At 45.8% G+C, this 61,174-nt stretch overlaps 1 protein-coding gene across 1 annotated transcript; it reads right to left on the bottom strand.

The window, feature by feature from the left end:
* Positions 1 to 522: 522 nt before the first annotated feature.
* LOC108514232 (uncharacterized) lies at positions 523 to 32,685 on the bottom strand. The gene is made up of 3 exons (XM_017850304.1): positions 32,489 to 32,685; positions 30,865 to 31,109; positions 523 to 805 (listed from the first exon to the last, which is right to left on the bottom strand). The coding sequence occupies exons 1-3, from the start codon at positions 32,653 to 32,655 to the stop codon at positions 768 to 770; spliced, it is 450 nt and encodes a 149-aa protein (XP_017705793.1). The 5' UTR covers positions 32,656 to 32,685; the 3' UTR covers positions 523 to 767.
* Between the last annotated feature and the right edge of the window lie 28,489 nt (positions 32,686 to 61,174).

Genomic DNA, 61,174 nt, shown 5'->3' with positions numbered 1-61,174 from the left:
GTGTGTGGGGGGTGGGTGTGGGGGGTGTGTGTGGTGTGTGTGGGGGGGTTGTGTGTGGTGTGTGTGGGGTATGTGTGGTGTGTGTGTGGTGTGTGTGTGGGATGTGTGTGTGGGGTGTGTGTGGGGGGGTGTATGTGTGGGGTGTGTGTGGTGTGGGGTGTGTGTGGTTTGGTGTGTGTGAGGGGGGTGTGTGTGGGGTGTGTGGGGTGTGTGTGGAGTGTGTGTGTGGTGTGTGTGTGCGGGGTGTGTGTGTGGGGTGTGTGTGGTGTGTGTGGGGGGGTGTGTAGTGTGTGTGGGGTGACTTATCAGGTTGTCAGCACGTCAATGAGCAGACGTCCTTCTTCCATCAGGGATCAGTAAGTAGTAAAAGCTGAGAGTCATGGGGAAAAAATAATAGAAGGTGAAACCAATGCAAGCAAACAAAGGTTGACTCACTGATGAAAATTGTCTCCAAAGACAACATTCTTCGAAAAATAAATAACTCAAGTTGATAATGAAGTCATCAGGAACATTAGAGTAGCCTTTTTGGGGATAGGATATAATTTTCTGAATTCTTGTTCTTTTTTCTTCAATTACAGTGACCACGGATATACACACAGTTCTGAAATGTGCTCTGCCACGCACAGAAGAGGCCCAGCTGATCACCCAACCCACCCACCCTTCCTAAATTCAAGGTTCTCCTTATCAGTGATTCTTTTCCTTTGCCATTAAAAAAGGCAACTCAATTCCCCAGCTGAGTCTTAAGCGGAGGTTTTTGGTATTCTGTGCTACCACATCCATCTGGTTTGTAGCTCTGATGCCTGTCCTAGATGTAAGAAATAGAAACACACTCAGTTACCATGATGAAGGGGAGACAGATTTTGAGGTCACGCATACCCTGGGACTGGGGTTAGAACAGACATCAGGCGCGGAGGTAGGCGGAGGTGTCCCTGTCTGTCTATCTGTGTCTCTCTGCCTGTGTCCATGTCTCCGTGTATGTGTCTGTCTGTCTGTCTCTGTGTGTATGAGTCTCTCTCTGCATGTGTATGTCTGTGTGTGTCTCTATCTGTCTCTCTGTGTGTCTCTCTCTATATCTCTCTCTGAGTGTGTATATGTATCTGTCTGTCTCTATTTGTATGTCTCCCCCTCTGTGTGTGTGTGTCTGTGTGTGTGGTGTATTTGTGTCTGTGTCTGGGTGTGTGCCTGTGTTTGTGTGTATGTGTCTGTATGTCTGTGTGTCTCTGTGTGTGTCTCTGTGTGTATGTCTGTGTGTGTCTCTGTGTGTCTGTGTGTCTGTGTGTGTGTGCTTGTGTATGTGTCTCTGTGTGTGTGTGATGTAGGTGTGTGTGTCTCTGTGTGTGTCTGTGTGTGCATGTGTGTGTGTCTCTGTGTGTGTCTGTGTGTGTGTGTGTGTGTGTGTGTGCGCGTGTCGGTGTGTGTGTCTCCCCACTCTCATTATGTGCTCAGCAAATGCCTCCCTGTCAAACAAGACTCTCTCTTCTGCCTGCCTGGCCTGGGCACAGCATCTCTCCAAAAATAAATGAAGGTGGTTTCACTGAATTTCCCAACATCCAGTGGATTAACTAAAGTTAATTTATAAAGATCTGTTTATTATTCTACAGGGGATTCTTGAAATGCTTTATCCTGCGAGGGCTGTGAAGATGAAACGTTTTTCTTTGTATTTGGCTGATGTTCTAAAAGGGTAATAGTGACCCACGCAAAAAGGATCAAACCCTCTGAAAGATCAAAATACTCTGATGCTGCCCAGATAATTGACCAACTGTCATCACGGGAGTGCGCGTCACCTGACTGTGCTGTGCTATCAGTGGCCCCATCTCTAATAATTAAGCTAGACATAAATGTTACAAGTTACATCATCCCTGTGCTGAGAGGGCAGTGGTTTGCCTGCATTTCCCGTTTCTCAAAGGGAAGGCCCCACGGCCATTGCTCAGCCCCGGACTGGAGCCCCTCCATCGTCTGGAGTGGCAGCGGTGGCCAGTGAGTGGAGGCCTCAGCCACTTCTGTCCATCCTGTGACCGCTCCGTAGAACAGAGCTGAGCTTCTGAACATCCACTTCAACGTGGACGGGCTTTAAAATCTCCCCAGATTTTAAATGAACTCATCTTAGACCTCTCTTAAGTGAGGCTTCCCATTCTCAAGCTGTCTACAGAGGAAAGCCCGAGGCAGGCTCGTTATTTATTCTCTGTTTACGTTTCCCTGAAGCGAGGTAGCTGTGCTATCCAGGGCTTTGCTTATAAATCTCCTGCGTGATAAGCTGGGCGTTGGCAAGTGTCTGCAGGACTTGTCTTCCCGGTGTTTTATGGCTGTCTGCTGTGATTTCCAGAGAGCAGAGCTTATCTGCGAACTCCTTTGGCTGAGGCCCTTTTGGTTCCAGTCTGTCCTCACCAGCATGTGGCCCCATCTCCCTGAGCAGCTGACACAATCAGATAAGACTAATCATCAGATCCTCTCCCCGCCGGGCGCGGTGTTTGGCCCTTGGATGCTTGAAGCCGCATGGCTGTGCTTAGGGTGACCAGCCAGGACTGTGCCCACATAGCCCTGGGAGTCTCGCATCCTGGGAGCACCCGCAGTGCTGGGCCACCTGGGATGCTTGGCCTCCCCGATGCTGCTTCCCTGGGCAGCTGGTGAGTGTCCCATAAAGCAAAGCGCCCTCAACAGCACTGTGTCCGGGAGGGTGGTGAGCAGCGGCCCCTGACCCGAGGCTCCAGAAAGCACCAAGCTAGGGAGCAGTGAACTGGGACTGGAGCCAGAAAAAATACAAGGAGCCAAAGAAAGTTGCTGCTGTTCTTGTCTCTCTCCTATGGATCAAGTCGTCTCCAACGACTGAATCAGAAACTACTTCATGGAGACTTCCCAGCCATGAACTCAGTGCCTTCAGAGGGCTTAGAAGGCCATCTTCCTGCAACATTTCCACTTCCTCCTCCAATAAAGGCAAAGGGACCCCAAACCAAACAAGATTTGCTTGAGGCTTAACATGCATGCTCAGAGCTACTGACGGCAACCCTGCCCACTGCACCACAGTGTTCCCAAAGGAAAGGGCTAAGCTCCCCACCTGTCTTCAGGGACGCTGCAACCCAGCAACCCAGCAATCAACTAAGCCATCGGTGGGCCAACAACAGCACACGGGGCTGGCTGGGAGTGAGAATCCACATTCCTGCAGTAAACAGTGACTATCACGGGAGTTCAGAAGAGGCCAAGCTTTCTTTCCCAAGCATGAAAAGTGATTTTTTTTTTTTTTGAGACAGGGTCTTGCTCTGTTGCCCAGGCTGGAGTGCAGTGGCGCCATCTTGGCACATTCAGCCTTGACCTCCTGGGCTCAAGCCATCCTCCCGCCTCAATCTCCACAGTAGCTGGGAGCAGAGGTGTGTACCACCATGCCTGAATAACTGCTTTTGTGCAGACAGGGTCTCACTATGTTGCCCAGGCTGATCTCAAATTCCTGAGCTCAAGCAATCTGTCCACCCAAAGTGCTGGGATTACAGGTGTGAGCCACTGTGCCCAGCAAAAAAAAGTGATGTTTGAGCTGAGCATGGAGAGGGGAGGACTTTGATGAGCTCACACAAAAGGGCAACATTTCAAGTGAAAGAAACAGCGTGCCTGAACGAGTGGAATGTGCATGCTCCAGCAGGGTTTAGCTGGTACACAGTAGGCACTCAGTCCCTGTCTTGTTGTTGGGTGAGGGACTAGGTATTTGCAGACTAGCAAATGCCATGTCATTCACCAGAGTTTTCAGTTTCAGCCACTCTAGCCAGGGGTAGGAGAAGGTCGGCCTCCCACTGTGAGATGGGGCTCACCTTCCCCATCGGGAGCAGACCCTCCACAGAAATGCAGCAGACAGGGGGTTCCAGGGCACCATTCCCAGGCATTTCTGAGCGGGCCTCTCCGTGTCTCTTGCAGAAGAATGCTGGGGAGTCACCCTGGGCCATGTGGCAATAGGGGTTGCGACACAGCCATTTGTTCCACACACAGAACCCTGCAGACACGGCCTCACCATCCAATTACCAGGATGACTGGGGAAGCAATTACCGTTGACTTGGCCCTGGTGTAATTAAATCCACAACTGCCACATGGCACGGCCTCACCCATGTGTAACCAAAGCTCCTCAGCAACCAAAGGAGTGTGGCCTGGAGGAGAGAGGGCTGGAGACTGACCATGAGATGGGTCACCGGGGTGATTTCCTCCCCCAACCCCCAGGATTCACTGCTTAAAACAGTCCTGAATCCAGCAGATACCTCCCAGCCACTACAAAGGCATCAGGCCACCACTGGGGCCTGGGAGTCCCACCCAGCAGCTCAGCCTCATCAGGCCAGAGAGCACAGGTGGGAACATTCAGAAAACATTTGAACCAGAAGTTCTCACCAAGGTCACGTGGGGTCGAGGCTTCCAAATGGTATGCTCTGGATCTTGGGGACCTCTGAGCAAGTCTCTGAGTTACTAAAATAGACCTCCAGACCCCTGCATGTGTCAAGAAAGGGCCTCTATTGAGATCCACCCATGTGGCCTAATCTCACGTTGTAAGAAGCTGAAGATACTGAGGTCTGAGGACCCTCTCTGTCCATAAAGTTGATTTGCCAGGAAATTTGGACTCTTGCCTCTTCACCCCAACTGCCCCCACCCTCACCATACAGACATACACATGCTTCCATATACACATACACACACAGACACACAGAGACGTGGACACACAGGCACAGACATACACACACACTGCGTCAGAGCCATCTCTCGGTAGGTCCTTCCCACCAAACAAAATAGTAATAATAAACAACGGCTACCTACACAATAGCACACTTTCTTGAAGACATACATGTGCCGGAAAACAGGCTAATTATTTCCCATTTTTCCATCTACTTTTTGCAGTTACCCGGTGCAATAGGTATCATCCCCATGCTCTACGGGGAGCAGAGTAAGGTGCAGAGCTCATGTCTGGGGAGGCCGTGTCAGTCCAACCCCCACCAGGAGCTTCCCCATACCCTCTACGTTCTTACTTCAAAGCTTTTCCCCTCAAAGGGAATGCAAAAGAGAAACTCCGACAAAGAAAACACCAGCCAACCAAGTTTTCTTGGGATTAGGACAGGAGCCTTTCAAAAGAATAATAGTGGGGAAGGCTAACGAGGCGGAGCGTGAAGAACGGACTCCTTATGAAGCGCAGCTCTGTCCTTTCCACAGAGTATCTCAATATGGTGACTCCTGCACAGTGCTCACGTATTTTCACAGAGAAGTTCTGCGCATCCACTAAAACTCTCACACCTGGCTCCTAGATGCAGGCTGCCAGCCCCTCGAAGAGCAAGGTCACCTCTAAAGCCCCCTCCAACCACCACCGATGACAGCCTTCTCTTCCCCACACCGTACTCAAACCAAGCCTGCCTCTCGTCCTCAGTCCCCCTCACCTTCTCCGGCCTCCCTCTCCTGATCTGCACCTGCCCTGGAATTCCCGTCCTAGCCATCTGCCACGACCTGTGCGCAGCCCTAGGTAGCACTTGCTGTCCCTCTTCCCTGGCACCCGAGACCATGCAGAGGGTTCCACTGGGCAGGCGTGTGACATCTCTGATTGACAAGGCCCTCAGGGCCCGCGGTGGAGCTGCTCCTGGGCCTTCATCCTCCGTCTCTCTTGATCTACTGCCTGCAGGCTGGGGTCCCCTGTGCCTTCTTCTCCCTCCCACTCTTCTCGGCTCCTTTATCCACTTCCACATCCACTTCCAGGCTCCTCTGGGTCTTTTTCAGCATTTGTCTGAGGCCACCGCCCCCGCCACCAGTTATAACCTTCCAATCCAGCTGTGGTTCTTGAGCTTCGGTGTTTGCCGCGACTACCAGCAGGCCTGTCTAGAAAGCAGACTCCTTTCCATCTCCCTGAAATTGATTGTACCTTAACATTTATTCAGATAATATTTACTAGAGATTTCCCATAGGTTGAGTATTTGGGATACTCCAGCGAATAAGGATCTGCAGAGGTGCTTACAAGCTGGTGGGGGAGGCACTTACAGTACATTACAAGCTGGTGGGGGAGGCACTTACAGTACATTACAAGCTGGTGGGGGAGGCACTTACAGTGCAGAGACACCAGAACCACCGGCACACGTGCCCTGAGTCACGGCTCCTGCACCAGGTGCCATGAGAACACAAGCTGAGCAACCAGCCCAGTGACTCCAGGCCCTGGCTGCAAGCAAGCAGAGGAGCTTGTGAGACATATCAGTGATATTTCTGTCTTCTGTTTTCTCTTCCTAAAATTGGGTTAATAAGAAATACCTATCCGTTTGTTTGTTTGTTTGTTTGTTTGTTTGTTTGTTTGTTTGAGACAGGGTCTTGCTCTGTCTCCTGGGCACAAAAACAGCTCATGGCAGCCTCGACTTCCCAGGCTCAAATGATAACCTGTGCCTCGAGTAGCTGAGACTACTGGTGCACATTGCCCCACAAAAGTTAGTCCACCGTGCCCAGCTAACTTTTTTATTTTTATTTTTGTAGAGACAGGGTCTCACTATGTTGCGCAGGCTGGTCTCGAAATCCTGATCTCAAATGATCCTCCCACCTCAGCCTCCCAACGTGTTGGGTTTACAGGTGTGAGCCACCCAGCCTGGCCAACACCTGTCAATTTTAACAGCAGTAGGAAGCTATTTAAAACGCTCACATACCAATGAAACCACACGGTTTCTGATTTTTTTTTTCTACTAGTACAAGAAGGGGGAGAAGTAGGTGGGCTATGGATGAAAGAAGATGGATCATACGTTGATCATGTGGAAACCGGGTGAAGGGAACGTGGAATTCATTGTGCTATTCTTCTACTGCATTTCTTGTTTGATATTTTCCTTACAAAATGTTTATAAACAATTATAGACAAATATGTACATATGTATGTATGTGTGTCTATATATATACTTACAAACATACTCATTATATATATATGGATAGGAGTAAGAGAAACCAAGTTTCGGGGTGTAGTTGGGGAGGATGATGTAAAGAAGGAAGGTGTTTGAAAGACACAAGTGAAAGGAAACACAAATGTGCACTATCCAGGCAGAGAAAAGAGGATTTTTTTTTATTTTTTGTTTTTTAATTAATTAATTTATTTTTTATTTTTTTGAGACAGAGTTTCACTCGTGTTGCCCAGGCTAGAGTGCAATGGCGTGATCTTGGCTCACTGCAACCTCTGCCTCCTAGGTTCAAGAGATTCTCCTGTCTCAGCCTCCCGAGTAGCTGGGATTACAGGCTCCTGCCACTACACCCAGAAAACTTGTATTTTTAGTAGAGATGGGGTTTCGCCATGTTGGCCAGGCTGGTCTTGAACTCCCAACCTCAGGTGATCCACCCACCTTGGCCTCCCAAAGTGCTGGGATTACAGGCATGAGCCTCCGTGCCCCGCCTAAAAGAGGATCTTTTTAATTTCTTCTCCTAAGAACCAAGCTAGCTGAGACCTTAGTTTATTATTTCCCTCCTGGAACATTTCCTTTATCCACCTAACTGGCCTCTGTGCTCCCAGCTCTTCCGTTCGTTTGTTCTCCCTGACTCAGTAAGGATTAATGAAGAGCCGACTGAGTGTACTATGTGCTGCTCAGTGTTCTTGGCGCTGGGAATACACCTATGAACCACAGATAAATTTTAAAAAAGACAAAGTCTGTCCTCAGGATACACATATTCCACAGCCCATAGGAGGGGCTAGATCGGTAACCATTCCTACGCCGTCAGGCTCCCATGTGGTGCTGTGACAAGCTGCTGTCCATGGTGGAAGCTGCAGGTCAGTGTGTGTGTCTCTAACCTCTAGGGCTGGAGGTGCCGCGGTGGGTGGGCGAAGCTTTCACCCTGCAAACTGCTCAAGGGCAGTGCAATGGACTAAACGTGTCCCGACTACATTTCATGTGTTGAAATCCTAACCCCATTGCAATGTGATGGTATGAGGAGGAGGAGCCTTTGAGTATTAATAGGTCATGAGGCTGGAACCCTCAAGAATGGGGCTAGTGCTTTCTGAAAGGACCCCAGAGAGATTTCCCATGCTCTTCCGTCATTCGAGGATACAACAAAAAAAGACGAAGCCACCTGAACCAACTCTGCTGGCACCTTGATCTCAGACTGCGGCCTTCAGAACTGTGAGAAATATATTCTGTTGTTTATAAGCTGTCCAGACTATGGCAGCCCACATAGACTAAGACAGCCCCCCATGTTCTGAAACTGGGCAGGACATGGCCCGTGAGAGCTGGTTCCTCATCAGTTGGCCAGGATGCCAAACCAGGTATCACATATAGTTCCTGGAATGGAAATCCTTGCAGGGTGTAGCCTCTGGGAAGTAAGGAAATTGCTAGCGTGAGCCGGAAAATAGGCAGTGAGGCAGCCATTGCCTCGACAGGGCATTCTTAGCTCTGAGGCTGCTTCCAGAATCATATTTGGAGATGGTCCTCTGTGTCTGGAAGAGAACGGGGCCAGCTACCCACAGCCACACTTCTATGGCTCCGGCTGAGTGTAGGTGAGGGTGACCCACATCCCAGGGTGCCTGAGACTGAGGGAATTCTGAGAACATTGGACTTTTATGCTAAAACTGAGATGGTCCAAGGCAAGACAGGACAAACGGCCACCCTACTGTAGGGTAGTGCCCTTAGGGTCATCGCCTGCCTTTCTAGTGGAGCATTCTAGTCCAGAACATGACATAGCACGATGTCTAAATTACATGGTCCTAAAAGGCAGATTATCTTAGGTCGATGAATGTCCCCCACCCCCAGCCCCAATGTAGCCTTGTAGTGAATCAGTGACAGAAAGAGCAGTCCGGGTTGGACATGGGAATAGAACGTTTCACTAGAGTCCGCGCGTCCCCTTCTGACGAGATATCACCAACTGCACATACATCAGGGTCTAAGGAGCATCTAGCTTGGCAACCCACCAAATTGTTTGGGCTCTGACATGACCCAAATCACTTGTTAAAATGATAGGTCATTGATTTCGGTAACCTGGTGTTTAGATTAAATGAAAGCACAAGAGTAGGTGCCTTTTGGGACGCCCAGGCATCTTCTGCAAACCCTCCTGATGATACAAGGTATGGCCCCCATGGTGCAGGGAGTCACAGCCTCACAGCTGGCTGGACAAATCGTGGACACTGGCTCAAGGTCAGCCAAGTAGCTTCTCCATCCCAGGAATGTCAAGTTTGGCCAAGACATTTCTGGTTATCTTTAGATATCAAACTTATTCAATCTGTCAAGTCATCAGATTAATAAGTATTTATTAACCTGATATATAAATATGAAAGGCCTTCTAAGTTTTTGACCCTCTCTGAGGTATGAGGATTCTAGAAATGAGATGATTTTTCTGGGGATGCCCACTGGGAACTAAGCACACCAAGAAGCAAGCAGAGAAGGCTGGTTTGCAAAGAAATGCTGGAAAATGTACAATTTCCCATGTTAAACCTGAGAGGAGAGACCTGGGGTAGGAGGCAGGGAGGACAGGAGAGAGCCCCACTGCTTCCAGCCCCTTCCAGCTCCTACACCTGCCCTTGGCCCCAGAGGCTTCCTGTATATTTCTGCTAAGGCTTCCTTTTACTGTGCTTTGGTGGGGTTTGGCCCCTTAAAACCAAACAAACTCTGGCCAAGGCAAGCATTGAATTTATCCTGGCAATAACCCACAGATGAGGAATTTAAATGTTGGTTAATTTGTTTAAATTCACTCTTCTGTTCACAAAGCATGCTCAGAATGTTTCTTCTTTCAGTGGTTTTCCCAGGATTGCTATCTAACGGAACGTGGTTTCCTGCTGTACTCCTGTTAACACAAGCGAGGAAGAGCACCTTGGAAGGGGAAACACACGAAAGTCAGGATTTGTGTTTTCATAGCCTCCTAGTCTCCTAAAATCTTGAACATTTGATGTATTAAATAGCAAAGACAATAGGAATACAGTGCTAACTACCAAATATGTTATCTACGAAAGCTAACAAAATCTATTCCGGTAACAAAGTTGAACTTTAAAATCATTTAGTAACTATTTATCTGCCCCACCAGTCTCCTACTCAGGTTGTTTGTCTGTTTGCAAATGTGTGTAAAGTTCGAAAACATTCTGGTGAGCTTGTTTGATTCTCCATGGACACGATGGTCCTAGAACTTCTGCCTTTTTTTTTGCAACGAACTATCTCTCTGTGGGCCAGACTGGAGTGCAACGGCGTGATCTCAGCTCACTGTAATCTCTGTCTCCCAGGTTCCAGCAATTCTCATGCCTCAGCCTCCCGAATAGCTGGGATTACAGGTGCCCACCACCATCCCCCCAGCCAATTTTGTATTTTTAGTAGAGACAGGGTTTCGCCATGTTGGCCAGGCTGGTCTCGAACTCCTGGGATCAAGTGATCTGCCCGCCTCGGCCTCCCAAAGTGCTGGAATTACAGGCCTGAGCCAATGCGCCCGGCCCTGCTGTTCTTTTACAACTGGGGGACTTCAAGATTTGGTTTATAGAGAGCAAGCTTCATGTTCTAGAAGTTCAGGAAGTAAAATCTAGGTTTAGAGACAACGGGGAAGAGGCTCCAATGCCTGGTCCGGTCACGCAGGAACCAGAAAGACTCAGAGCTCCTGCTGCGCCCAGTGTCCCAGCATCTCGTACTCTGAGAATTTCTGGGTAGAAAGCAGAAGAGGATTCCAGACAGAGGGCAGGGAGGCAGGGCAGAGACCTTGCTGGGCGGAGAGCGGCCCTCCCACAACTCGTGGGAGGGACACAGCCCCTACTCCGCCCTGGCCTCTGGGAGCTTCTAGAAAGCAGAGACCCAGACCTGGCTACTGAGCAGAGCCCATGTCGAGGTGTTTCGAGAACATTATACCCTTGTCTTCTTAGACCAGGTGTCAGCAAACTGCTGGCCACAGACCAAATCCAGCACCAGGAGTCCAGTGTTTTTATAAATAAAGTTTTATTGGAAAACAGCCAAGCCCATTTGCTTGTGGATGGTCTGTGGCTGCACAGCAGAGCTGGGTATTCATGACGGACACAGCCCAGCCCACAAAGCCTAACATCTTTACTACCAGGTCCTTGACAGAATAAGTTTGCCAGCCTTTTTCTAAACCTATGCTGAGTGATAAGCACAAAAACAAACAAAGAAAATTATTGCAAGGGTTCTAGTACTTTCTTCTTTGTGACTAAACCTACTTCATACTTGAAGTTCATGGGAGTGGCAAGTTAGGTCATTCTGTTTGGAGTTGGACTGAAAATGTTATCAGAAGCCATACCCTTGATCAACACTGACGGCTTTCTTAGATAAGCTACGAACTTGTTCTCAGGCTCCACGGGGGATCTTGTGCTTCTCTGGAGTGCATGCAGCCGCTGCTCAGCGAGGCCAGGGTTGCCGGGCTGGGGGGCCCAGTGGCAGCTGCTAGCTGCAGGCTGCCCCAAGCCAGCATAGGCAAGCTCCTGCTCCCACCACAGGTCTTACTTCTTCGTGACATTAAGCTCACATTCTCCGTTCTGCTTTGTGTTAAGACAAAAATATTCCAAAGGGCTGCCATCCTAATATTCCCAATAACTCTATAAGCAGAAAAGAGTTACGGTTCCCCTTCAAAAGGGCAGAAGCAAATCAAAAATTGTGTTATGTGCTTATCTGAAACAGAGATGAATAATGCCACCATTAGGCAACAGTGAATAGAAAGCCTCCTTTCAACACAGGTGGTGCGATTGGGAGGATATTCAAGTCATCAGGACGTATATTGCCCAGAAACTGTAGAAATAATGTTCCTCCCAGACAGTGCAACAGAGAGAAACACTTGATTAAACACACTCTGGGATGAAATGGGGAAATTGCTGGGAGCTGGCATCACTGAGTGTTTGAAAGAGAGGCACAAGATTTATTTATTCTGTGTTCTCCAACTTTCCTACCATCGAGGAGCCTTCTTCAGTGTGGACCGATCTGGAATTCACTGTGCCTACCCAGGCCGCAACCACGGCCCCTGCTGCAACAAAGCACCCGTGGCCAGGCAACAGAGAAAGCCACGGTTCCATGAAATAGAGGCACGTTTCCGGGGCAGGCCAGGCAGCAGGCTTTGAACAATGTTTTGAAGGCAGAGAGACGGTTCTCTGGATCTGGGCAGCACATAGCCCTGCCTGTGTGGGTGAGAAAGACTCAGGCCTCGCAGCCTGAACCAGCAACCGGAGGAAGAAAAACTCAGAAGGCGCAGCAGGAAGGCCTGAGCGCCATGATGGGAGGAGCAGAAAACAGGCGCTGAGCGGAACAGAACAAAACACGAGCTCTGCACAGAGCACAGGAGGACAAGCCAGGAGGCCTAAGAAAGGGGCCTAGGAGGAAAGACAACACCCAGCTGTGGGATTTATTTCCCACGATTGCCTCATTTTAATTAATCAAGGTATGAAGGCGTGGTGCTCTCTTCTAGACAATAAGGATGCAGTCATTTTGGTGCCTGTTAAATCCCAAGCAGTCGAATCCCTGTGTTGCATGTGACAGTTGTGTAGCCACACCCCAGTGGCTGAACATGCTCGTGGCAATACTGCGAAACGCTGTCTCAGGCTCAGCCCGTCTGGAGGTGCCAGCGTCGCACAGTCACTGTGTACGAGGCTTTGTCCCTATCCTGCGGGGCTCAGTTTTCCCTCTGACAATAATTAGTTCTTCATCCCGATGACCCAGGGTGTGGATTTTCTGCAGATCTTACCACTCCCGCTCCTTTGGTTACTCAAAAGTTGGAGAGCAACTTTACCCTTCTCCCTAAGGGTAAAGCCAGGACAGCAGATAGAGGCGAGGACTCCAGCCAGTGAGTCCTGAAGGGCTTAGCAGCTCTTAGGAAGAGACTTGCTAAAGAGACTTGCTAAACTTGTCTCTATTGCTTATTAACGAAAACAATTTAACTAGCCTCAATAATACTGAGTGTAGCAAGGCAGGAAAATATATGCTGATCACTTTAGAAAAAAAGCGTGCAAAGACCTGAAACAAAAAATGGAGATTGTGTCCAAGGCCCAGGAAGACAGCAAGAAAAATGAGACAGATTCACTAAACTCATTTCCCAAATCAATTATTGCATTCCAGTTTTTCTGTCGAAGGTATTCCTTTCAATTTATGTTAAGTTATGCTTCTGTGTAGGCTAATATCATTTTCAGGCCTATTTCTAACAGTTACAGACTTTTAAAAATAGATGCCATGGTAGTGAATTGTTCCTCTTAAAAATGTACTTAATAGGCCGGGCTCAGTGGCTCTTGTCTGTAATCCCAGCACTTTGGGAGGCTGAGGTGGGCGGATTCCCTGAAGTCAGGAGTTCGAGACCAGCCTGGCCAACACGGTGAAATCCCGTCTCTACTAAAAATACAAAAATTAGCCGGGTGTTGTGGTGTGCGCCTGTAATCCCAGCTACTTGGGAGACTGAGGCAGGAGAATCACTTGAACCAGAGGCGGAGGTTGCAGTGAGCCGAGATCGTGCCACTGCCCTCCAGCCTGGGCAAAGAGAGCAAAACTCCATCTTAAAACAAAAAGTACTTAACAAAGAGGTTTAGGGGAATCTTCATCCCTGAAGCCTCCGTCCTTCAGACGCTTTACGCTGGGCTGCTCTGTTCCAGCTAGAATTGATCCCATCACTCTTGTGTCTGGGGCAGAAAGGCTGGCTACTCTCAGAGAATCAGGCCTGCCAATCAGACCATGGGAAGCCCGCAGCTCACGCACCACTGGACAGGCCTGGAATGAAATCACTCAACCCACTCGCTAGAAAAGGCCCAGCAAGTTATCGCAGCTCAGCTCCCTGTGCTAGCTCCGTGATACAACATTACATATACCAGGAATGTTTATCCAGCAGGCAATGCAAAACCAGGTGAGGGTGTCTTATCTACATCAAATTCATGCTAGCCTACTAAATTAAAAAATAGAACATATTTTCTCCTGTATCTTGATTTAGAAAGTGCTGATTAAATATAATAAAAAAGATAAGTAGTCCGTGTCACGCAATCCTCAAATAAGAGCCACAATTGTGGAAGATACATCAAAGGGAACCAAATTAAAGGAATGCAGAAAGGTAAGAAAGGGACTGTGCTTCTCATGAGTTGTATTGGCCTCAGTTAAATTTGTGTAACTGTTATTTTATGTTCGAAGGTACATGTGCAGGTTTGTTACATAGGTGAGCTGGTGTCACGAGGGTTTGTTGTACAGATTATTTCATCCCCCAGATACTAAACCCAATACTCAATAGTTATCTCTTCTGCTCCTCTCCCTCCTCTCGCCCTCCACCCTCAACAGTGTCCATTGTTTTTTTAAAAAAACTTGCACTTCTGTCCTAAGTATTTTCTGACATTGCTGCTCAGGACACCTGGGTAGCTTTTAGACTGGATGAGAAAAGACCAGACTGAATAACCAAGGTTCTCCTGCAAACCAGGGGGCCTGGCCCAGAACATGGAGCGCACTGACTTTCTCTTCCTATCATCACTTTCCACACAACGCTGACCAATCTGGAACCACGTCTAAACCTGCTGCCTGTCGTGCGAGGAGGGCAGACCACTAACAGCAGGAAGGATGCATTTCCCCAAGCCATGGATCGCAGGCCGAGACCCTGACTGTCCTTTCCCGGACCTCTGCCCGACAGGCCTGCGAAAGGTTTATCTTGCGGGTGGAGGCAGGTTGGCACCAGGCAGCTTGCAGAAGGAGTGCTCTGACCCGAGTCGTCGTGAAGTGTGCTGACCCTGGGCCTCAACTGCACCACCGACCCCTGCCTGGCCACCCCACCACCTACTTGACTTCCAGGAAGCTCCTAAAAGAAAACCTGAGTTCTGATATGGACAGCTCCAGTGTGTTTAAATAAGCTGTTTTCAAATAGTTTGGTGCCTCTTCAGACCAGGCCCGTTGGAAACCTCCATCTTCTAGGGTACTCTTCAACTGGGGCTTAGATAATAAACTGAAACTCCTGTTCCCTACTGGTTGAAACCATGCCCATGGCAATAGTAAGCACCCAGCCGAGACACCCACACCCCCGTGTCATGTGCTCAGGACCAGGGAACATGGCACATCACAGCCAGCCTATCGCCAAGCACATTCGTGAGCTGTGTAAAGTCATTACTCTGAGTTTCTGTTGCAAACATTTCAGACTGTGAGACTCTAAGAGGCACTGAGATATAAGAGACTAGGGGAGAGGGAACCAAGCAAAAGGGGAAAAGGTGTTAATATTTACCTCCATTATCGTGAAGAGATTATCGTGCCCTCTGGTACACTGGGACATGGTAATTGCTCAAGTGTTTAACTCTTTTTCTTAATGTGAAGTACTGGTACGAACCAGTTTTGAGGTGTTTGCATTAAAAGTGCTCTGCCATTTGAAAAATCTGATCAAGAGATCCCAACTGCTCAGCTGGTGAAAAGAACCCCAAGTTCATGAAATTATTAGGGTAATCTAAATGAAGCTTAATAGCACTTAGCACTTCAAAGCACACTGAACACATTAACTAATTAATCGCAGCCTTACCCCTCCAAGGTACATAAATGGCTATTATCCTCACTTTACAGTTGGGATAAATGAGACCGAGGTAAGTAGGAGCAGTTGCCCTGGGTCCCAGATGAAGTCAATAGCTACAGCAAAGGCAAACTCGGACATTTCGAAGTCTCCCGTCTTGGCTGCCTACCTGCTCTTCTTCCCAAGTTTTCTTTCCTTCTACAGCTTGGCTGAAAAGCTTCACATTTGGATTTGGAGAGATTTCAAATCTTTTTCCTACATGTGACTGTTTCTGACATAGATACTTTAAAACCAAGGGGGTCCAAACTGATTAAAGTTATAACAAATTGGAATGCTGGAAAGTGCGTGTCATCAGCCAAGGAACGAGGTTAGTCTGATTAAATAACCAGTTTCATCTGGGTCTGTTTATGCCCATCTGTTGCAAAATGTTTTCCAAATTGTGTAGTGTGCATGCAGGATCTCACAGAATAGGAATATCAAGTGTTATAAAAAAATGTAAATCTTTCCCAATGTCCGTATGGTATAAAACACACATGGCAACAACACCATAACACAATACTCAGAAAATTGTAGCTGCCTTTAACCATGACATTTCCCCAAATTAATAACTGCAGACTAAATCTGTAATAATAATAAATACGACTGTATAACACATCTATAAACTTTTTCAGCATTGCTACTTCTTCAGCGCTAGACCTGATTGTTTCTAAAACCTCTGAGACATATAACTTCTGATAAAGGGAATAATTTTTCTGGCAAATGGAATATTAGAATAGCAAGTGAGCCTTGAAGTTCCTGGCTTCAATCCACTAAGGTGACAGGCAAGAAATCTGAAGTCAGAGAAATGAAGCAACAAGAAGGATTCTGGTCCCCTCGTTCTCAAGCCGCTGCTTACACAGACAGAAGGGAAGCCAGTTACCATGTGCACACGGCCTGTTGTTCCACAGACGGCAATTTGAGGCAGAACCAGGAACAGGACCCAGGCGTCCTGGTTCTCAGGTTGATGCTGTTTCCGTTCCACTGTGCCCTGCTGGCTTTGTAATTCCTTTTCCTTCATTTGAGTTAGTGAATTGTTCATTTCATTGCTTGAGTGCATTCCCCAACACACCACCGTTAGCAAATCATTGCAAAGTGGATAATATTTTCTCATGGGAACAATGATAAAAATCAGGGATTTATTTCTAATCAAGGAGGCAGCATCAAACAGATCCTATACATGAGCAACACCAGTCTAAGGCAGGGATTAAACAACCACAAACCTCAATGACCTCATGTGCAAAGTAGGCATCATAGGAGGATATCTCTCATGACACTGCAGGATAATGGAGACAACGTGGGCAAAGCACTGGGCACAGATCCTGGCAGTCAGCAAGGGCTCGGGAAGCACCGGGCTCTCACTCACTCTGAGTTATGCACCGGCCCTGGCATGTTTTTGTGGTTCATGATCCTCACACGGCATTAACACCCAGGTGCTGCCACTATGCCCACTTTACAAAGGAGGAGACAGAGGCCTGGGGATGCCAAGTACCTTGTCAGAGGCTACATAACCAGCAAGCAGCCAACCGAGATGGCATTTCACCCCAGACGATTTGACTTCAGGGTCTACACTCTGAACTCTTATTTTACACATATAGTTGACATATGATAAATACTGTTAATATTATCACTTCACTTAAACCGATGAATTATTATCTGTCTCCCATAGAGCAGATGTACCATGACCATTATTTCACAGAGGCCTCATTTTACTATAAAGTAAGCAAAACACATGAAAATATAAGCCAGCTGAGCATCAAGGTGGCGCCAAACTAATTTTCAGGAGATTCCTATCCAATAACTTAGAGGTGCTTTATGCAATATATGACCCATAGTGTCATAACACACAATAACTTAGAGGTGCTTTATACAATATATGACCCATAGTGTCATAACACACTACTACTGCGCAAGAGAATTGGAGCCCATTTCTTTTTTTTTTTTTTTTTCTGAATAAATTTCTTACTCAACAAGCGTCATCTAAAAATATTGTGTGTGGTTGGTGCTCCATACTGGCTGCTGTTGTTAAGAAGGACATTTGAGTGGACGTTTTGCCGGTGAAAAGCATGTTTGTTCGTTTGTTTTTGAATTGTGAAATATTGAAAGTGTATAGAAAAAGGTAGAAAATACGGTAATGCACTCACATAGACTTCCCACTCAGCCTTGTCAAACCATAACATTTGATAAATTTCAATGTTGTTTCACTGAAACACAGGGAAAAGGAATACAGGGGAAATTCCTTAACCTGGAAAGTGCAGCTACAAAAATTCCACAATTGGGCTGGGCCCAGCGGCTCACACCTGTAATCCCAGCACTTTGGGAGGCCAAGGTGGGCGGATCGCCTGAGGTCAGGAGTTCAAGACCAGCTTGGCCAAAGTGGTGAAACCCCGTTTCTACTACAAATACAAAACAAAAGCTGGGCATGGTGGCATGCACCTGTAATCCCAGGTATTTGGGAGGCTGAGGCAGGAGAATTGCTTGAACCCAGGTGGCAGAGGTTACAGGGAGCCGAGATCGCGCCATTGCACTCTAGCTTGGGCAACAGGAGTGAAACTCTGTTTCAGAAAAAAATAAAAGGAAGAAAAATTCCACAATGAACCACACCCTTCATGTGTCATATCCTTTACAGCTGAAAACAAGACAAACATGCCCACCTTGCCTCCTATGTGCAGGGACCGGACCTGGGGGACCTGGTGAAGACGAGAAAAGGAATAGGGCAAGGATCCCAAAGGAAACTATGGAACTGTCATCATTCCAGCTGGGGCGGTGGTGGGTTTTGTCGTTAACTTCTGATTTAATTAGATGTTAGCTAGAGAACATAGTGCGCACTAACTCTTGCTTTTTTTTGTTTTGTTTTGTTTTTCTGGGGATGGAATCTCACTCTGTTGCCCAGGCTGGAGGGCAGTGGCGCAATCTCGGCTCACCGAAACCCCCGCCTCCCAGGTTCAAGCGATTCAGCTGCCTCAGTCTCCTGAGTAGCTGGGACTACAGGCGCCCGCCACCACGCCTGGCTAATTTTTTTGTACTTTTAGCAGAGATGGTGTTTCGCCATGTTAGCCAGGATGGTCTCGATCTCCTGACCTCATGATCCACCTGCCCTGGCCTCCCAAAGTGCTGAGATTACAGGTGTGAGCCACCGCGCTTGGCCCTAATTCTTGTTTTTTATTGAGATTTACATTCAGGCTAGTTCTAGTCAATTTCCCATGGGGGCTTGACTAGAACGTGTATATTCTAACAGGGGATGCAGAATCGCCTATATACAGTTAATAGAGTCAACTTTGTTAATTGCATAGCTAGAAACAGCATAGAAATGCGCTTCCTGTGCTCTAAACCTTTCATTGCTAATAAACGAATGGGATAGATTCTGTAACATCACACTTAGGAGTGTGCTCTGTGCCAGATCACACACACCTTAGAAGGCCCAAATTGTTACTGATTGTCCCTCTCTTGAGCATGGGACATCGCCAAGAAAGAATTACTCCATATCCAAATAAGCCACATGATCGTATAATTAATTTGTTCCTTTGGGTGACTGAATTTCCTCTATAGAGACCCCAATGGGCAACATGAATCCCTCCAGGGCTGGACTGAACAGCCTCCATTGATATCCTCCAGTGATGGGGCGCGTGGCCTCTGGTGACACGTCTCCTGGGAATGGAAACTCACTCTGCCGTCTTTCAAACCACCTTAAGTGGCTCCGGAAGGGCAAGGACAAAATCCTCAACTTTTTTTTTCTGGCATTATTTGCCAATTCCTTTAACAAACACTAACCAAGCACCTGCTGTTCCAGCCCCTTGGAGTAAATAAACAGTGAGCAAAGCTTTGAGGTGGCTGCCCTCACAGAGTTTATTATAATTTAGGGGTAACTAAGAGTTCGTAGTTTTTCCATTTTCTCCTTGTAAGCCTGTCAAGTTTTGCTTTAAATACATTAAGATGATGTTACTAGGGTTATATAACCTTAGCATTGCCTATTTTCTTATTATTTAGTGCCTTAAAAATTCTTAATAATGATGTTTTACCATAAAGTTACACTTGTTATGAATATAGCTTTCCAGCTCTTCCGAGTCTGCATAGTGCATCTCCATGTGCTGCAGGGCCATTGATGAGAATTCCCAGCGGAGACTTTTGTCCACTCCAAGCCCAGAAAAGACAGAAAGGCCTGGCGTTACCACAGCTGTTTGCTGGGAGGCATTTCCTTGATGCTGCTCACGCACTGAGACAGCAATCCTTAAGGCCCCGGTTAGAGGCAGGATTCGCGCGGTTCTCAGGGCCCACCTCACTTACGCTGAGCGGCTATAAGCCCAAGCTCTCAGTCCCTGGGATGCCACCCACCCACCCCCAGCCTGCCTCCGCCTATGGGCTCCTTTTTCTACTCCGATCCTGGAAGCAGCCCATACTTTTATGGAAGCTCAGCTCCACATTTAAAAGGATGTTTGCTTTGTCCTGGACCTGCAGTGAGTGACAGTGAAGCTAGCATCTTCTCTGTAGACCCAGCCATGTTGCTTCCTTCCTTTTCTCAGCTTATTTTCTCCATGGAGCTGGCCCCAAGGTGCCATGAGCCTGATATTTAGGAGACAGTAAAAGGCACTACTGAAGACCAAAGCTAGGCTACGCGCTGCAGCTGAGACTGGAACCTGTGCTTAGATGGCAACTTCCGCACGGTGCTTCCTTGAAGTGTTTAGCGCTCATTCAGCACTTTATAAACTGCCAGATCCATTGACTTGACCAACCTCTCTGAGATCACAGGCTGGGGAATCAGATGACCGGCTTTCAAATCCTACCACTGACTAGCTATGTGAACTTGTCCGTGTCTTCATCTTCCTCGTCTCCAACTGAAAATAGTAATTCCTAACTCACACATTTGCTGCAAGGATGGGGAGCAATGGGCCCTGGGATAGATCCTACAACACCACATAGTATGAAGTAAGGAATGGCAGTAAGCTTTACTGGGGAGATTTAGAAACCAAGACTCAGGCCCCAAAGGCACAGGTGTCTCCATCTTCTCATAATCCTGTGGAAAACTGAACCAATGCAAAGACGAAGCTCTTTGCCATGCAGTGGGCTGCAGTCCTGCCCTGACTGTTCTATCTCCTCAAAGAAGAAACATGAGCACCACTTTCCAGTAAGGAGGCAGGCGGACCACTTGATTGCCAGGCAGTCGGGGTCTAGATGCCAGCAGAGCTGAGGAGGCATCTGAGGAAGGCCAGCCGCTGCCCGGCACCCGAGGACCATATGGGTCCTGGGGAGAGGGCAGCACCCCTCTTGGGGAATGTTTGCGGCTGGTCCTGTGGGAAGCTGAGTGCACACCCTCTCTCCTGGAAGAGGGGAAACTCCAGTTCTAGCCAGCTCGTTTCCTAGGTCGTGTAGACTGAGATCTCAGGATCATTTTTTGAATAGTTCTGCTTGTTGGCCCATGGAGAATTAAGCAAAATAAAACACATAAAGCAGTACAGTATCTAATAAGTGCTCACTATATATTAACAGTTATTGTTTTAAAAGGATGTTTGCTAACATTTTCCTAGCGCTTAGAGATAGCTGGATTTGGAGCGGTTTCAGATTACTTATCCACAGCATTTCTGGAACCAGAGACCTTTCCTGAAAAGCATTTTTAAAAGCAGGAACAACTTAACTTTTCTTACCTTCAGCCTCTCTCTTCTAAGTTTATTCAAAGCTTGACTCAGCATCAGCCCTCCACATCCAAATGTCCTAGGTCATTTGGGACCTGGTTAAAGGGGGTTCAAATCACCTTGTCTACACTCGCTGTGGCAGAGAGAGTTTAGCAGCTCGAGGAAGCTGAGGCCTGACGTGTTTTGGTTTATCAGGTAACTCTGAACCTTGAAAATGCCAAACATGCAGATTGCCTGTGCACATTTCATCCTCCCCCGCAAAGCAGCTCCATGCCTCACAGGAGGAGGCAGAACATAAATCCAAATACAGTTACAGTGTTTATATCCCGGGCTGCACTAGTTAAAATGAACCTAAGATTTACAGCTCTTTTAGATCACAGAACCAAATTCCAATACCTCCTGTCAGATCTTCTCTCCTTCCAGAAGCAAATATTTGGGGATTATAAAAAGTGATTTTATGGATGATGTCTCTTAAAATCTCAGATCAACTTGATGGCAGAATCTGCTGTTCAGATTTCTTTAAAGGCACCTCCTTGCTGCCCTGCCCTTGCCTCTCTCCCCACTAGTGCCAGCCCATGTGTACACACGCACAGGTGTGTGCCCAAACACGTGACTTCTCTGCTACCTCCAGACTAAGCAGGCCTTTCCTTTACATGTGCTGTTTTCTCTGCTATTGTCTCCTTCCATCATCCCTTCATTTTAACATATGTTTACTAAATGCCATTGTTCTAGAAACATCGAGGCACATGAAAGGGACTAAAACCGGCAACAATCCCCATCCTCAGCTGGGTGCGGTGGCCACGCCTGTAATCCCAGCACTTTGGGAGGCTGAGGCGGGCAGATCACCTGAGGTCGGAGCTCAAGACCAGCCTGGCTAACACAGCAAAACCCCCTTTCTACTAATAATACAAAAAATTAGCCGCGTGTGGTGGTGGGCACCTGTAATCCCAGCTACTCGGGAGGCTGAGACAGGAGAATCTCTTGAACCCAGGAGGTGGAGGTTGCAGTGAGCTGAGATTGCACCACTGCGCTCCAGCCTGGGAGACAGAGGGAGACTGTCTCGAAAAAAAAATAAAAACTCCCCATCCCTAAGGACCCCATGTTCCAGTGGCTGGTCAACATTGCTGCTGCCACCCATTGAGTACCTGCTGTACACCAGGCTTGGTTCTAGCTGCTTTACCTGTACATTATTTCTAATTTGCATAACTTCTCTGCGAGTCGAATTGCCAGCCCATCTAACAGGGAAGAAGTTGAGTCTCACGAAAATTGATAAAGCCCCAAACGGGATTCAAAGCTGCACTCCAGAGTCTTTGCTGTTTCCCTGCCAAGGTGGAAACCCTTTCGCCTGAACCAAACACGTGGCTCGCTGACCTGCGAAACCTTCACCCTCCCTCCTCCACCCCGTGCCTGCCACGCATCTGCACTGCAGCGCTGAGCTTCCTGCCACGGTAACCTGTGGGCACACCAGGCCCTCTCTGAGCTCCTGAAGGTACAGACCGTAGTCTACTCATCGTGGTTTCCTCAGTGTTTGGCACAGTAGAAGATCAAATTAAAATAGGCAGATCCCGAATTGCTAAATGAATGTTCCTTATATAGTGCTTCCTCAGCGTTTAGATTTATTGCCACCTCGACTTCTGTACCATCTGCAGGGACGCCGCCCACTGAGGTGGTAGAGATCGGCTTAAGGTTGTACAAACACAGATTGGAAACTTCTTTCCCTGGCTTGTTCTCATTTTACTGTCATATTGGCCGATAAGCACTTAAAATGCCGACTCACACAGCTGGGCGGAATATCTTAAGAAAAGTAAATGAGACAGTGTATGCATGTAAGATGATATACAATCAAAGATGATACGGAGTAATGCAAAAACAAAAGGTAGTATTATTACTGTTGTTCAAGCAAGCCCCGGGCCTTTTAGCTGGCAAAGCCTCACCAGGTAACTGCTCACTTTGTCTTAAGCACTGTAGTTCTACTGTGAATGAAAAATCTATTTACGTACCTCCTCTTAAAACGAGAGTTCAAGCTTAGTTCTCAAGATCAAGATTTATTCTGCTTAATGAAACTCATTCTAACTTTTTTCTAGCCCAATAACTGGTGCTCTAAACGCTCATCTTCTCAGAATGCACTTCTCAAATCCAATGTGTCTCCTCTCCCAGTGAATCACTGGCTTAGAAATAATGATGGTAAACCTATGCCAGGCACCCTCATAAATACTTTTCAAGTGCTATCTCTTTGAATTCCAAATTCGTGGTTTAGCTACTATTATTATTATTCCCATTTCAAAGATTGGGAAATAAATGACAAGAAGCCTAAGATGCCTAAGGCCACACATCTGCTAAGTGACAGAGACTAGACTTGAACCCAGGAAAGCTCATTCTGGAGCCCACATTTTTATTTTTGAATGTCTTTAGTTTCTTTTCAATGTAGGTAACACATCACCTGGTTTAAAAAAAAAAATCGAGAAGGCATGCTGTGAGGAGTCCTGCCTGTTTTCTCTTTGCTCACTCCTGACTCCAAGTCTAATATGCAGTTGACAACTTTTAGTAGTTTCTGGAATATACCTTCGGAAGTTTTAATGAAAATGCAAGCACATGCAAATATATGCTTGCTTGTTTCTCCTACCTTCCTTCCACAAAATGCAGTATGCTCTACACACCTTTTTTTCTGTTATTTATATATATTAGGGCTCTTTCCATAACAAGTCATAAGGTCATAAACATCCTTCTCATTCTTTTATACTGCTTGTTCTGTCATATGACTGTGTTATGATTTAACCAGTTCAGGATCGATGGACACTTTCAATTCTTGTCTATTTACACGATACAGCCATGAATAATCTTGGTGGTCATCTTTTCCTATTTGTAAGTGTATCTGTTGGGTGAATTTCCAGAGGTGGTACTTCCAGGTTGAAAGATTCTTGATTTTTCAGCTTTTATGATTTCCTAATATTTCTGGATTTCCCTTCAATTAGCACATTTTCCTGCAGTTTGTGTAAATACCTGTTTATTCTTATGGCCTCATCTGCAGAATGTGCTGTCACACTTTGAATTTTTGCCCATTTTATAGGTGATAAAAGATATTCTCATTGAATTCACATTTATCTTATTATGAATGAGGGTGAACACCTTCTCATACATTTAGGGCTTGTTTATTATATTTTATAAGTAAGCTATCTTATTCATACCCTTTGTCAATTTTTCAATTGGTTTGTTAGCTTTTTACTTAGTGAAACTAGAGATATTCTTTTAACTATTTTGCAGTAGTGATTCCCAAGACAAAGTGAAGACATTAACAAAGGAAATGGCCATAAACACAATAGGTTATCAAAATTGTTTTAGGTAAAAGTTAAAAGACTTCTATGGTTGCTTTAGACTTTAAACTCTCTTTATCAAATAAAATAATGTATATCAAAAGTTCTACAAACTCTAGTCTGTTAGTTATTCATTATTATAATAGACAAAACATTTCAAGATTATAATGTAAAACTCTAAATAGCTAAGATTCAGACTCCGAGAATTTCACTAACAACAGGTCATTGATCTACTCTAAGAACCTTTCATCTGTATTCAACTGATCAGTGACCTTTTCAATAATGAGAAAATAAAGAGAAATTAAAAGCCCTTTCTTCTGTCGTATTTCCTGAAGTGTGTGCCAATTAGTTTTAGTATAGATCTCTCAAATACGATGTCATTTTTCTTTTTTAAAGCACTCACAGGACTCATTAACAATCCAAAGATCATCTCCTTAGAAACACAGGCTGAGGAGCTGCCATAGAAACCATCCAGACCCTTTAGAGTATTTATATCTGCAACACCCAGATTTTAGGCAACTGGTTGCCTTGAACTGTAAGTGCTTACATCTGTACAAAACATTTTTAATTTCAATTCCTTAGTGTTTTTTTTTTTTTTTTTTTTTTGAGATGGGGTCTCGTTTTGTTGCCCAGGTTGGAGTGCAGTGGCGTGGTCTTGGCTCACTGCAACCTCTGCCTCCCGGGTTCAACCGATTCTCCTGCCACAACCTCCAGAGTAGCTAGGATTACAGGCACCTGCCACCACATCCGGCTAATTTTTTTGTATTTTTAATAGAGATGGGGTTTCACCATGTTGGCCAGACTGGTCTCAAACTCCTGACCTTGTGATCCGCCCGCCTCAGCCTCCAAAAGTGCTGGGATTACAGGCGTGAACCACCATGCCTGGCCAGGTTTATCTTAACAATGTGTGAGTTTCTAACCTTTCCCCTCTTCCCTGGTCTGGGGAAAGGTAGAGGCTGTTTCCAGAGCTTATCCCTGGGCCTCTGTGAGCTCAGACACACAGCAATGGCATCCGACCATCTGCCAGGTCAAGGTGTTCGCTGCCTCTGTGAGCTCAGACACACAGCAATGGCATCTGACCGTCTGCCAGGTCAAGGTGTTGGCTGCCTCTGTGGTTATTTGGTTATAAAGAGCCAGAAGAGCTAGGAGACCTCTCTGAAAAAGATACACATAGAGCCTAATATGTGAAGTCATTTATATATTGTGTGAATAAACATACTTAACACACATTTACATACACATACTGAATGCCGTGTGAACCGAATCCTTACAGGAGACAGGGCATGTGTATGAGCAAAAGGCTTTGGAGAGAAACTCTGAAGCTCACAGAACGCCCCCCATGGTCAAGATCAAATGCCTTCAAGGTGCTTAGAGCCTCTGGTAAATCCAGTCAGAGCTGGATTTGAGTAGAAGATTCCCTTTTGTGCACAACTGCTGACATAAGTGGCATGACACTTCCTTATTTATGTCTGGAGTTTACTGCCCTTTGAGTTTATTGCCTAATACAGCATGGCCACAGAAGTTTTTTTTCAACACAAAGGCCTATAATTCTATTATAAGCACACCTTGGAGATATTGTGGGTTCAGTTTTAGACCATCACAATAAAGTGAATATTGCAATAAAGTAAGTCACACAAATTTTATGGTTTCCCAATGCATATTAGAGTTATGTTTATGATATACTGTAGTCCTTTAAGTGTGTAATAGCTTTATGTTTAAAAACACAATAGTGGGGAAAAAAAACCCCACAATATCTGCAAAGCACAATAAAGTAAACTGCAGTAAAATAAGGTATTCCTGTATACCCTTTAAAATGCACTTGAACCTTTCTAACCCCTTTGAGAATTAAGAAGTAGTTTGCACACCCTCTGCAATCCGAAATGGATGCCACATCCATGCACACACATGCAGGACTAGGTTCATGTATTGTATGACCCACACATTCAAGTCCTGCAAGATGCAGTAAAACCTTGTAGTCAGGTTCATTCTATTTCAGATGGAGAAATTGTTTGTAATGAATGAAAAATGAACATTATTAGCCATGTGCTTTTGTAATTCAGTAAATAACATATGAAACCACCAATGTTGTCCACTAACGATGACTACCACCATGACCAACACAACAAAACCAGAAACAGTATTTCCTCCTTTTTTTTTTTTTTTTTTTTGAGACAGAGTCTTGCTCTGCCACGCAGGCTGGAGTGCAGTGGCACGATCTCGGCTCACTGCAACCTCCGCCTCCCGGGTTCAAGCAATTCTCCTGCCTCAGCCTCCCGAGTAGCTGGGATTACAGGTGCCGCCACTACACCCAGTTAATTTTTTTGTATTTTTAGTAGAGGTGGAGTTTCATCCTGTTGGCCAGGCTGGTCTCGAACTCCTGATCTCGTGATACACTCGCCTCGGCCTCCCAAGTGCTGGGATGACAGGCGTGAGCCAGCGCGCCTGGCGTATTTCCTCCTTTTTACATTTCATAGCTGATTCTTCCCTTTCAACCCGAAATGCAAACACAGGCTTTAAGAGATGTCATTTCATTTCAGAATGACTCCCACATCGAGCTGTGACAGTACACTTGGGGATGTCCTTCCATACCATTTATCCTGATGGCCTGAAACCAAAGTACATCACTATGTCCTTTTGATCATAGCACAGATGGAATACAAAAGATGACCTCCAAGACTCCACCTGACCTTGTTCCACCTACCTCCCCAGCCTCTCCCACCCAACTCTCCCCAACACCTCTGGGTTCCAGACATAAGAGCCTTCCTTCAGTTCTGCAAACACACCCCACTTCTCCACTCACAGCCACCTCAGCACCTTCGCAGGATGTTGCTGAATTTACAATCACCTCCTCCCTCTCTCTCCCCTCCCACGAGCCTTTGCTTTGCCTGGCTAACATCCACAGGATTGCAGACGATTTGTCACTTTCTCCAAGAATCCTTCCTTGAACTCCAGATTTCTCCTCGTGGGACTTAATAACTTGGTGTCTGAATCCCCTGTTAGAATGCCAGCTCTATGAGGGCAGAGACAGACTTTGTCTTATTCCTGCCACGTCCCTGGCAGCTAGCACAGAGAAGGGAGCCAATGTTCAGTGAGAGAATTATGAGTGTGACCCTGACATGGGCTGTGTCTTCTGTCTGTGTCACGCTGTCTGCCCAGTGTAAACGCTAAAGAAATGCTTGCAGAGTGAATGAATGGATGAATCAATGAGTTGTTCAAAAAGAACTGTTCACATCAACACAATTTAGCATTAAAATACTCACTATAAAATCATAAATATTATTATTTTTATCATTTAAGTTCCATTCAAGTGTTTTTCCCCCAGTTGGCCAAAAAGACAATTCTCAGGCCAGGCGTGGTGGCTCACAGCTGTAATCCCAGCAATTTGGGAGGTCAAGGCGGGAGGATTGCCTGAGGTCAGGAGTTCGAGACCAGCCTGGCCAACATGGTGAAACCCCGTCTCTACTAAAAATACAAAAATTAGCCTGGTGTGATGGCAGACACCTGTCATCCCAGCTACTCAGGAGGCAGGAGAATCTCTTGAACCTGGGAGGCAGAGGTTGCAGTGAGCTGAGATCGTGCCACTGTACTCCAGCCTGGGTGACAGAGCGAGACTCCGTCCCCCAAAAAACAGAAAACAAAGAACAACCATTCTGGGATGGCTGAAAAATGCTCCAGCCTGCAGAAAGTGAACTGGGAATTTTTGTAAGGGTGGGTATCATTTCTCCCAGGACTGGAGGCCTTTTAAGTCACTCATAGTTCCCAAGATCTGAGAGGTTTCTCATTTGGCCCTGTCTCATGACCCATTTCTGAACATCTGTGTTGATTTTTTTCTTGCTTTTTTTAAAAATCCATTTGGCTCAGTGCTTAAGATAAATGAGAAGTTTCACATCCTCTGGATTGCAGTTCAAGAGTCCGGCGATGTGGCTTCTCCTAAGAAAATACCCTTTCTCTTTATTGCCCTAGAATCCCAAGGACCTATGAGGAAAACCTCCAGGGTTCAAAGTCTGAGTTTAAAGAGACAAATTTTTCACACACATGCACCACCCAAAACAATCCTACACACACCCAACATGCACACAGCACCCAAAATAACCCCTCCACAGACCCAGTGTGCACCCACACGTAATTCTCACCAACAACCCAACACATATGTGCAACACCTGCATGTGCGACTCACACACAGCACTCACAGCACCTGCAACCCCCAGCCCCACCCTCACATACACAACCCTCCACACCCCAGCACACACCACACACACCGGGGCCTGACACTCCTCAGTCCTGAGCTGAGGGTCTCCTGAAGGCCCAGCTTCTCTCTTCTTTCCATACCCCGTTCCATCATCTCATCCAGGCCCTATTGGAGGTAATTTGCCGTTATTCTAAAAGTTATTTTAGTTTTGATTAAGGAAGACTCTAAAGTAATGTCAGTTCTTAGAAAATTCTAATGAAAGGCTAGGCAAGGTGGCTCACGCCTGTAATCCCAGCACTTTGGGAGGCCGAGGTGGGCAGATCACCTGGGGTCAGGAGTTTGAGACCAGCCTGATCAACATGGTGAAACCCTGTCCCTACTACAAATACCAAAAATTAGCCGGGCGTGGTGGCGCATGCCTGTAATCTCAGCTACTTGGGAGACTGAGGCAGGAGAATCACTTGAACTTGGGAGGCAGAGGTTGCAGTGAGCCAAGATCGCACCACTGCACTCCAGCCTGGGCGACAGAGGGAGACTCTGTCTCAAAAAAAAAAAAAAAAAAAAAAAAAAAAAAAAAAAAAAAAAAAGAAAGAGGAAAAATTCTAATGAAAGCAAATGAGGGGTTTGGCCTCCTGGTGGCTTTTGGACACTCGTCTTGGGGATTGCAGTAGGTGCCACAGCAAATTGGCTATGGATTATTTAGTAGTTCTGATTTTTCATACAACTGCCTCTGTCACCCCCTTTTCTCATTTTTTCTTACCAGATGGTAGAATTGCCCTTCTCACCTTCTACCGTTATGTCCTTCTATCAGGAAAGCAAACTAGTGAGTTAAATCACCGTGATCACGACCACAAACGTGTGAATGGGGGAGGGAACCCTTTCTCCATGAGGCCGTGAAAGCGGAGGGAGGTTAGGCGGTGCACATTGCCCCAAATCTTCCAGTGAAGGAGGATCCCAAGAGAATGGAAAAGTGGTCTCCTTTTTTGACACCCACACTCCTCTGTCCCCACACAGGGCACTGGGCTCTGCACGTTTGCTGTGTCCAAAGCATTGTCCCCTGCAGAAGGTGCACCCCAGTCCTCCCTCCACCTCTTGCTGCACTCAGACAGGAAGGCAGCCAAGCCAGCCGCTCCAGCCTCAGAGCAGGCACTCAGGGCACTGACGCTCACCCTGGCCCCACAGCATCTGTGGAGGAGAGGCTGTGAGTCCACCCTTGTCTTCTGCTTATCCCAGTTGTCCTACCTCATTTCTTCTTTTAATTTCTGTTACTGAAAGTTGCTAACAGGAACAAAAGTACAGAGAATTATATAAAAAATTCCCACGTGCCCATCGCCTACCTTTAACAATAAACGCCTTGTAGCTAAATTTATTATTTTGTATTCCTGAGCTCACTTACTTCCGTGAATTATTTTGAAGCACATTTGGAAAATCATTTTAATCTGTAATTAAAAATATATATAACATCAAAAGGCATGGACGACACCCCCTTTTAAAAATAACCACAATACCATCACCACACACAGAAAATTAAGATTTCTTTAATGTCAACACCTATCCTATCTGTGTTTGCCTTTCTCCAACAGTCTCACGCACATTTTAAGATTTGCTTGCCTGAACTGGGATCCAAACGAGGTCTACACTTTGCTCTGAATTCATGCTTGGCAAATACAGTGATTTGTAGAATACATTGATACATATTGTGGAGTGGTTGAGAGACGGCCAGCGGTTGCCACAGCTGCCAAACTCCAGTAGAAGGCTGGCGCTGGTGCAGGGCAGAGCTTAGGGCGAAAGGTGGTGGGCTGGGGGACAACACGGAGGAGGGAGATTTGCTCTATTCAGTGCCCAGTTTACTCCACCACGGAGGGCCAGTACAGTGAAGTGAAAAACCAGTTTCACACACTGTGATGAAATTCTATAAACTCAGGATTATCCTGTCAAATCAAGATGACATGCCTCCCATTGTTTAAAAACACTCGAATGGATGGAACTTAGCAAATACTGCTAAGAACAGAACCAGCCGGGCTACGCTGCAGCATCTCAGACATGTTTTCACTCGCTGCTGCGACGTGTTTGTCACAGTTTCCTTAGACAGCTGCGGAGCCATCAGAGATGAGAAGAGAAGCACTTCCCCCTCCCCTGAAGAGCAATAACCTCAGCCAAGCAGAAGACACTTCAAACAAACAAACAAACAGACAGACGGACAGACGGACAGATGGACGGACGGATGGACAGACAGACAGACGGATGGACAGACGACAGATGGACGGACGGACAGACAGACAGACAGACGGATGGATCTCCCCACTCATTCCACTGGTCTCGTGCTTACCTTTCATTTTTCTTGGCCTCTCGCTTCCCATCTCTCTCTCAGATGGCATCTTAAAGGACTCGATGTTGAAAAGGTAGCAGGCAGCAGCCCATCTTGAGGTAGCATTAGGGTTTGGGAGGAAAGATCTCGATGATCGAATGTGCTTAGCCACCTTACACATCGAACCTGTGGTGTTCCTCGGTTTTCCTATGGAGGAGGATCCCCCTGTGTGGGACTGGCATCCTCTGAGGACAGCAGGACTGTACCTGGGTGATGAGAAAGAAAGGCAAGGCCGTAGCACTATTGCAGTGCTCTCTGTAAAAGTCCAGCCTCGAGCCCAACGCTCGATCTTCCACTAAGCTGAGAGCATTTAACACCAGAAAGCCATTTCAGTTTCTGCTTATTTCTTCTCTACAGATTTGGAGGGTTGAAAAAGCACATTCCAGAAGAGGCAGTGAAAAAATCTAGAATAAAAGTGAGGCAGAATCAGAGTGAGGGGCGTGTGGAGAATGCCCCTACCATCTTGAACAGAGCAGAAGATGGCTCACAAGTTGACAGCTTCCAATCCCCCAGTTCTGGAGCAGATTTTCCAGGGGGAAGAAGATTACAGAGTCTGGATTCCTCTTCCGTGATTCCAGCACCTCTAATGTTGTAGGGTCATGTTATGGGCACCCTAAAGATGGCACTTCAGCACATGGTTCTCTAAATTCTGACCATTCCATCTTGTTTTACATCCCTCTGCTTTTCCAAATCCTAAAGCCCTGTGACACACCAGTGATGGAGCCAGCAGCCAGTAAGCATCTTTCAAGAGGAGCAGGCCAGCAGGGTCACCAGACCTTCTTTCCCCAACTTCATCCCAGATGTCTGGTACTGTCTCAAGACCGCAAGCATGGACACGTGACCCTGGTGTCTCAGGCTAGAACAGCAAACCCCAGCTGAGTTTTAAATTCTCAACAATTTGGGGAAATTAGGAGATTTTGTATGAGCATGTATTTTACAGGACTTCCCAGAATGCCTTTTTGAGAACTCTGGAAGGGGAAGAAGGAAATATCACCCTGGGGGAAGTAGAATTAAGCGTGTTCTCTCTCCTGCCTCTCTTTTCCTCTCCTTCCTTCCACCCCATTGAGAAATCTACAAGCTGAAACCTGGCCATCCATCATCTGACCCCGTAAATTTGTCTTTCTGAGATAATAAGATGACACAGCCTTTGCCAGGTCAGATGCTACTTTCATAAAAACTGCTGAGGTGGTGACCCAATGCCATGAATAAGGATATAATCAAATTTCGTATTTCTTCCCTGAGCTTCAGCAATGACGCCCACTTTTCATGGATTATTACTCAGGCAAGACTCATAAATGCCTCTCAGAATCACCTGATTCAATCCTCAGAACAACAATCTAGGGGAGGTGGCTTTGTCCCATTACAGGCGAGCTCCAAGCACAGAGAACCAAAGGATTTCCACAGGCAACATGCGTAGAAGGGATTGTAACCCACAACTGTCTGAACCAAAGTGCTAAGCTTCAAACCAGACACTGTGTTGCTTCTGCTTTATACACAGGCCCTGGCTGAAAACCTTGACTTTACCAGGCATGCAAGGAGGTTCTAAGTCCACTTTGGCTGGAGGCAAGAATTAAGTAGGACTAACCTGGGTGTTACTAATAAGAAGTTCAACCAGGGCCCAGCAATCAAGGAGGGCTTTGTGGAAGAGGTGGAACTTGGCGTGGCCTGGAAGAATCGCACAGAATCAGCAAAACCATGGAAGTGACAATGAGCAGGGAACACACGCAGGTCCCACTGTGACAGGATGCACATGGGTGATGAGCAGGCATGTCCTCAGATGGGTAGGCAGGACCCTGGAAAACAGGAAGTGGAGTCTGTGTTTGACAGCAGAAGCAATGACAACCACTGCGATCTCATTCATTCATTTAGTACTTATTTATTGAGGATATCCTGTCAGGTGCAGTTCTTAGTGGTAGGGACCTAGCAGTGAGTAAGCCAGGCTGAGTCCCTGCCCTCACAAACCTCAAGAGCCAGTAATGGGCCAGATGGACATTGACAATGTTTAATAGATCAAGTGGAGTTCCCCTTCAGTTGACACTCTATTTCTAAAGATGTCCCTTCTAATAGATCTCTAAATGACCATGGCCCAAAGTGGCAGTTTCAAATGATTATTTCAACTCTGCCCTCCACACATCAAATCCCACCTCTCTCATGCTAAAGCATCATAATATGTTTGTGCAGAGAGTTATCTTAGAAATCATTCTGTATTAAGTTCACAGGGGAAGAAACAGAAAGCCCCTAGAGGTGACCTCATTAGCCTACAGTTGCTCTGAGAACTGGTGGCAGAAGCAGATTTGTTTCCAGCCTCCTGATGTGCACCCCAGTGCCCTTCCCCCAAGCCGTGTGTCCCCCGGTCATGCCCTTTGTCCTTGCCGTCCTCTACCTTTCTCTTCCAGAAGATCACGGCAAGACAGCTGACTTCCCCAAACTGCACTCCTAGCTCCCTGGGACCCAGCAGGGACCCTGCCTTCCAGCCAGTGGTTTGAGGAAGGACAGCCACCATCAAACACAAACTTACAGTCTCCCTGATGCCCCGGATGCCAGAAAATGTCTGGACCAGTCAAGACAAGAGCCAGGCAGAGCCAGGAAGAAATGGGACAGGGGTTCCTGTTTAAATACATAAAGAATTCTTTCCTAGGTGGGGAAAAGTCATCTAGCAATGTGAATGATCACCTCTCCGTTTATCTGTTTGAGCAACTGGAATTTCTATACAGAAGGTTTATACAAAAAAGCCACAAACAACCATTGTCACAATGACCCTACATAACCCCTTGTGTAAATGCTCTGGAAATGTACTCAGAAGTCTGGAGAAGGTCCAATCAAACTGGGTGGCAGGAAGAAGAAAGCTCTGGTCTCAGGTCTTCAACAGAATCACCTGGACCCTGGGATTGCCACCATGCTAAGCCGAGGAGGCATCTGAATGCGCGGGAGTGCAGGGAAGAGAACAGCATATAAGATTCATTAACCAATGACAAACACGCTGGGTTCACTGCTGGTCTCCACAGCTGGTTGGTTCAGTGTGGCTCAGTTGCTTCTTTCTCCCTACTTCTGGTTTCAGAAAATAAAGAGAGAGGAGCCGAGTGCTCATGGAGTTTCTCAAAGACAGCAAAAACTAGGCTTTGTGTTCTGAGATCAGGAAATAATAGTGAGCGTCCGAAATTTTCTTCCCTGACAACGTCTCCAACTCAAAGAGGGCCTGGAAGTCACCCCACTAGAAGCAAAGCCTTGATATTTTCAAGCTCATAGTTTATTACTTCTTCTCCCATCTGCCCGTTGACAGATAAATCACAGAGGGAATAAAAACAACACATTGCCCTCAGCAGATGACTCTTCACTGAGAACACCAGTCTTTTAACACTCTGCTACAGAAATAGCTTTCTGCTGGCTGATGGCTTGTGCTGCACTAGGATAGCCCGCACACCTCGAAGCTTCGTCAAGCAAAGCCTATGATTTCACAGACCCAGAAAGAAATGTTTGCTTTCTCTAAGCCAGTAACATATGCTTGGGTTTATACCAGCTCTACCAGAGGTGCACAGATTACAATGAGGCATGAAGTTCAGAATAATAGAAAGCAGAGAGTTGGAAAGCACAGGAGAACCCATTTAGACGAAGCTGTTTTGTTAACAAAGGAGCTCCCTGACCCGGAGAGGTTGAGGGTTGACTGTGAGACAGTGCCCCTGGTTAAAGGCAAAGGCAGCTTGAGAAGCTGTCCTCTGATCCCCAGCTTCCTAGGACTCTTGCCTCTATCTTACACTGCCTTGAGGCCAGGAGCGGATATTGATTGAACAGATGTGAAAGCAGCAGAAAAAAATATTGTAGTGACTGCCCTCTAACAGTGTCACACTTTCTGTGGACCAATTTTCTTTGCCATTATCTGGGGGAAAAAAAATGTCCAGAAGAGCATTTAATTCAGGAAGCAGTTCTGGAACTGGAAGAAGACACACCTTGATGACAGTAATATCATCTAAGTGAGAAGGAACAAGCTCTTGAATGCTTTCTAGAAAACCCAAATATGATAGGAGACCATAAAAAATTAGACTTCGTCATATGGACTTCCAGTTTGAGAAAACTCAGTGGCTAAACAAAGGTGCCCCCTGAGAGATGCAGACAGAAATCAGCCTTTAAGAGCAGGTTGCTACACTGAAGAATGAGAAGAGGAATGGGGCCCAGAAGCTGAAGGTCTGGACCGTCTCCCTTCCCAGATAAGCACCTGGACCATCGTTCGTCAGAAGCCATGTGTAATTACCAGCTCTCTTTGGCTGCAGAGGGGCATGCCCAGGAGGCTTGGAGAAGCAGGAATTTCAAACACGCTAGCTTCAGAGCCAAGATTGGCAACAACACCATCAGTTACTGTTTGGGCTTCGGGAAGCCGTGGGCCGCAGCGCTGGGTCTGCTGTCCTGGGCTCTGTGGGACCTCGGCAAGGCTGTTTCCTGAAATGAAAGCTCCTCTTCTGAGGGATGACACACCAGGCCCACCTGCAGACGATGTTTATGAATATCCCAGCAGGGGTGGATTGATCTTACAATGGGACTGTGTAATATCAACATTTCATTATTCTACAAAAGAATATGCACAATGCCACCTAAGGTCCTCTAAGAATAGGTTTGGGGGGTAACAATGAGAAAACGCCACTCAAAAAGCAATAGAGCCTCATTCCTTTTACACGACGTTAATATTAACTTTACCTACAGGGGAAAAATGGCATTTTACCTTGAGAGTTATTCATAAACTCTCTCCACACCATGAGATAAAATTAGTGCAGGGCTGAGAGCTCTCAATTTCCTCATTTGGGGGCCAATAGACTTTAATGGGGGCTCTTCTTGGCATGTGAATGAATGTGTGTGTCTCTGAGTGTGTGTGTCTGTGTGTGTACACACGTCCCTTTGAAGTTTATTTACTTGGTAGCACTAATTGTAAAAGGGCACACCCAGGGGAATTTAAGGAGGCGACATGCTAGAATATAGACATCAGAAAGGAAATTAGTATTTTCCCCATAAAAGCAAGTAGGCGAAGTCAAGCATGAGGAAAGAAGGAAAGGAAAAGGAAGGCAGGGAAAGAGGGAAGGAGAGGAGAGGAACGGGTTTTGATGATCGTAGATAAGAACCAATAAACACTTTTGCTTCACACTCCTGCACACAACTTGGCAGAATTTATTTATTGGGAATCAATTGCTTTTAACCTAATACAATCTATTCAGTGCTTATTAGACCTCAAAAAAAAAAAAAAAAAATCATTTGCTAGAGATGCAATTCGAAAACAACACTGACTTCTAAACCAAATGGATGTTTTCTAAACCAAACGAGACTTGGGTTAATTGAGAGCTGAGTATATTCTAGAAGCAGCAGGAAAGAAGACTACAAGCCCTTTGGTTTTGTCTGGACACCTTCCGGAGAGGTGCCTCCAGCAGGTGGGGGTGTGGATTTCAGTGAAGTGAAATTACGCTATATTTGGGTATAAACAAACTCCATGTGGCATTGGGACTTATGACCACTGGAACTGCCTGTGGGAACATGTACAAGCTCAGATACTACAAACTGCCTTCCTGTGGTAGCCATAACATAACTACTTTAGGTGATTACACATCTACAAATGAAAATAAACTGTGAACAAGGCCTCACTTCACACTGCATCAAAGGCTCCAGGACGTCCTTTAGAGCAAACAGCAAGGCGAGGAATGCCTCCTACGTTGGGAAATCTCTCTCCACAGACCTGTCCTTGCCTGCATCTCCTGCCAATGACCTCACACCTAGATCATGATGGTCCATTAGCAGAAGGGGAGGATGGCTGGCAAACAATGCTGCAGAGACAGGAGGCCAGTGTGAAATCACTGGATCCAGGGTTCAATCCCTGGTTACCTGACCTGGAATTATTCTCTTAACCTCTCTGACCTTCCGTATTTTCATCTCTTAGTAGTAATAGTTGCCCAGCCCACGCCAGCAAAGAAGGCATGAGGCAAACGAGGTCACTGTGTAGGCATGCTTCCTGAAGTGCAACCTCCTGCAATCCGTGGTCACAGGAGTCTTTCGTTCTTTGAAGTCATCGTTATCTTTGGAAAAGGGGAAATTGAGACCTGGACTTCATCAGCTCACAAGCGAGGTTTAACGTATTGCTTGACATTCTGTTCCACTCATGATGAAGATAAATTCTCACTCTGGGACGAAGGAACTAAGCCCAAGCGAAGCGTTTAACATATGCCCTTGACATTCTGTTCGCACGCAATGTGAAGATGAATTCTCACTCTGACGGAAGAACTAAGCCATTGGGGTCCGTCCTTGTCTGCAGAGAGAAGCTACCAGTGCCCCAGACGCAGGCCTGCAGGGCGGTTCTCCCTGCAAAAGGCCACAGTTTGTGTCACCTTGACCATGGCCAGGACAACATCTTCTTTGGCAAATAGTCTAGGAGGTGAGCCACAGGATTCATTCTGCATTCAAGTCACTGAAATTTCAGCTGGAATAAATGTTCTTTTGTGGTAGAAAACAGTATCCCTCATTTCTTATGTATCCGTTTAGTAAGAATTTAAATAGCTGCTGACTCACACCAATTAATTACACTTGAAAAAAACCTAATCATTTTAATAAACAAACTCAGACCTATATTTAATTGCTATAAAATGGAATGAAATTAAACCAGGTGGATTTAAAGAAATATATGCCTACAGCACCTATAAGGGTCTGGACCCTCTGCTAAGTGGTTCAAAGCACATGGACGTGAAGAAGAGACGTGAAGAAGATAGTCTCTAAAACACAATGCCAAAAATTTGAATTTGGATTAAAGCAACCAGGATAAAATTCAAACTCTTAGTTTGCCTAAAATCCCAAAGTCTTTGAGCTGACAGATACCCTGAGGTTCTTTTCTAAATCATTTGTTTGCAGATCTCTTCTGTAGTAATCGTACTTAGACCACCATGCTTCCACGGGCCTCTGTGATCAGACTTAGGGAACCTTATGTTTCTTAGGAACCTGTTCACCTTCAAAAGCACTTGAAACAGGAAATTCTCTGCTGTAGCCGCACCAGATGCCCAAGGTTCAGATTAAGCTAATTTCCCTTCTCAACCCTAAGGGGATGTTTTGAAGCTCACCATTTATACCTTCGGAAGATGATTTTCCTAGTCTGGTTGGTGCTGTAACAATAGACTATGTGGTTTATAAACAACAGAAATTTATTGTTCACTGTTCTGCAACTCTAGAGCCTGGGAAGTCCAAGATCAAGTGTCTGCAGATATGGTGTCTGGCAAGGTGCCCTGCTTCACAGATGGCAGCTTCTAGTGGTGTCCTTGTATGGCAGGAGGGGCCAGGGGTCTCTCCAGGGCTCTTTTATGAGGGCACTAATCCCATCCATGACGGCTCCACCCCTGTGACCTCCTCACCTCCCAAAGGTCCCATCTCCTAATACCATCGCCCTAGAAGTGAAAACTTCAACTTATGAATTTTAAAGAGACACAAACATTCAGACAGTAGCAATGACTAAATAATTACCCACCACATTTCCTCATTCATTCATTTGTTCATCAAAATTGATCTCACTGCTATTTCTCTGCACCAGGGGCTGTGGCCCAGAAGCTCTGGACACATGAGAGTAGGGGAGACCTGATCCTTCCCCTTCAGAGGTCGGTAATGATAGCAAAGGAAAGTAAACAAACAGATACCTGCAGAGGGGGCAGCATTGGAGAAGAGGGAGCCACTGCTCATCCCCAAGGCTGCTTGGGGGTGGGGATGGATGACAGGGACGACTTCCCATTTTAGTGGAGCCCAGAAGAATAAGCATCCTGTGCTCGTTCCTGATCCTTTCTGATTGGCCTGTTTCCCACCCCAAACCTCAATTTCCTCCTCACATTCTCCAGATGTGCTAAACCTCTCTGAATCTGCCACACTGGCCTGCTGACCATCCTGTAGACGGCTGCATCCTCTGCCCCCAGTAAGTCCCATGGGCCAGCACAGGCCCCATCTCATCTCCCTCAGCAGGATTTCCAGCCCATCTCATCTCCCTCAGCAGGATTTCCAGCCACGTAGCCAGGTATGGGAAACCCTAATGCATTGGGAGGTGGGGTTGGAGGTCAGGGCTCCCTCCCTCTCACGTGGTGGCTGGATCAGGATGAAGGGCATTTACTAGAGCACAGTGTTGGCAGTCCCTTGGTGTCTCCTTGTGGGGTGGCATCTCATGCACAGCTTGCTCTCCTCCTCTCCTCCCCACTGCTCATATTGTCATCCCCTGCTTCAATCCAGCAGGCTGCTCAGATGGGTCCTGGCAGCTCAGACACTTGCTCTGTTCCTCCTTTCCTTTGAGGTGCTTTTCTTCAATTCGCCTCTCGTGTTGAAGTTCTAGGGCCTGGGGCCTGAGACTCTTGTGGGGCCAAGGCAGTCCACAGCCTGTTTATGTTCTCCACCCTCGAGTCTCCCTCTCTAGAGAAAGAGGCCAATGGCACCTGTGTGGTCCAGTCTACCTACCTGGAGATGACTGTGTTTCATGTGTGAACTGACACAGGGCTTTGGTCTGCATCTTTGCCCCAGGAAACTGGGAGGATGCCACGTGGCTGGTGAACACGCTGGAGATCAGGCCTCTGGATCTGGCTGAGCATCACAGCTGCGGAACAGCAGAGTTCTCAGAGTCTCCGCCTCCTCTGCACCCAACACCTTCAACATCTGTCCCCAAATCTCACCGTGCTCCTTCCTGCTTTGGGGTGTGATTTTGTTCCCTGATAGGCTGTCAGCTCCCCAAGGACAGGAATCATGTCATCTAGAGATTTCCGACCTTCATCACACTCAGCTCAGCATAGAGCCTTGGGAGGTGCTGCGGGGAAGCATTTGCTGGTGGGCTGGCCATCCTCACCAGCCTGGTGGGGACCTGAAGGTCACACCTAACACCCACTGTTCTGTGCTTCTGTGACACACGCCAATTTGTGCAGTCTCATCTCGCGACCAAGCGCAACTCAAATACATGCACCGAGGCAGGGGCTTGCACATTTGTTTTACTACAACCCACAGTGAGAAATATGTTGACATGACCTCCCATCGCACACCTAAGTAACTGAAACAAGAGCATCATAGATGAACCTTATGCTATGGGATGTGCATTTTCTGTTCTTTTGTTTTGTGTTCTAGTCTACTCTGATCTTTCTGTTCTAATCTGTCTAGTGTTAATCTTTCCTATTTTATTTTTTAAATGCCAGCAGTGTATTCGCTAAATGGATGCCACAACCCACCAATGATTGCAAAACTTTGTTCTGCAAAGTTTCCTGACATCTTGGAGCTCTGTGGAGGAAATCCTGGGTTGCAAAAACAAATAAGGGTGCAGTCCTAGTCCCCCCAGGAAGCTTCCTTGGGAGTCAGGTGGAGGTGGTGAAACAATCACATTAAAAAGCATAACATATTTTCTCATTAGCATTTTCAAAATTAATACGCATTATGCAAGCAATGTGCCTTTTATTCCTAGAAAAGCTGTTACTAAATCAATGACCTGTGTTACAACGAACAGTGTCTCAGAAATGAGGACGCGCAGTGTGGTGCCCTGCTTTAAGGATGGCAGTCTTCATCTAACTAGCTTGCCTAGGGCTCCTACCCTGAATGCCCCAGGTGGGCCACTCAGGACAAGTCACCTGTGCCTCCCAGATGGCTGGAGGGCGACTCCCTCAACCAATCACCCATTTACAGGAATCCTCAAGGAGAACTTGGATTTGGACTCCTGCCGAGTGAGCACTGCCAAAGACCTTGAAGCCGATATTACTCCAGCAGGCCAAGGTGAAAACACTTTTTCTGGAAAGGTCCAGATAACAAAGATTTAGGCTCTGCAGGTCATAGGGCCTCCATCTCAAATGCTGAATTCTGCTCCTGGGGCACGAACACATAAAGAACGAGTGTGGCTGTGTTCCCACAAAACTTCATCTATGGACCCTGAAACTGGAATTTCATATTATTTTCACATGTCATCAAATATTTATGCTTCTTTAGATTTTCTTTTCAATATTTAAGAATGTGAAAACCATGCTCACGGGTCATACAAAAACAGGCTGGAACTGGATTTGGCTTCAGGAGTCGTGGCCTGTTGAGCTCTGTTCCAAGCCAATAGGACCTTTCAGGATGGAAAATATTTCATATCCACCAGGAGCTGAGATGTGCCACCTTTGGCCCCATTAAATGCTGGAACACAGACAAACAGAAGAAGCCAGCCAGTAGTTTTCTCTTGATGTATATACCACAGAAAAGTCATGTGGTGAATACAAAACGTTGATGAAGAGGTTTTCGCCTGGGGCAAAACCATCTTAAAATTACTATAGTTTTCTAAAAAAGGAGAGGTTACAAATGGAAGGGCTGGCACTAGTGCTTGTGGGCACAGCTCCTTTCGGGATAAAAGAAATAAATCCACCTTTTAAAGCAATCAGGCAGGCTCAGCCCATCATGTGGATTTTTAATATTGCGTGCGTGTCTTTCCAGGATAAACTGTCACCTTTTTCACATTGTATTAACCCAGTCTTAGCTATGATGGAAAATGTTCACAATCCAGGAGGCAGCAAGTGCAATGAAGTGTTTCATTAGCCAGACGGGTCCTGATTAACCTCCAGTGTCCAGTGAGCAGCTGCGGAGAACAGGCTCCTTACTGTGTGGCTGGTGTACCAAAATGTGGCGCTGGCCAGGCGTGGTGGTGAACAGCTATGATCCCAGCACTTTAGGAGGTCGAGGTGGGAGGATCACTTGAGGCCAGGAGTTCAAGACCAGCTTGGGCAACATAGTGAGATCTTGTCACTACAAAAAAAAAAAAATTTTAATGTAAACTTAGCCAGGCATGGTGGTGCATGCCTGTAGTTCCAGCTACTTGGGAGGCTGAAGTGGGAGGATCGTTTGAACCCAGGGGTTTCAGGCTATAGTGAGCCATGATCATGCCACTGCACTCCAGCCCAGCGGACAAAATGTCTAAAAAAAATGTGGTGCTAAGCACTTGGGCAGGCCTAGGCCATGTTCTCCACCCTCGTACTGGGAGGTACATCTGTGCCATTTCTCAAGGCATTACAGAGTGCAGGACACAACCAGACAACTTGGTCACCCCTCCATCACACCTGCTCTCTGTTCTTTTATTTACCACATTCATACATGCTCATTTTTTCTTTTTTTTAATTTTTTGATACGGAGTCTTGCTCTGTCACCCAGGCTGGAGTGCAGTGGTGCGATCTCGGCTCACTGCAAGCTCCGCCTCCTGGGTTCATGCCATTCTCCTGCCTCAGCCTCCCAAGTAGCTGGGACTACAGGTGCCGCCACCATGCCCAGCTAATTTTTTGTATTTTTAGTAGAGACGGTTTTTCACCGTGTTAGCCAGGATGGTTTTGATCTCCTGACCTCGTGATCCACCCGTCTCGGCCTCCCAAAGTGCTGGGATTACAGGCGTGAGCCACCACGCCTGGCCACGCTCATTTTTAAAAGTCAATCCAGAAATGTCCATGCTAAAGAAACAAAAGACCCTGCCCTGCCCCTTCCTCAACAAATTTCATTCCCCTCCCTCACAAAAAAATTACTGTGGGCAGCTTGGCGTGCCCTGTGTAAACACACACCCACACGCACAGACACCATGTATGCATTTGTGCCCTTGTCATGTATTTTGAGCTGTTTTCCAGCACTTTGTGTGGTGACCTAATGAGGCTCTCCATCCTTGTCGGTGCATGTGGAACCTCCTCACTCTTACTGAACAGCCTCAGGCTCCTTCACACGCTGCATCTTCTTTGCAGCCTACCAGTTAAACTCGATGTTTTTACCTTGGACAATGTCACGGGCTTTTCTCCAGAAGCAGCAGTGAGCTGGTTAATTGGCGTTTAGTGACCTGTTCGGTTGTGTTCCCCACATTCCATTACTGCCACGCCTGCAGACACAGTGGTGTTTCACAAAAAGGCAAATTCCAAAGGCAACGGGGAGGGACTTGCTAGCCAAGGTTCTTCTGCCAAGGGTCTTTTGGTTTTAATGCTTCTGAAATGCATTTTAAAACAAGCCAAACTGGTCATGTGGCATCTGTGATCTTACAGAGGAAAGTGTGACTTGAAGGAATTCCTCCAGAATCAAAGATGTCTGAACGTGTCTGCAGACACAGAACCTGGGATGCTCCTTACTAAGCAGGCTCTGCAGAACAAACGCAAGCCAGGAAGAAAAGAGGAAAAGGCAGGCTGGTGACATGGTTTGGAATGGGGATGTCTATGTGTGTGTATATATATTATGCATAACTTCATTGAGGTATAATTCATATACCACAGAATTTCCTTTTAAATATACAACTGGCTCATCTGCGGTAAGTTTGTAGAGTTGTGTGTCACCATCACAAGCTCATTTTAAAGCATTTCTATCACCCCGAAAGAAGCCTCATGCCATGAGCAGCCACTGTCCACTCCCACCCCGAGCACAACCACCACCACCCGTCTACTTTCCTCTCTACATATTTGCCTTTTCTGGAAATTGCCTAACATGGAATCATGCAATATGTGGTATTTTGAAACTGGTTTCTTTCACTCAGCATCATATATCTGATTCCTTCATGTTAACTTTTTTTTTTTTTTTTTTTTTTGACACAGAATCTCACTCTGTTGCCTAGGCTGAAGTGCAGTGGTGCGATCGTAGCTCACTGTGGCCTCAATCTCCCAACCTCAAGCCATCCTCCTACCTCATTCTCTCGAGTAGCTGGGACTACAGACAAGTGCCTGGCTGACACCATGCCTGGTTCATTTATTCTCATCAGTCTCATTATTTATTTATTTTTATAGGAGAGACAAGGTCTTGCTATGTTGCGCAGGCTGGGCTCAAACTCCTGAGTTCAAGCGATCCTCCCACCTCAGCCTCCCCAAGTGCTGGGATAACAGGCGTCAGCCACTGCACCCAACAGCACTTCATTCCTTTCTGTGGCTGAGCACTCTTCCATTGTGTGGATATAGCACATTTTGTTGATCCAGTTCTGATTGATGGACATTTGAGTTGTTTCCACTCTTTCATTATGACAAATAATATTGCTATGCACATGTGCATACAGGTCTTTGTGTAGACATATGTGTCATATATTTTCATTTCTCTTGTGTAGATAGATACTTAGGAGTGGAATTGCTGCATCATGTGGTAAATCTATGTTTAACATTTTAAGAAACTGCAGAACTGTTTTCAAAATTGGCTCCACCACTGAAAGTATGAAATTTGCTACTTGCTTACAAAATACTTAACTGAGGCATAATTGACAAGCACAAAGTTGTACATATTTCATGTGCACAATTTGATGAGTTTGGAGATACACGGGCAGCCATGAAGCCATCACTGCAGCAAATGCCATAAATGTATCCATCGCCTCCAAAAGCTTCCTCTCGCCCTATTCATTGATTTTGATGAGCACACTTAACCTAAATAGTTTCCTTCAAATATCACCTTAAAGCTATTTTATATTTTATTGAAAGTAACCATAAGAGCAGATCAGAACCACCCAGTTACAGCTAGCTATAATATTTTAACTATGATATTTTCTGAATTAATTATATGGTTTAGAAAATATCTATAACATGAAAATGGTGATTACATTCAAAATGGCTGCTGTACCTAAACAAAGTGGTAGAAATAGATTCTAATCTAATAGATTAGATTTACTCTTAGATTCATATGGACTTCACAATAAATTTTCTTAATTAATTTGATCTTACTACTACTAATAAAAAAGAACACTTAGTATCTACACTCTTAGGAAATGGTTAAGTATATAAGGCAGTATCGTTACTATAGGCACCATGCCGTACAGTAGATCTTCAGTCTTACCCGCAGAACTGACACTTCGAACCTTTTGACCAATACCTCCCCACTCCTCCAGTCCCCAGCACCTGGTTACCACCATTCTACGCTCTGCTTCTGTGAATTTTACCTGACACTAAGACTCCTAGGGAAAAAAACAAGACAAAACAGAGAAAAAGCTTCCTGACTTTGGCCTTGGCAATAATTTTCTAAATATGACCACAAAAGCCCAGGCAAAAAAAGCAAAGGTAGGCAAATTGGACTTCATCAAACTATAAAACTTCTGCACAGCAAAGGAAACAACCAACAAAAGGGAAATGCAACCTAAGGAATGGGAGAAGATATTTGAAAATCATATATTTGATGGAAGATTAATATTCTTAGTATATGAGGAACTTTTACAACTCAATAGCAGAAAAACCAAATAACCAGATTGAAAACTGGGCAAAGAAACTGAATAGGCATTTCTCCAAAGAAGACATACAAATGGCCAGCATGTATATGAAATGGTGGTCAATATCACATCCATCATCAGGGAAATACAAATCAGAACTCAGAACCATGATGAAATTTATCTCGCATCCCTTAGAGTGACTATGTCATATGTGTGTGCGTATGTGTATATATATGTAAAGACATGTTGGCGAAGATGTGGAGAAATTGGAACCCTTGCACGCTGTTGGTAGGAATGGAAAAGGTACAACCATTATGGAAAACAACATGGAGTTTCCTCAAAAAATTAAAAATGGAACTGCCATGTGACCCAGCAATCCCACTATTGGGCATATATCCAAAGGAATTGAAATCAGCATGTTGAAGAGATACCTGCACTCCTATGTTTATCACAGCATATTCACAATAGCCAAGATAGGGAATCATATCTTTTGATGGATGAATGGATAAAGAAAATGTGGTATTTAAATAAAATGGAATATTATTCAGCCTTAAAAAAAGAAGAAAAGTCTGCCATTTGTGATAACACTGATGATCCTAGAAGACATTCTGCTAAGTGAGATGGGCCAGACACAGAAGAAAAAATACTATAGGATCCCACTTCTATGAAAAAGACATTTACTTTTCAAAAAAGATCTTGGGATTGTTATTGAATAGCCTAAGAGTAACTCAAGATTAATCATTGCAACTTGTTGGCCCCGTTCTGGGGAAAAGGCATTTATTTGAAGTTATTGCATAGATAACCAATTTCATTCAATGGTTCTGAGTGATTTACAATCTTGGGGATTTCCGTTCTCCTCTGATTTGAAACAACAAGCATATTCAGGAGACGTTGCCCCATCCTGACTGTTTCCATCACAGCTATGGTGCCTGGGTAGTCTACCTTTCCAACATCAGCCTCTTGCTGCGTGTGTGAAAGAAAGAGATCAAAGCAGGGACAATAAAATCCAGATGCAAATTTACTACATAAATAAATGCTTTAATAGTCTGAAAATGTTTGTGACCTTTCAGTTTTTAAAACATCTGCTCCTGCATTAGTCATGCTCTCTTCCAGTAATAATTAGCGAGTCTATTTTTATAGATATCACTCAGGGCGAGCTCTTGTGATTTTTATGTTTCTACTAGGGCTTTCCATCCCAGCCCAGGAAGAGGGCCCCTTGAGAAGTTCTCCCTCCGATCCACCAGCACCCCTTTCTCCTTTCCCAGACTCTCCCTTTCACCTGACTCCTCCCAGCCCCGTGAACAGCTGAATCGTGTTTTTCTGCCACCCTCCTGAACACTGTCTTTCTGAGAGTCTCTGACCACTCTCTCACTCTATTTTTTTGTTCAAAAAGCTACTTCTACTCTATCTCTTAATGCACAAGGCTGTTGGTTTGCCTCCAGCAACCAGCAACCGTTCACGCTTCCTACACCCTGACCTGTGTGCAGGGGGGCTTCTTTTCCTCTGTCGCTGGACACCTCTGGTGTACTTTTTCAGAAAGTCTTTTTTGACTCAGAGTAAAGTGATGCGGCCTGACACCAAGACCCAAACTGACCAGGACTTTCATATTTCATAGGCCTCAAAGTAATGGAAAAGAGCTGTTTAAACTCAGGAGATTTCCTCCTGGCGTGAAAGTCAGTGACACGTTCTTTCCTTTTTCTTCCTCGCTTGCCCCCAGCTGCAGTAATGTCACTCCCTTCCCACCTCCACCAGTGTCTTCTTCCTTGTTCCCACCCCTACAATTCCCGGTATGCAGTCAAAACGGTGATATTCCTGCCGCGCAGACATCCTGTGTGCAATCCCAACCACAGCTCATGAGGTGAGTTCTCTGAGGGTGCGATGCAGGTGTATCAGAAACAGATTTACAGACAACTGAGATGCATCCCTTTTTATCCCCGGGAGCAAAAACAGCTGCCTAGGGCTGCGAGAAGGGACGGCTTCACTGTCTCTCTAGCAAGTTCCCCCCAGCATCAAGGTTCATTTTCCAATCCCCCCGCTTCGCTGTGGTTGGCCCTGTGGTGACTACCTGTCGTGGCTTAGCACTCTAAGGCATAGTTCCTTAAATATTTGGTGCCTCTCATCTACCGGAGGAGAAGTACTAGAATTAGCCCCTCCTTGAGGTCACCCATTTCTTTTGCTCTCCCAGTATTGGTATAGTGTATGTAAATTTCTTTACTCTTGGAATAGGCCGATTTCAAAAGGAAGTTTTGCTGTAGTTGACAAAGTGGCATATTTCTAGTGAATTTGGACTTTTCCTTGTGTCTCACAAGATATCCACCCTTCAGAAGTGGGATCCCTGGACTTTTAACCTAGCTATCCTATTGGCAGCTTGGCCCCATCACCCCACGCATCTTCTTCTCTGTATCCCCCTCGGAAATATCCTATCTTTCCCTAAAGGGATGGAGAAGAACATCTTTTCCTGTGGAAATACGTCTCCCTCCTTGAATCCTTCTCCTGTCACACCCCATCAGTGCCCCACAGCTGAGGTGCAAATGTTAACTAGTCCTAGGCTGCAGCCACGTAGGAAGTGAACTCTCTGGGTTTAACCTCTCCTCCCACACCAACAGGGAGCATCAGATCTAGTCCAGTGAAGAGGAGGGTAGGTCCTTCAAACCAAGGTCTTTTCCAACATCTCTTAGTTTATGTTTTAGCTGGAACTCTAAACTAAATTAAACTAAAACATCAACATCAAAAGATATTACATTGCATAGCCATGTTGCAAGCACAACTTTAAAAAGAAGAATGTCAAACAGAGTGGTTTTGAGTCATTGTGGTTCAAACCCATGAAAAGACAAATCTCTCCATTATGATGGCAGCCACTCTATTCAGGGAGTCCAGTGATCCCCAGAATTGCACAGAGGCACTAATGAGCATCTCCCTGCTTCACCCAGAGCCTAGGAACATGAAGGATCAGCTCTTGATCAGATGATTTTAAACTGCTGCTTCTTTTCATTAGGAGATGCTGGTTTGGAGACAAATATGCTCTCGTCCTGGACTCACCAGCCTGGACCACAGTCTAGTCATGGGCTGGTGCTGGCACCAATCCAGGTGCCAAGTCCCAGGCGGGGGCTGGGAGAGGAAGGTGCTGGGCATCAGTGTGGCATCTATACCAACAAGGAGGAAGGAGAAAGTAAAGATGAAGGCAATACCAAGAGGCAAGCAATAGTGTGTAGAGAGGGAAGCGTCCTGAGTCTGGCCACCATTTGTAGAAGTGGCACATGAAAGTCAGACATTCCATAGTCAGAATCTTTCCACATTTGATAAAAGAGCCTGTGAACATGTTAGTCCATCATCCAAATGATTTACAGTATGTAATGCCAGCACCCACTTATATGAAGGAATTCAATCAATGAGCTCAGACCCACACATCCAGCTACGTGTGAACTCTAATCATTGCTAGAACACTCAGCTAAACCTCAAAACGTGAGTATTGGTCCCCTTGGAATCTCATTTTAAAACGGAATCCCCATTGTACTGATATTAAGTGGGTAGGAAATCCAACTACATATGGTATTTGAGAGGTGAGACTTTTGGGAGGTAATCAGGATTAGATAAGATCACGAGGGTGAGGCATTAGTGGTTGAAAAGAGAAAAAAGAGAGAGACCCAAGCCGGCATGCTCAGCCCCCTATCATGTAATGCCCGGTGCCACCTCGGGACTGTGCAGTGAGTCCCCACCACAAGAAGACCCTCACCAGATGCAGTTTCTTGACCTTGGACTTTCCAGCCTCTAGAACTGTAAGAAATAAATTCATTTTTAAATTAATTACCTAGTCTCAGGTATTCAGTTGTAGTAAGAGAAAAGGACTGAGACATCCTCTCTCCAGAAAATTTACATCCAAGCACACATTTTACAAGCAATTTTGAGTGACTTCACAGATCATACAGCCATATGAAGAACTCAATCTTAGAATCATGCTGCACAACCTTTTTAGAAAATAATCCACATTTGAGAAGTGTAAAAATCTCATATGCTCTTAATGTGAATTGCAAAACAGACCAAATATTGTAGCTTAAAAAAAAAAAAAAAAAAAAAAAAAAAAAAAAGCAAAGTGGTGAGATGAAAGAGACAAAGTTTTTCCTAATTAAAAGGTTCACTTCCAATTCTTGGAAATGACTGCCCTACAGATGCATGGAACAGCAGGCAGGGCAGAAGAAATATAAGTAATTAATATCACATTGCATTGGTAGGTTATTTCATTCTTGACGTATGATCAGGCTGGATTCATTCACAATGGGTAGGAGGGGTAGTATACATTTCATGTTTACCTTGCCATGGTCACATGGGTAATAGACTTGAACCTGTGTCTTCTGTCTTTCAGTCTTATGTTCAGCCTACTCCTTTTTCTTCTGGTATACCTGATCTTGTTGAATCTATCAAAGTTTGCGACACCAAAGTGAACAAAGTTCACATATAGCTAGAAGTTCATTCTGTCTCTGGAAAGAGGCCTAGCAGGATAAGGAAGCTTGAGTGGTCCAATTGTCAATAAAATATGAGTCTCACCTTTTTCCAAAAGTGCACTTTAAATCATTTTGTCATTTTCTACAAACAAAATAAGAAATGTTGATTATAGAAATTGTAAAAATTAATTGTAATTGCTACAATGATCAATTATTAATATAACTGGAATTGTAAATGAGAGTATGAAATAGTCATTTCTCCCACTTCAGAACCTGGTATGTCCCTGTTGAAACATTGTGCCACTACCCTTTTCCAACCCAAGGACATGGCACTACACAGAGTGAGGGGCTATGTCCAAGCCTGGAGAGAAGGCAAGAGGGGTGCAGAGAGGGAAGGCAGGGAGCAACTGCCTCTAAGCAACGAAGCAGAGAGAATGGCCAAGCTGTTGCTCCGAAACCCCAGAATCCCGCTACTATTACCAACCTATCAATTTGCTTTTCTGAATATCTGAGTCCAAGTAGATATTTTTAGGTTTCTACTCTCTTGCTGTTTCAGTGATAAAATCATGGAAAAAACGACATAGTAGAAACTAAAAAGTGCATTTTTTTCTGTTACAGAGTGGGTTTTCGAATGGACAGGATGTTCCACACTGCTTGCCCTGCAGCGTGACCTTTGCCTTCTTGACGTCTCTTTCTGCAGATGAGGGAAGAGAACTAAATAAACCCCCCACCTGCCCCTGTCGTTCATCCAGATAAAAAAGCATAATGAAAGGTTTTTGTTTTATTTTGAGGCTATGGAGGGCACAATTTTTCCCTTGATAACATCAGACCTGAACAACTGCCTCCTCTTCCCAGTTTCACAGCCACTAACATTCCCTCATCTAGCACTGTGTTGGTGATCACTTGTGCAAGAGGATGCTTCAGAGGGCATGGGGGATGTCTTACACTTAACCTACTGCTAATGAGCAGATCTTTGTGCCAGACAAGTAGCTCTTGCCGTTATTGCATTGTATTAGTTAGATACATGAAACATGATCTCCCAGATAAGACAGTTTTTCTCTTAATGCTGTGGTTTGAATGTGTCCCCCAAAGTTCATCTGTGGGAAATTTGATCCCCTGGATGGCAGTGTTGGGAGGTAAGATCTAATTGGAGATGTTTGGGTCATGGGGACACTGCCCTCATGCATGGATTAATGCCATTATCATGGGAGTAGGTTTGTTATTGAAGGAGTGGGGTGCTTATGAAAGGATGAGTTTGGCCCTTTTGTCTCTCTCGTGACCTCTCGCCCTTCTGCCTTTTGCCATGAGATGATATAAACAAGAAGGCCCCTCGATCTTGAACTTCCCAGCCTCCAGAAGCATGAGCCAAATAAGTTCCTTTTATTGTAAATTACCCAGTCAGTGCTATCCCACTGACTGAGACGGTTAGGTAACAAGGCAGTGATGAATGGTCCAAGGTGACAGAGTCTTGACAGGACCTGGCTTGCAAGTTTTTCCAACTAACAGGAAAAAAACAGAAAAGAGACATTGAATGTATCTTCATTTCTACTCACTTCCCATCAGATCAAGCTTAATCCCCTGGTCGCAAAGGGCTGCAAGGTAGACAAGAAAAAGTGGTCTGCAGATGGGTGATCATGTTTCCAGCAGGTAGAGGGGTTCCAGAAGGAACCACGGGAGAGTGGATACTGGAGAACAGTGAGCCATCATCTCTGTCACATGGGCTATCTACAACCGGCTGGCTGGGCTGGAGATAAGCACATAATAAGGCCACACTCAGGAGTCATTTGAACTGTCAGCCAGATACGCTAGTTAATTTTACTCTAGTCTGTGTTGACAGGTTGCCCTGCTATCTCATACCGATTTCTCCCGCTTAAGTCAACCCCGTTTACCACTTGTAGCTTTCTTAATGAATCTACCTGTAAATTCATAAATTAGTTCACACTTCAACCAGTGGAACTTGTGTGCTGCCCATACAGTTTTCAGGTAATTGCCTTCTGCCTAGAGCATCAGCTGTGAGTAATTTCTTGGTAATCTGTACTGACTGTCATTTGTCCCTTTTAGGTCCTATTTGGTATCACCCAAAGTTGTCCACTGGTCAGTCAGGACCAAGAGGGAGGCACCCCTTGGACACTGTGCTTCACTTCCCTCTGGAGTCTCCAGCGTCTAGTACCTGCCCTGCTTGCCCTGTGTAGTGTAGCCTTGGTTGGGCCATTGTGCCTTGTCCCTGTGACCTGAATTTTCCCCTCCAGTTCTTCTGGTGAAACGGGTAGGAAGGAAGCGATGAGCCAGAGGCACCCATTACCGCTGTCGGAGCTCTCAAAGCACGGATCCTCCTGACAAGCGTGTAGCTGCTGGAGTTGGATACATAACTGGAGAGCTTGAAGATCTTTGAGTATATATTTAATTGATCTGCATTACTATATTGATCCTATGAATTAAAGTTGACGTTTTTTATTTTTCATTCACAAAAACACTAGGAAACTGAGACAAAATTATTTTTCCAAGATTTCACTGTTGTGGCACCAAAACCAGTGCTACTATTTATAATATCAACTTTTACCCTAAGAAGCCTACCTCTAGGCGTCCATGCTAAAGAAATAATCACATATGTAAACAAAGAGCTGACACAGAGTCGTTCATCCAGCCTTGTGTATTACAGCAAAACATTGGAAACTACCTAACTGTCCAACAAAAGGACAAGCGTTAGGAACATTGCTTCTCAGATTTTAGTAACCCACAATTTTTCTACATTTACTTAACACTCTTTTTAAAATCTGTGTTAAAGAAATTGACTCTATTTTATTTAGCCTCATTCTAAGCAATAATGTCCATGACATAACATATACATAGAGTAGCTAGATATTTTTTTCTGATATACATTAAAATGAATACAAAGCTATTAAATTAAAGGTATTTATTGGGGCTGGAAACAGTGGGTTATGCCTGAAATCCTAGCACTTTAGGAGGTAAAGGGGGGAAGATCACTGAGCCCAGGAGTTTGAGACCACCCAGGTCAATGTAGTAAGACCACGTCTCTATTAAAAATAAAAATAAAAAAATTAGCTGGGTGTGGTGGCACGTGCCTGTAGTCCCAGCTACTTGGAAGGCTAAGGAGGAAGAATTGCTTGAGCCCAGGAGTTTGAGGCTGCCATGAGCTATGACAGCACCACTGTACTCCAGCCTGAGCAACAGAGCAAGACCCTGTCTCAAAAAACCAAATGATATTTATCTTCACACTAGCTGAAATAAACTTATATGCCGTCAGTGACCCATAGACCCTACGGATTGTGAAGAAAGCATGCTCTATCCACCCAGTGAAGCATTAGCCATTAATAATCTCTAGGTGGTGAAATTAATTACTTGCCGCTTTCTGCTTTTTCCTTTTTTTGCATTTTATAAGTATGCATTGATTCTAAACCAGGGACAGAAAAGCTTTATTTTTAGGTCTTCAATTAAGCAGGAATTTGGGGAGTCAACAAGCTAGACATTGCCCACAGGCACCCATGACACAGACGGATCTACAGTGCTGTGAGCGTCAGGTAATGAGTGCGTGGAGTGCCAGTGCTGCTCCCAATATGGAAGCATCTCCCGATTGCTTATGCTCTTCCTGTCGCACATTGGCTGCAGGAGTATCAGATGGTTTCCCAGGGACCCAAGTGGGAAGAATCCGAATAAGCCCCTCTGAGGACAAACAGATGTCCAATAAGATATGGTGGCTTTGATTGGCTTGTCACTAGCTGAGACCTCCCTGAGACACCTTAAAAGCCAGCCCTTGAGGCGTTTTCACAGGGTTCTCCATTTTTACAGATGGGACCCGCCTGGCCTTCTAAGACCCTCCGGAATCAAAAACAGATGAGGAATCGTGTGCTGCTCTCACACGGGAGAGCCACTGACCAACTCCAGTCTCACAGTGCCCTCACAAAAAACAGAAGCATCAACTCAATGACAGACCAGCTTGATGGTTATGAAGGTATGTGTGATCACTTATGGAAATAGGAATAATATTAGTAAATTAATATTAATGACCAAAAAACCTACTGCTAGCAAGTGCAAGCAAGGAGAGCCGAAACTTGGGTTTGGATGGAAACAGTGACCGTCGGGAGGGACCAGTCCTGCCGTGAGCTGTAGGAATTAAAAGGTAAGTGACAGAGTCCCAGGAGCCAGGGAACTCCCACCGCAGGGAAGGGAGAGAGCCAATCATTTCATCTCCTGGAATTCTTAGCTAACATGATGTGAACATTGAGGTTTATAAAAGGCAATCATTTTATAATCAGATTGCCTCAAGTGATAAATTTTTCTCATTCCTCCATAGATCCTTTTGTTTTAGTTCTTCCCTTTCTTCAAGAACTTATTACAAGTTTCGTATCCTAACAGTAGGTAGCTAGAGAGTTGGATCTGAATAAACAATCCTTGTAAGGAAAAATGCAAGAAATTTAAGGGGTTATTTTTAATTTTATTAGTTGTTTCAAGTCAGTAACAATCACAGAGACCAATAATCTTGACAGATACCTTAATGGAAGACAATGGTATCTAAGAATTTCAGTTATCATTTTGGAACAAGAGTCAGAATGTATGAAAGTCAAATAAGTCACCTAGATCTGAGCCAGAGCCTTCTCTGTCAAAACCTGCCTCTGGCTGCAAAAGACATAGGATCCTTAAAGAGAAATCCAACAAAACAGAAGAGCACAGAAGCTCATGCCCCCACGAAACTAGTTAGGGACCCGACCACATCTCCAAATACACACAGGTACATACTGCGCACACCCAAACTCAAACCCAGATCATCTTACATGACCATTAATCCTGACCAAGGGCTTCTAGGTGCTGAGGGCTCTGGGAGTTCAAAGGAATGGCCCAGGACTATCCCTGTCTGTAGGTCAGCGAGGATTCCACCTTTGGCAAGGTGAAAATCTGCGCTTCTTCCAGACATAAAGGATGCCTGAGAGGTGGTGGGGACTATCTTTTTCTTGGATTCTGCCCTAATGCTGACCTTCAATTTAACTAACCTCAACAGACAAAGCTGGACTTGACTCCTGGAACTGCCCACCGGTACCTGTGGCCCTGGTCTCGGAGACATCCAGTACCCACACTCTCCCGCTTCACGCTATGCTCTTCAAGCACGGTGGGTGTCTCTACCTCAATTCTTTGACCCAGATCCGAGCACATAGCAGAAGGCAGAGAAGAACAGGGAGACAGAACTCTAAGATATCTGCAATCTTCTGAAACAAACTAAAGAATGTCATGCCAGAGTAAGCCTCTTCCATGTGGCCCAGAAACATCAGAGTGCCTGTGTCCCAAAGAGCAGCGCTCTCACACTGTAACTGTCGGCCTGGGATGGCCACATCACAAACCTGACAAGGATGCTCTCTTGTCCCAGGTCTTTCAGTGTTTTAAGAATATGAGGGGCATCTCAACTCCTTTCAAAACCGAATCCTTCTTTCCGTGTAGAGTGTTTGAAAACTGTACCATGAACCTGGAAAATAGTGATCCGCCTGGATATGGAAGATGGTCAGGCCAGCAAGAGAGTTGAGGAAGGACAAACCTGCCACTCCCTCCCTCAAAATGGGATCGAGTCTGCCATCAATAAGCAGGAAAAAGTCAAAATAGATTCAGGTACACACTGATACTTCAGTGTAGTTAGTGTGTCAAAGTGGACCCAGTGCCTGACTTAAATCAACATAAACATTCAGATAATGCAGTCACTAGTTGCATTTAAATAAGAAGTTAAAGTCTTCTATTTTTTATATGCAGGATGTGAAAATGAATGGACAGCAGTATCCATCAATGGAATAGTTTTTTTAGCACAAACTATTTGTGAAAGTTTGTACAGGAAAAGAAGGAGAAAGATTTCTGTGGTTGAGAGGCTCAGATTCTAGCTAGAGATATACACTTTGAATGAATACTGCAGCAGAAACTGTCCCATCCTCCCGGTGCTTTTGTCTTCTTCTCAGTAATAAAACCCCCTACGTTTTAGCCATGCATATGGCTCCCAGGTCAAAACAATAATAAAGACATTAACCAACCTCCTTTGCAACTAGGTGTGGCTAGATGTGTTAAATGAAGGACAATGGGCTATGAGTAGGAGTGAAGTGTAAAACAGTGCACAGCCTCCCAGAAGAAAAAGTTCCTTCCCCTGGATTCTCTCCTGGCCCCTTCCCCTTGGTTAGAAATGGCCATGATACCGCCATCTGGGAGGTCACAGGTTGAGCATGACAGAGCCACCGCACCAGCCCTAGACCACTCACCCCTGGACTGTGACCACCAGGAAGAAACTCCATCCTACTTAATTCACTATATTTAGCATCTTTCCTAACAGTAGCTTAGATTATAACCAAGCTAGTTAAAAGACACAATTTCCTAATAGCAATACCTTGGTGTGGGAGGTAGAAGGGATGAGTAAAAGGTCAGGAATTAATGATGGGTAGACAGAGAGCAGCATGGGCACAAGTGATCCATGAAAGATGCTGCTAAGCTCAGCCTTGAAGGGTGGGCAAGACTCAAAAGGGGCAGATAGGCAGAACTCAGGGGTTCTGTGAGCTCTTTTAAAGGGGTTAACCATAGGCAAATCCTAGAAGGATGTGTGGACCGATGGTGAACACAGTACAATGCACATACTAGGCACCCAACAAATATCTGAGTGAGGCCCATGCGGGGCTCATATGATCACCCAGGCATGCAGGACACCATCCTATAGGCAGGTGTAAAGCAGCTGGTGGCAGGGTGAAAGCAGTGCTTGAGGAAAATCAGCTTGGCAGAGGCCATGTACAATGGGGTGGGAGTCCTGAAAAACATTTTAAAAACTAAGCAAAAAATTCTGAAGGCTAGGGTTAGAGAGACGGCAGCCACATTATTTGTCATCCAAACTGGCACACACGTGGGTGCTGTTAATAATGACGCTGGAACACCAGGCATGAAACGGGACTTTCTGAGCAAACCATGACGGATGGTTAACTTGGAAACAGATAACTTGAACATCCTTCTCAAGTTGTCCCCCCGATTTTCAATAACCCTTTTGGCAACCCCTGCCAAGCCTTTTTCTATATGGACCCGATCCAGGATCCATCCAAGCCGGCAGAATCTGTAGGCTTGGGCATATTTGCGTGCTCCATTGTGTTGGGTGAGAAAGGTGAATGTTTCCCAAGGATTTTTCCTCATCATTTGCTCCTCCTTTGCCTACACAGGAAGTAAACATTGATGGTTTTTTAATCGCCTCCTTTTACCACCCTTTCTGGAGCCGTAGGCTTGTTACTTTTGAAAAGGAACCGTAGCTAAAATTCTGTGTTTGCTTTTTTCCTCTCCCCATTCTATTGATAGAAATAGACTGAAGTCCTTCCACTTGGCGAGAAAGAAAGATGGCAGTGCCACGGGGATTCCACAGGCCAGGAGGAGGGTGGGGACGTGTGGATGGCACTGGGGAAGGAGTTACCTGTGAAAAGAATGACGGCCATGCACGGCTCCCCTAATTCAACACAGATTAATTTGGGGATTAATTCCACGGTTGAAATTTTTCACCTCCGTCTTTAAAGTGTTCCACACTAACAAGCTTTCAGTACTGAATCCCGCAGAAATGTCTTGAAAGGGATTTCCCTGGGTTCACAGCTCACGATTACCCAGATGTTAGTAGCCTCAGCATTTTAGCAAACAAACCCACACGCCCCTGTTCTCAGGCCTCTCTTAGAGGTAAATTCCAAGACAGGGAGGTAAACAAATTGCTCTCCGCGGGGCCTGCTGCGGATCAGCCGGTACTGCCTCTGGTGGGTGTAAAGTCCTTGGGGAGCTTTTCGGATGAAGGGCAGGTGAAGACACGTTCCAGTTGCCGCCCAGGAGTCGAGTATTTACCTGTTGAAGCCCAACAGATTTAGGCTCATGTTTACACCCTGTGCCACCTAATGGGATCTTAATGCATTCCAAGGCTTCACAGCTGCCACCTACCCTCAGTCCAGAATGGAAATCATTGTCATATAGAATGTAAGGAACCCAAGGCACCTGGATTTGACCCAGATCAATCAGTCATTCTACAGTTGTAGAAGCGGGTCCTGGAAAACCAAGGGAGTGGCCCAAGTTTGCACAAGTACTGGTGGTGCCATGCTGTGGGCTTCACCAAAGCCCAAGGTCTGAGCATGTCAGAATTGGCTGAACTAGGGGTAGGGGTGGGAAGTCAGGAGGTGAGGGACACCTCTCCAAAGAATCCAGGGATAGGCCACAATGCCGGGTGAGCAGGTGGTGACTTCAGTGACCACAGGCCACTCTGGTCCTGCTCCTGGCCAGGAAGTTAGAAATAGAGCAAAGCGCCCATTATCTGTTGATTCTTTCTGATTCAAAAACATGAAGAACCATCATTCTCACCAAATCCGGGTGCTCACGGCCTGTGTGTAAGGGGGAAAGGCCCAGAGAAGTTGCTGCTTAGTTTGATGACTTTAAGGGATCCAAGCAGTCACTTTAGTTTTGTATCTATTGACTTTCTCTTCCTGTACCTGTCTCCAATATTATTCAGCCTTGTCCTTTATCCAAATGCCCAAACCAGAGGGTTCTGTCTCAATGTCTGGCACACGGCATGTCGTGTTAACTTGGACAAAAATTGAAAAATGATCACACATATTCATACTCTGTTCAGAAACATACTTTTTTCTTCCAACTCAGCTCTGGATACCACGTACAAAGAGAAAAGTGTACGAGCTACAGTGGGGGGCGGCCCCTGGGCTCTTATTTAAAAGGATACTTCTGTTTTAAGCCCTACATAGCTACACTGAGAGAGACCTCATTTCCACCCTGAGGACAGGGGACATCAGTGGGGGAGCCACACAGGACCTGGTGGGGTTCGGGTGGTGCCATGCACTGGTGACATCTCCATGCACCCCATGCACAGGTGCTGGCATCACGGCATGCACATACATGTGTGCAGACACAGACTTACTACTGTGCTTTACACTACAACTCACGCAGATTTAGAAATTAAACTACAGCGTAAAGAACAAAACAGGCCGGGTGCGGTAACGCAAGCCTATAATCCCAGCACTTTGGGAGGCTGAGGCGGGCGGATCACTTGAGGTCAGGAGTTCAAGACCAGCCTGGCCAACATGGTGAAACCCCATCTCTACTAAAAGTACAAAAGTTAGCCGAGTGTGGCGGTCCATGCCTGTAATTCCAGCTACTCGGGAGGCTGAGGCAGGGGAATCACTTGAACCCAGGAGGTGGAGGTTGCAGTGAGCCAAGATCGTACCACTGCACTCCAGCCTGGGTGACAGAGATTCCAGGAAAAAAAAAAAAGGAAAGAAAGGGAAGAAAGAAAAGAAGGAAGGAAGGAAGGAAGGAAGGAATGAAGGAAGGAAGGAAGGAAGGAAGGAGAAAGAAAGAAAGAGAGAAAGGAAAAGAATGAAGGAAGGAAGGAGAAATAAAGAGAAAGAAAGAAAGAAAGAAAGAAAGAAAGAAAGAAAGAAAGAAAGAAAGAAAGAAAGAAAAGAAAGAAAGAAAGAAAGAAAGAAAGAAAGAAAGAAAGAAAGAAAGAAAGAAAGAAAGAAAGAGAAAGAAAAGAAAGGAAAAGAAAGAAAGAATCACATGAGGAAGAAGGACTGAAGCTTGCCAGCTCCAGGACAAAAAGACGACCACATCTGAATAACAAGCCTGGCTGTAGCAATTCCACCAACTAAGCCTAAAAGGAAAAATGAGTTGAGCTGTGATGTTTTCATTGTCTGACAACAGAATATGCACATGACTGGAGATTCTTTCTTTATAAAGCTAAACTTTCAGGTGGGACTTGACACACTGGGACTGAGATGGATATAGTCCCATCTGCTGGATCACAGCAGGGATCCTTGCTCACTTCGCCCATCCAGACCTGTGCACTAGAGTGGCTTGGAGAAAAGGCCTGGGTGTTTTAGACAGAGAACAGCACAACAGCACAACTGCCTACGTTAACAAGCAGCTGCCTCTGCCTCTGCGCTTGCGGACCTCTGCAGCTGTAGTAGTCCCACTGTGATGCCAACCTCAGGCAAACTGGGTCTGCAATTCTAAATTAGGCGAACTATGGTTCCTAAACATACTGCCTATGCATTTTCTACAGCCAACAATAATGACCTTTAGCCAAATTATTTTCACGGCAAATAGAAATAGAGGAAAATAAAGACTGTCTGAACCCCTGCGTACTAGTCATTGTTCTTGGTGGCAAATAACAGAAATGGATTCTGGCTAAAGTAGTGAGAAAAAAAGGTTTCCTGGAAGGCTATTAGGTAGCTATGAAATCACCAGGAAGGCCAAGAAGCAAGTTTGTGAAATTAGCAGGAAGTAGGACCATCTGGGTGGCCAAGGACAGGCCAAGGACGCATCCACAGAACCAGTCCATCTCACAGACGGCCTCCAGCCAGCTCTACATCTTTGCACCTCCTTCTGTGTTCAGAATCTCACACGAGCCATCCAGCTTCCCAAAGCTGGCCCCCCATCAACATGCCAGGGGAAGGAAGAGGCCATGTCTGGCCCCTTCAGGGTTTTACAAATGGACACAGCACCCTGCCTACCACTAAGATTCATACATTGAGGGGATCCCCCTCTCCCAACATGCAACTTACAGAATGGAACTCTAGATGCTGGCCAGTGAAGCAATACCATCAGCAGCGGTAACGACAAAACCTAACGGTTGTCCACTGCAGGAAGAACCAATGAAGGGTGTGTGTGCATCTGTGTGTGTGTGCGTGTGTGTGTGTGCATGCATGTGCATGTATGTGTGTGCATGTGTGTGCGTGTGTGTGCGCACACATATGCATGTGTGTGCATGTGTGCGCGTGTGCGTGTGCGCGTGTGTGCACGCATGTGCATGTGTGTGCATGTGTGTGCGTATGTGTGCACGTGTGTGCACGCATGTGCGTGTGTGCGTGTGTGTGCATATGTGTGCATGTGTGCGTGCATGTGCATGTGTGTGTGCACTTGTGTGCATGCATGTGCGTGTGTGTGCATATGTGTGCATGCGTGTGTGTGTACGCATGTGCGTGTGTCTGCATGTGTGTGTGTGCATGTGCCTGCGTGTGTGTGTGCACACATGTGCGTGGGCGTGTGTGTGTGCACACATGTGTGTGCGTGTGTGGTTTGGGGATGGGGCTGGGGGAGTGCCAGTGGAGTACGGTACTGGGGTAGGAGGAACAGAGAGGGAGAGACAAAGAAAAAAGGGAAAAAAAGGAAATGAAAGTCAGAGACCAGTGCCATCATTCTAACATTTCCATGTATCATATGTGATGTTTTTCAGATCAGGGAGTTGAGAACATCCAATAAATATCCTCAAAACTGTGAATGGACAGTGCACTGGATCATAAGGAGCAGAGACACCACTGACCACTCTCATTGCGCTATAGTCACGTCTTGCATGAAAGGGTGGTGTGACCATGAACTGCACGCCCGCTACAGGGCAGGGGTGTGGGCTTCAGGACATGACTATAAACAAAGTTCGAAAATTGTAGACACATTTCGAAAAATATAAAGCCCTAATGTCCATCCGCTTCTGGATATCATTTCACATCAGTCACATCTTTCCTACATTTGAAGACGATGGCCGTTGAAATTTTGTAAACTCTACCAAAGGAGTTCCCCGGTATGGCCTTTCACGATATGAAGATTAAGCAGCCAGATTTTACTCATCCCAATGGCAGAGCTGTTTTTATTATACATTTATGCATCTTTTTGTAACATACATTTGGAGTCATCCAGTGACAACCCATTTTGT

The sequence above is a fragment of the Rhinopithecus bieti genome, unplaced genomic scaffold, assembly GCF_001698545.2.
Source record: "Rhinopithecus bieti isolate Rb0 unplaced genomic scaffold, ASM169854v2 scaffold_32012, whole genome shotgun sequence".
Classification (NCBI taxonomy): Eukaryota; Metazoa; Chordata; class Mammalia; order Primates; family Cercopithecidae; genus Rhinopithecus; species Rhinopithecus bieti.
This window is presented reverse-complemented; position numbering and strand designations above follow the sequence as displayed.

Excerpts from the sequence above, each read along its gene's own strand:
- LOC108514232 (XM_017850304.1), bottom strand. The coding sequence starts at position 32,655 with ATGTGCATCCTGTCACAGTGGGACCTGCGTGTGTTCCCTGCTCATTGT. Across the intron at positions 31,110-32,488 it reads TTCTTATTAGTAACACCCAG|GTACAGTCCTGCTGTCCTCA; the intron begins GTTAGTCCTACT and ends CTCATCACCCAG. Across the intron at positions 806-30,864 it reads GAGGCCAAGAAAAATGAAAG|GACAGGCATCAGAGCTACAA; the intron begins GTAAGCACGAGA and ends TCTTACATCTAG.